We start from the raw sequence: 60,948 nt of genomic DNA, 5'->3' as shown, positions 1-60,948 counted from the left end.
GCTGATAGCTACTCCCTCCTGTAACTTTTCATAAGAGCATGTTAATAGTACAGCCAACTGATGGCTATATGATGTTGCCATGTCATCTATAGCCAACCTTATAGCCGGCAAGTACAATAGTTAGATATAAAGATGTGCTATTTTATTAATACATGGCCCACCTTTCATCCTCACATAGTGCCTAGGAGCAGGTCTACAACTGGCTCTTATTCTATAGCCGGCTCCTCTTCTCTCTCCTATTCTCTCCCCTCCATGTCAACAGAAAAATAATATTTTAACTCTTATAGCCTGCTTACATAAGCTTATTGTACTTGTTGTAAGACGTTTTTATAGTCCATGATGGTATAAAAAACGTCTTATATAAGTTAAAGAGGAAGTGTTTTTTACTATGGTTGCACCTATTCCATTGACATGATAACTGTTATGACCGGTATAGGGGCTTAGCCCAATGGGTTATGGCCCAAGTATCTTAATTAGGGGCTTAGCCCAATTATCTTATCGTATTAGGATCGTTTGCTTAGGAGTCAAGTAAACCTCTCTATATAAGGAGAGAAGATGTATATCGATCTAATCAAGCAAGAAGCAATCAATATTTGCTCGGCTTCCCTTAGGGAGCCGAGAGACCTAAACCCTAGCCGCCTCCTGCTTTCGCCGCCGCTGCTCTCGTCGCAAGGACGGCGCCACGCCGCCGGCCGCCGCGCACCAGCCCTCGCTCTTCCCCCTCCTTCCCGTACAACCTACGCCCTAGACCGGGTAGAACCCTAGTTTCTACCAATTTGGTATCTAGAGACTTGGGCCCGATCATGTCTTCGTCAACACCATCGCCGCCGCTGCCCGTCTCCACCTCCGCGCCGATGACGTCCGCCCCGATGACCACTGCCGGGGCCTCCACGCTGTCGGGCCCGGTCACCACCGCGGGCTCTTCACCGCCCCCGGCCCCCATCACTTCCGCACCGCTAACGACCGTCATCTTCACGCCAGAAAAGGTCACCAATACCTTGCGGGATCTCGTGACGGCCGTCCAGGGACTCCTTCTGAACCAGTACCAACCGTACATGGCCGGGCCATACGCACCTCCGCCGGCTGCGCCGATCGCCGCCTACGGCCACCCCACGCTGCCATGGCCGTCCCAAGGCGCGCCTGCCTACAGCGGGCAGCCGCTGCTGCTGTTCCAGGCGGGCTCCCCCGCGCTGTCATGGCCGTCCCAGGGCGCGCCTGCCTACAGCGGGCAGCCGCTGCTGCCGTTCCAGGCGGGCCCCCCGCGCTGCCGTGGCCGGCCCAGGGCGCGCCGGCCTGCACCGGGCTACCGCTGCTGCCGTTCCAGGCGGGGCACCTCGGCGAGACCACTCCGGCCGCGACTCCTCTGTGACATCTGCCGCCGCCTTCCCCCGCGGCAACCGACGCACCCGCCCACCCTCCACAGCCGATGCTGCAACCACCGGCGCCACCTCTGCCCAGCTCAGGGGCGTCCTCGCCGGCCGGCCTTCCGATACATCAGGTCCCGTTTCCGGCCTCCCCGTCGCCACTACCAGCTTAGGCGGCTGGGTCTTCGCCATCGCCGGTCTACACCACGGCTCCGGAGCAGCCGACCCCGTTTCCGTAGTTCGGCGGGCCATCCAGCTCCGCGTGTCCTTACCCGGAGTACTTCGACCAGACGCCACCCGCCTCGCTGCTCCGCACCTCCGAGCCAGCTCGACACGACGCTCCGACCCAGACACCGCGGCGGTTCGCCAAGATCGACTTCGCCACCTATGACGGCACGGAGGACCCCCTCAACTGGCTCAACCAGTGCGACCAGTTCTTTCGTGGGCAGCGTACCCTCGCCTCGGAGCGCACCTGGCTCGCCTCTTACCACCTCCGCGGCGTGGCACAGACCTGGTACTATGCCCTCGAACAGGACGAGGGCATCTGTAACACCCCGAATGTAATTTACCTTATATGTACTCCGACTTGCCGTTTACGGCACTAAGTTATTTTATTTCCTCGGCTTCGGGTTTTTGTCTCCGTGTGTTGTTGCCATTGTCATGCATCTCATATCATGTCATCATGTGCATTGCATTTGCATACGTGTCCGTCTCATGCATGCATCCGAGCATTTTCCCCGTTGTCCGTTTTGCATTCCGGTGCTCCTATCTACTCCGGTGGCCCTTTCTACCTTCTTTTCATGTGTGGGGGTTAAACATTTCCGGATTGGACCGAGATTTGCCAAGCGGCCTTGGTTTACTACCAGTAGACCGCCTGTCAAGTTTCGTACCATTTGGACTTCGTTTGATACTTCAACGGTTAATCGAGGAACCGAGAAGGCCTCGTGTGTGTTGCAGCCCAACACCCCTCCAATTTGGCCCAAAACCCACCAAAACCCTCTCCATCATCTAGAGCGTTCGATCACGATCGCGTGGCCGAAAACCGCACCTCATTTGGACTCTCCTAGCTCCTCCTATGCCTATAAATAGGTCCTCCTCCGAAATTCCGGATCGGATCCACCCCTAACCCTCGTCCCCTTCCTCTCCGCGCGCCGGACAACGTCCGAACGCGCCGGACACGTCCGCCCGACCCGCCGCCGCCAACCGGAGCCTGCCACATGGCACCGCCGGGCTCCTCCCGCCGCCGGCCCGTCTCGGCCCAGCGCGGGCCCTCTTCGCCGAGAAGACCGGGCCGCGCCCCGCGCCCGCGCGCCGCCATCCCCCTCGAAGCCGGCCGCCGCCGCCCGCGCACCGCCTCTACTCCGGCGGCCGAGCCACCGCGCCTCGCCGCGCTCCTTGCCGGCCGGCCGCGCCTCCTCCGTCGCGCCTTCCCCGCCGCCACCCCGGCTCCCCGCCGGCCGGATCCGGCGAGATCCGGCCCGGGAGCGCCTCGCCGCCTCCTTCCCCGACGAACTCCAGCGGCCCCGTCGACATTTCCGGCGAACCTCGTTTTCCGTGCTCGGCCAGATCCAGATCTGAGTTTATCTCCTCGGTTGACTTTCTCCCGAAACCCTAATTATATTGCATTTTTCATCATGCTATATCTCCGCATCCGTAGCTCCGTTTTGGGCATATAGCATATCAAAATGTTCGTCTCAGAGAGTACATCATTTCATCTCATTGCATCATTTTCATTTGAGCTCATCTTGATGCCCGAAATGCTGTTGGAAGAGAGCTATTTGAGTTAATTGTCAGATCTGCTGCACCAAATAGCTATTTGTCATTTTTGCCATGATTAATGTGTGCATGATATGCTCCTGAGATCTACATGAGTTTTGTTATATACTTTGCCATCTTTACAGAGGTGCTATCCATGTATTTTTGTGATATGTGTGGTGACTAGCACAAGCTTGCAAAGTGGTGCATTCGTTAATGCTGATTTCAAGGACTTAGAATTTCTCCAAGTCCTTGATCTGTTTTTATCAATATGCCATATGTTCATGTTGTTTCCTAGTGATCTGTGCCTCTTTTGAGGATGATCAGTAAGGATGATTTGTTAATATTGTGGTGCTATCCATCCATGTCTTCGTTTGCAATTGTGGAGCACCCTAGCTTGAGTGAATCGAGCTCTACTTTTGCTATTTCGTAATTCCTAGCAGATTGTCTACTTGTTAGTGATTTTGCCGAGGATGTTGTTGTTGATCCGTGCATGCTATGTTGTTGTTCTTGCCATGTCTAGCTTATATAATATGTATTCTTGATGGGTGTATGCTTAGTTTGTCATGCCATGCTCTGTAGTGAGTGCATCGAGCTCGTGAACATGGCTACTCGTTAAGAGATTTGCATGCTCCAGTTTTTCACTAAGTCTGTAACCTGATTATGTTTTTGCCATGTTCACATGCTTGCAATTGTATTTTCTGATCCCTTTTGGCTCAAGGTCACTAAGGGACTTTTGTTAAGCTCTTTGAGTAGCTCCATGCCATGCCTTGTTTTGCCATGTTAAGTTCCTGTAGCATAGAGTTTTCATGCTCCAAAGTGTGCTACCTGATCTGAAATTCCAGGCTTGTGTTAATTTCACTAAGTCCGAAACCTGTTTACCAATTGCACTTTTGTCATGCTTGTTTGAACCTGTTAGTGGATCAATTGGTCGTAGCTCAGTGTTCATCTTTTGCCAAGCATCATGAGTGGATCCCTTCCATGTATTTTGTTGTCTTGTTTGAGTGTTGTAGCCTAATTATCTTGATGCATTTAGATGGCTACTTGTTGTTTATCGCAGACCGGTGCCATATTTGTTTTGCTTGCCATTTCCAAACCGTGCATCCGGTTCCGGTGATCTTTATATCGATTTCAACCGAAATCACCTCACCTTTTTAGTGGCACTCTTGGATTTCCAAGTTGAGGCCAGGTTCAATCATTCCTTGTCAAATCTTGCATATGCATCACATATCGCATCCCGCATAGCATACCATGTTTGCATCATGTTGTTTGAGTTTTACACGTGGTTGATTGTGTTCCTTTTGCTTGTTTGTCTTGTTTGGGTAGAGCCGGGAGACGAGTTCACTAACGAGGAGCCCGTTGAGTTTGCTTTCGAGGATCCAGTCAACTCTGACAACTTTGCAGGCAAGATGATCATACCCTCAAAATCACTTCTATCTTTGCTTTGCTAGATGCTCGCTCTTTTGCTATGCCTATGCTACGATGCCTACCACTTGCTTATCATGCCTCCCAAATTGCCATGTCAAACCTCTAACCCACCATGTCCTAGCAAACTGTTCATTGGCTATGTTACCGCTTTGCTCAGCCCCTCTTATAGCGTTGCTAGTTGCAGGTGAAGATTGGAGATCGCTCCCTGTTGGAACATTATTTTTCTTGTTGGGATATCACTATATTATCTTGTTATCTTAATGCATCTATATACTTGGTAAAGGGTGGAAGGCTCGGCCTTTTTCCCTAGTGTTTTGTTCCACTCTTGCCGTCCTAGTTTCCGTCATATCGGTGTTATGTTCCCGGATTTTGCGTTCCTTACGCGGTTGGGTGATAATGGGAACCCCTTGACAGTTCGCCTTGAATAAAACTCCTCCAGCAATGCCCAACCTTGGTTTTACCATTTGCCACCTAGCCTCTTTTTCCCTTGGGTTTCCGGAGCCCAAGGGTCATCTTATTTAAACCCCCCCGGGCTAGTGCTCCTCTGAGTGTTGGTCCACCTCGTCAGCCGCCGGTGGCCACCAGGGGCAACTCTGGGCTGGCCTACCGGAAGTTTAGACAATCTGAGTGTGCCCTGAGAACGAGATATGTGCAACTCCTATCGGGATTTGTCGGCACATTCGGGCGGTGTTGCTGGATTTGTTTTAACTTGTCGAAGTTGTCTTGTAGAACCGGGATGCCGAGTCTGATCGAAATGTCTCGGGAGAAGGTATATCCTTCGTTGACCGTGAGAGCTTGTCATGGACTAAGTTGGGACTCCCCTGCAGGGATTTGAACTTTCGAAAGCCGTGCCCGCGGTTATGGGCAGATGGGAATTTGTTAATGTTCGGTTGTAGATAACTTGAACCTTAACTTAATTAAAATGAATCAACTGCGTGTGTAACCGTGATGGTCTCTTCTCGGCGGAGTCCGGGAAGTGAACACGGTGTTGGAGTAATGTTTGCCGTAGGTTGTTTATCTAGTTTTTCGCTCGTGCTTTGCCTTCTCTTCTCGCTCTTTTTTGCGAACAGGTTAGCCACCATATATGCTAGTCGCTTGCTGCAGCTCCACATATTACCTTGCTTTTCCTATAAGCTTAAATAGTCTTGATCGCGAGGGTGCGAGATTGCTGAGTCCCTGTGGCTCACAGATTACTTCCAAACCAGATGCAGGGCCCGATGACTCCGTTCCAGATGATGCGCTTGAGCTCAAGTGGGAGTTCGACGAAGACTCACGCCGTTACTATGTGTCTTTCCCTGATGATCAGTAGTGGTGCCCAGTTGGGGCGATCGGGACCATGTCACATGTTGGGGTTGATCTTTTATTTGGGTACCATAGTCGGACCATGAGTGTATTGGATGATATAATGCTATTTATGTACTTTGTGTGACGTGGCGAGTGTAAGCCAACTATGTACCTTTCCCCTTATTCTCTATTTACATGGGTTGTTGTGAAGATTACTTTACTTGCGACATTGCTTTCAATGCGATTATGCCTCTAAGTCGTGCTTCGACACGTAGGAGATATAGCCGCATCGAGGGCGTTACAGCAGCATGCCCCCTTCGGAGCGCTTCCGCGAGCTCTGCCTCCTTCGTTTTGGGCCCCCGATCCGCGGGAGCTGCCTGGCGGAGCTAGGCCGCCTTCCCTTCACCTCCACGGTTCAAGACTTCGCCGACCGTTTCCAGGCCCTGGCATGCCACGCGTCGGGCGTGACGGTGCAGCAGCAGGCCGACCTCTTTGTTGGTGGACTTCCGGATCACATCCGCGTGGACGTGGAGCTTCGGGGACCCCAGGATATCCAGAAGGCCATGTACTACGCCCGCGCGTTCGAGCGCCGCGCGATGGCCGTCCAACAGGAGTCACCGTCCCAGGCCACTGGGTCGCTACCCTGGCCAGATCCCGCTCAGGGTCGGCCTGCTCAGGCTTCCGCGGCACCCCTCGCCGCGACCGCGGCGCGCCCGTTCCGCCGGCTCACCTCGGCCGAGCTACTCGAGCGTCGCCGCCAAGGGTTGTGCTTCAACTGCGACGAGCCCTACACGCCCGGCCACGCCTGCCCACGACTCTTCTACCTGGAGGTTGCAGACTACATTCTGGAGGACGCCATCGCCGCCGACCTTGCCGCCCCAGCTGTCGCGAAGGTGTTTGACGCTGGTTGTTCACCTCGAGGAGTTCAGCAAGCGCTTCCCCACCTTACAGCTCAAGGACGAGTTGTTTGTGCAGGCGGGGAGAAGTGTTATGACTGGCATAGGGGCTTAGCCCAGTGGGTTATGGCCCAAGTATCTTAATTAGGGGCTTAGCCAAATTATCTTATCATATTAGGATCGTTTGCTTAGGAGTCAAGTAAACCTCTCTATATAAGGAGATGAGATGTATCAATCTAATCAAGCAAGAAGCAATCAATATTTGCTCGGCTTCCCTTAGGGAGCCGGGAGACCTAAACCCTAGCCACCTCCTACTTTTGCCGCCGCTGCTCCCGTCGCAAGGACGGCGCCACGCCGCCGGCCGCCGCGCACAAGCCCTCGCCCTTCCCCCTCCTTCCGGTACAACCTACGCCCTAGATCCGGTAGGGCCCTAGCTCCTACCAATAACCTATATTGTAAAAAAACTGCATACAATGTTCAGTAAGAACCCCTTCACGTACCGCCACATGCTCTTGTCCAAATCATGTACGTGTATCGACCCTGACATTGATGATAGAATGTAATTGTAAAATTGGTTAGAAGAGGTCAGATTAAACATTAACACGCCAATTTGTGCTTGGAAGTCAAGCTCACGAATAAATTACAGTGGATATACAATACGCCAATACCAACTAATTCTTGACTCAAATTGACGCTAACATCAATGATGGAATGCAATTGTAAAACTGGTAGTAGAAGAAGTCAGATTAAGTATTAACACACCAATTTGTGCTTGGAAGTCAGACCCATGAATAAATTACAGTGCATATGCAATTCACCAATACCAGCTAATCCTTGACCCATTCCCTCAAAAAAAAAAACTAATCCTTGACCCAAATTTTGTTTTCATCATGATCACCAGAGCAGATCTAATGAAACGGAACCAGTGCTTTCTTTCACAAGAAACTAGTGCTTTATCTGGCAGACCAAAGCTTAAGCCTCTGGTTTCCATACCAATTTCTTAAGAACACCATGCAGCTACTCAGTCGCTCAAGCTGGAATAGATTTCCCATACCTTTCTTTGGTTTGGTTATTGTGCTACTGGTCTCCTTGGCTTCTCACACCAGCTCTAGCACGGAGCAGGAGAAGAGCTCGCTTCTCCAGTTCCTCGCTGGGCTCTCGCGGGACGGTGGCCTCACGGTGTCGTGGCGGCACAACACCGATTACTGCACATGGAAAGGGATCACCTGCAACCAAGAAAGGAAGGTCACCGATGTTTTGCTGGCTTCTCAAGGCCTTGAGGGGTTCATCTCGCCGTTCCTTGGCAACCTCACTGGCCTCTTGCACCTCAACCTGTCGCGCAACTCGCTGTCCGGTGGCTTGCCATTGAAATTGGTGTCATCCAGCAGCATCCTTGTTATTGATGTCAGCTTCAACCGCCTGACAGGAGGCCTGAGTGAGCTGCCATCTTCAACCCCTCCACGGCCTCTGCAGGTACTGAACATCTCAAGCAACTTGTTTACAGGAAGGTTTCCCATCTACTATATGGGAGGTGATGAAGAGCCTGGTCTCACTCAATGCCAGCACCAACAGTTTTACTGGACAGATACCAACTACCCCCTGTGTTAGTGCGCCATCTTTTGCTGTGCTTGAACTCAGTTTTAACCAATTAAGTGGAAACATCCCTCAGGGGCTCAGTAATTGCTCCGTGCTGAAATTGCTCAGCGTTGGCTACAACAATCTCAGTGGATATCTTCCAGATGAGCTTTTCAATGTTAACTCGTTAGAGCACCTCTCTTTACATAGCAATTGGTTAGAAGGAGATCTCAATGGCATCAGCAAGCTCACAAATCTGGTCACCCTTGATCTTGGGGGGAAATTCATCGGCAATATTCCAGAGTCTATAGGTGATCTGAAGAGATTGGAGGAGCTGCATTTGGACCACAACAACATGTCAGGGGAGCTGCCAACAGCTCTAAGCAACTGCACAAATCTTGTAACAATTGACCTCAAGAGCAACCACTTCAGTGGAAAACTTACCAAGGTCAACTTCATAAGCCTGCCCAAACTAAAAAAAATAGATCTTCTTTTCAACGACTTCACCGGCACAATTCCAGAAAGCATATACTCCTGCAGCAAGTTGACTGCACTAAGGCTATCTTACAATCATTTTAATGTTCAACTGTCAGAAAAAATAGGCGATCTGAAGTCCCTCTCATTCTTATCACTTGCTCATTGCTCTCTTACAAATATCACAAGAACACTTCAGATCCTTAGGAGTTCTAGGAGCCTCACCATCCTTTATATTGGGTTCAACTTCCTGCATGAGATCATGCCAGAGGATGACAGCATTGATGGCTTTGAGAATCTCCAGGTTCTTTCCGTGAATGATTGTTCATTGTCTGGAACAATACCTGACTGGTTATCAAAGCTCGCTAATTTGGGGATGCTATTTTTGCAAAACAACCAACTAACTGGATCAATACCTGACTGGGTCAACAACCTACACTTGCTCTTCCATCTAGATATATCAAACAACAGCCTTACAGGGGAAATTCCGAGGGCCTTAATGGAGATGCCAATGCTAGAATCAGATAAGACTGCACCAAAGGTCTTCTTTGAGCTGCCTGTTTGGAACAAGAACACATTTATGCAATACCTCATGCTCAGTGCTTTTCCTAAGGTGCTTAATCTAGCCATCAATAATTTCACTGGTGTGATTCCGGAGGAGATCGGTCAGTTAAAAGGACTCGTCGCACTCAATTTAAGCTCAAATGAGTTATCTGGAGAGATCCCTCAAGCAATCTGCAACCTCAGGAACCTGCAGGTGCTCGACTTATCTGTTAACCATCTTACTGGTGTAATTCCAGCTGCACTAAACAATCTGAACTTCCTTTCTGAGTTTGACATTTCTAATAATGACCTAGAAGGCCCTATTCCAACTGGGGGCCAGCTTAGCACGTTTCCGGATTCGAGCTTTGGTGGAAACTCAAAACTGTGTGGTCCTATGACTCGAAGCCGCTGTGGCTCAGCAGGAGCAGGTCAAATCTCCGTTTCCTACAGAAAACAGTTCAGATGTAAGGTCATCTTCGCAATCTCTTTTGGTGTTTTCTTTGGAGTCGGAGTGCTATATGATCAGATGGTTTTAGCTAGATATTTTGGCTAAACCATGGCAATTGTTATCACTGCCATGAACTGTGACACAATCTAAATTGGTTCTCAATTCAGATGAATAAGTCAGTGTCTCCAGCTTCAGCAAAATCAACATCCCTGGCAAGCCTGGCATCTCTAGTTATTGACGTTCAATCTGTACTCCATGTAAATGAAATAATTAGTGAGTGAGAAAGGTCAACAGTGTGTAACTATTTGTTCAGTATTACTAAGATACATATTCGAGGAGTGATAGAGTGCTTTTCCCGGGCTCAGGGTTGGATACATAACACGCAAGACCGACACTGACGCCGGAACCATACAACCATTGGCAATTTGCAGTTTAGTAAACTAGTTAGCATGAAGTTGAGATTTAACCAATTAAGCAGACTGTGCGTTAATAGATTGTAATTAATCATAGGCAAAACAAGATGGAACCCTAAAGCTCGATGGAGTTGCATCTAACTCCAACCCAATCCAGGATCAAACAACATGCGCTGAGAGGAAAATTCAGAAATGTCCACGAAATTATCAAACGGAGATGCTAGATAGCACTAGTGCACTACAATGGCGCACGAGTTAGACAGCTGCTCCATGATTTCTACGGGAGATTATTTCGATTCATTTACCTCGAAATTCGGGAGCAGACCAGCAAGCAAGGGTCACGGGATGCGCCGGTCGGGCCTGCGTCGAACACCTGCGTGCTTGGTCTCCGGCCACCGCACGCGGACGCAGTGGCGGATCCACCACCGGGGAGAGCCAGGAGGCCGTCCCGGGTCTCCAGCGGCGGAATATCAACCCCCGCAGCCCCGCCTACCTATCCTCCGGTGGCGAGCAGATTTCATGGCGGCGGCGAGCAGTTTTCATGGCGGCGGCGTTACTTGCTGTCTCGCGAAGCGCTATGTGAGGCAAGGGCTGTTTTTTTTTTTTTCCTTTTTTGATTGATGAGACAAGGCAAGGGCTGGTGAGGGAGAGAAAGGAGTCTGGGCTGGGCTGCAGCTTCTGGGCCCAAATGGACACGCTGCCGGACACCAAACATCGATCCAGTACTCAACATTACTAATTCTCAAAAAAAAAAGTACTCAACATTACTGTGTCTGATTTCTCAAAAAAAAATTACTGTGTCTCAAAAAATACTGTCTCAAAAAAAAGTACTCAGCATCTACTATCTACTATCTACTACCACTATAAAAGGGAGAGAAGGGCAAATCCAAACAATCAGATCCATCCATCTACAAGATCTAATGGCTCGTAATCCTTTGATGTTTAACGCTGCAAGCCACGGGTTAATCAACTAAACCATCCATCGCTAACCCACCCCGCCGTTCGCAAAAAGAAACCGCTGCGCAGTGTGCGCACCACGCCCGCACGACTTCCACCCGCTCGCCCCGCCAAAAGAAAAAAAAGACTTCCGTCTGCTCCTCCTCATCCATGCCCGCACACCAGCCGTTTCCCACAGCACGGGCGGTCCGCCCATCCTCCCGCCGCCTCCCGCCGTTCGCTGCCCGCATCCTCCTCCTCTCAGCTTGGCCTCCCCCGTCCTCCCGTCGTTCGCTAGCCGCCCTCCCGCCATACGCCGCCCACGCCATATGCCGTTCGCTAGAGATGCGGGCGGGCGGTTGGGCTGGCGAGCGGTGGCAGGTTCGTCGCGTGACAGGTCGCCTGGGATGCTAGCCGATGGATGCGGGTCAAGCCGACTCGGGCGGCGGCGCATCTTCGAGAGAGGAGAGGGGAAAAGAAGGAGAGTCCTGGCGGCGGCTGAGGAGGTGCTCGCCGGCGAGCGGGCTCCGACGGCCGCCTGGCGCGCGGGGTTGGATGGGGGCGCTTCCCGGTAGCCGCGACCGTCCTCGCGACACCAACTAGCCGAAAGCATCGCCGCTCCCCGCCGCCCGCCGACGCGACGTCGCCTGCCCCTCCTACCCACGCGACAATGTCGCTCCTTGGCTCCTCCCCGCGCGACACCGCCTTCCCCAAGAGCGCCCACCCCGTTGTCCTCCTACTCCTCAGTGCCTCCTTCTCGCCCGCCCGTAACGCCTTGCCTTGCAGCGGTGTAACGCCCCAAGACCGGAGCTTCAGATGTCTTCCAGGGTTTCCGAGATTCGTTGTGTGATTTGTTTCGTCTGTTGCATTCATCTTTGCATCATGTGCATTGCATCATGTCATCATGCCATCATCTCATAAATCTTTGCACCTCAACTCACTAAATAAATTGCATGGATCTTCGGTCCATTTAAATCGAGGGAACTCACATGGTGGTTTCTCTTTATAACCTATCCTCCCGATAGTAGGGAGCTATATTCAATATTTCTTTAATTTGATATTCACCATAACACACGTGCAAAAATAATCCTCATGCCTTTTTCCTTCTCAACTCTTGGTCTCTAACTTTGTCATATATCTTTTCTTCATTTTCCGGAGCTCCACCTAAATTCTCAACATTTTTGGGCACTTCGAAAAACCTGCCCTAGTTCAAACCTTTTGAATTAAATTCAAATGAATTTGAATTTAATCTTTCAAACTTGACCTTTTTCTATTTTCCCGGACCGTGCACATTTTTCTGAGTCCGTGAAAATTATCCCCGTGCCCAAATTCTTCCTCTAACCTTCTCTTCTCTCTTTTCCCTTCTCTTATTTCTTTGTTTTTTTGTAAAGAGAAGGAGATGGGAGAGAGAGAGAAGAGCCGGATGGGCCTCCCAGCCCAGCTGCAACCTGCCCAGCTCGCTCACTATCCCCGCGGCCCATCTGCACCTAGGCTACCCGCACCAGTGGCCCAAGGCCCAGCCGCCCCACCAGCTTCTCTAACCCTAGGACCGACCAACCTCACCTCGTCCTCTCCCTCGCTCTCCTCGATCTCTCTCTCGCGCCGCCAGGGAGCCCGACTCCCTCATCTCCCTCGATCCCACTCCTCTCCCTCTCATCCTCCCATGCTCGATCCAGTTCTTTCCCTCTCCTCGATCTCCCTCTCGATTCCCAGGACCGCGCCATCCCCATCCCCCTCTGCTTGAGGAGCCCTCACCCTCTCCCCTCGCGTGTGAGTTCGACCCCGAGCGCCGGAGATGCTCTCCTCTTCCCTGCAGCCTCTCTCTCGGGCCATGGCGCTCGCGCCCCATCTCGCTCCAGGGAGAGGAACTCCTAAGCGTGTCTCCTCCACCAGCAGCCTGCAACGCCAGAGGGGAGTAGAGCTCCTCCCGGTCCCCATGGTGACTGCTTCCCCTACCCCGAGCTTCTCTGCAGCCAGCGTCCAAGTCCCGCGCCCCATGACTTCGCTGCACCTCGCGCTGCTGCTCTGCCTCGCCTCCCTCCGTCCATGCCCAAGCTTCACCCGCGATTCGTAGGCGTCCTCCCCTGCCGTCATTGCCGATTGAGAACCACGGCTGCAGCTTGTCCTCTGCCGCTGGTTTCGTGCACCTCCGCTGCCGGTTGCATGGACGCCAATGTCCCCTTCATTTTGCCAAGACGCGACAACCAGGAACGCCCAAGGACGCCTTCATGGATTTTGCCAAGTGCGACCACCGCTGAACAAAGGGTTTTTGCCTTGCTCATTTTGGATACACCAAGTTCCTCTTCAAAACGTACGACTACTCGGTGTTGCGTCAAGTACCCCGATGGCCGGAGCCCTCGGGTCCGTCAAGTTCGTCTACGAACCGAGAACAACTACCGTCTCCGAAGAACCGTGTAGCGGAACCGTCAAGTTCGACTATGACTCGTGTACGACTACGCGGGATTCCTTGGATGCCAAGTTCAACGATGCATCAAGTTCCTCGCCATGACCCCGAACATCTACGGAAACTCGCGCAACGATAAACATGTACCACTACCGTCGCCGAGATCGCGAGAACCTCTACCGTCGACCCTAGAGCATGAGAGAACAACTACTTCGACTACCGTCACGAGAACGCCTACTTCCCTCTACGAACTTGATCCGTTCCGATAAGGCACGCTTCGAAAGGTATAACCATCGACACGACCGTTCGTGGACCGAATGCATGTTATGTGATATGAGATGATCGCGTTTGCACGTCGCCCCTCTTTTTGCCTTGCCAACGACATGTGGGAACTCGGTATCCGAGATCACCCCACCATCCTGGCTTGTCACGTTCCGCACACTTCCCCTTTGCGTCAGTATCTCAATCGAGTACCGGAACCGGAACGCTGCCATGGCACCGTTTTCGTTATCGTTGCCGTGGCACCCCTTTACTTTGCACCACGGTGACAAATGCTTCATAATGCTCTTGTAAACTTTTAATAAAATTTCTTAAACTTGCACATGTCATTCGCATCATGATAATAACATTTAAATGTTTAAACATTGTTGTTGCACCAAATTGATAATTGCATATGGGGATTTACCGGATTTGTTGCTTGTTATTTCCGGCCTCATTTAAACTTGCCTAAATGTTTAGTTTACTTATGCTTCACCTCTTGCCATGCTAACAACATTTAATATTGTTGAGTAGCTAAACGGGAGAGAACTAAATAAGTCATGTGGTGTTTCGTCAATATGCAACTCGTTGCATATTAAGCTCCATTTAATTTGTAGGATTGTTTGTGCATTTGCCATGCCATGCCTCATTTAAACCGGACATGCATCATACCTGGTTGTGCATCATGCCATGCTTATGTGATGGTTGTTTACTTTGTTGTTTGCTTCTTTCCGGGTTGCTTCTCGCGTTTAGCTTCGGTTTCGTTCTGGAGTTGTGAGGATTCGTTCGACTACGTCCGTTTGTCTTCTTCATGGACTCGTTCTTCTTCCTTGCGGGATTTCAGGCAAGATGACCATACCCTCGAAATCACTTCTATCTTTGCTTGCTTAGTTGCTCGCTCTTTTGCTATGCCTATGCTGCGATACCTACCACTTGCTTATCATGCCTCCCATATTGTTGAACCAAGCCTCTAACCCACCTTGCCCTAGCAAACCGTTGTTTGGCTATGTTACCGCTTTGCTCAGCCCCTCTTATAGCGTTGTTAGTTGCAGGTGAAGATCGAAGTTTGTTCCTTGTTGGAACATGGAGATGTTGTTCCTTGTTGGAACATGTTTACTTGTTGGGATATCACAATATATCTTATTTAATTAATGCATCTATATACTTGGTAAAGGGTGGAAGGCTCGGCCTTATGCCTGGTGTTTTGTTCCACTCTTGCCGCCCTAGTTTCCGTCATATCGGTGTTATGTTCCCGGATTTTGCGTCCCTTAAGCGGTTGGGCTATAATGGGAACCCCTTGACAGTTCGCTTTGAATAAAACTCCTCCAGCAAGGCCCAACCTTGGTCTTACCATTCACCACCTAGCCTCTTTTTCCCTTGGGTTAGGCCAGCCCAAGGGTCATCTTTATTTTTAAACCCCCCCGGGCCAGTGCTTGTCTAAGTGTTGGTCCGAACTGAGTAGACTGCGGGGCCACCTCGGGGAAACTTGAGGGCTGGTTTTACTCGTAGGATGTCTCATCCGGTGTTGCCCTAAGAACGAGATATGTGCAGCTCCCATCAGGATGTCGGCGCATCGGGCGGCTTTGCTGGACTTGTTTTACCATTGTCGAGGATGTCTTGAGGAACCGGGATACCGAGTCTGATCGGAATGTCTTGGGAGGAGGTCTATTCCTTCGTTGACCGTGAGAGCTTGTGATGGGCTAAGTTGGGACACCCCTGCAGGGATTTGAACTTTCGAAAGCCGTGCCCGCGGTTATGGGCAGATGGGAATTTGTTAACGTCCGGTTGTAGAAAACCTGAAGTTGACCTTAATTAAAATGAATCAACCGCGTGTGTAACCATGATGGTCTCTTTCCGGCGGAGTCCGGGAAGTGAACATGGTTGTTGGAGTTATGCTTGACGTAGGTTGTTTTAGGATCACTTCTTGATCATACTTTTATCGACCGTGCTTTGCCTTCTCTTCTCGCTCTCATTTGCGTATGTTAGCCACCTTTTATGCTAGTCGCTTGCTGCAGCTCCACCTCTTACCTTTACCTTACCCATAAGCTTAAATAGTCTTGATCGCGAGGGTGCGAGATTGCTGAGTCCCCGTGGCTCACAGATACTTCCAAAACCAGCTTGCAGGTGCCGAGGAGTCCGTGCAGATGACGCAACCCAGCTCAGGAGGAGCTCGTTGAAGATCTTGTCCTTCGTGTTGTTTCGTTCTAGTTGATCAGTAGTGAAGCCCGGTTGGGGTCGATCGGGGACCTTTGTCGCATTTGGGGTTCTTCTTTTATTTTGGTTCCGTAGTCGGACCTTGATTGTATTTGAATGATGTAATGCTTTATTCATGTTTTGTGTGAAGTGGCGTGTAAGCCAACTATGTATCTTTTTCCCTTATGTATTACATGGGTTGTGTGAAGATTACCTCACTTGCGACATTGCTTTCAATGCGGTTATGCCTCTAAGTCGTGCTTCGACATGTGGGAGATATAGCCGCATCGAGGGCGTTATAAGCGGCGCCTGACACACGCACGGCCCACACTGGAGCACGCCGCCCCTCGCTGCCCGGTTTTCTTCTTTTCCGTCGCACTGTGCGAAATCTGCCCCATGCTCGGTCTGGATCTACATAAGCGGTTGAGAGAGAGAGAGAGAGAGAGCACAACTAAGACGCACACTGTGGATTGTGGAAGAGGTACGTAGGACAGCACCCCTCTGTTTTCTTCCTTTTGGGTCTACTTTCTCTCACACACATGTGTATTTGTACTGATTCCCTGCAGGAAGAGGACATGTTGTTGGATCCGAGCACCTGTCAGAGGAGCATAGGCATAAGGAGGCATCCAGGAGACAAGTTTTTTTTAATTCGTATTCTATGTCTGCATGATGATATTAGTTAACTGGTAATAGTAAGTCACTGCCATACATCACTGATGAAACAGTTGTTTTTTCCCATTTAGCAAAGAAATTATGATCTGTTCCTCTACCAATAATTGTAAATTAGTCATGACACCCAGTCTAGCACCTGTCATGTTGTTTGATTTGTCTCTCTATATATATGTTCTCATGAGTGGTCATAGTTTTACATGACGATTTCCAGAATACGAATACACTGAAAGTTAATTTGATTTTCATAAATGTGTCCAATTTTGGTTGTATAAATTAATTTTTAATTTGGCATCCCATTCCATGCCAAGAATCAAATGACAAGCTGAATTTGTTCCTATGTAACGGGGTTCAGTAGCTTCCCTCTCCTGAATTATTCTTGTTGTAATTTCATGATTATGCAATTATCAATCTTCTCTTACTCATTTCACGTGTCCATAGTTAGCCAGGCAACTGAAGGTGGGTCATGTATTTTAGCACAGGTTCGATGTGGCAGTTGTTAACTTATCCCATTCCATGCCAAGAATCAAATGACAAGCTGAATTTGTTCCTATGTAACGGGGTTCAGTAGCTTCCCTCTCCTGAATTATTCTTGTTGTAATTTCATGGTTATGCAATTATCAATCTTCTCTTACTCATTTCACGTGTCCATAGTTAGCCAGGCAACTGAAGGTGGGTCATGTATTTTAGCACAGGTTCAATGTGGCGGTTGTTAACTTATTCCAACTGTGAAGAATGGTAGTTGTTGCCGGATGAATTTCTGGTCTCGCACCTCCTTATTTCTGGTCTTGCACCATGGACGGCCTGAACGGCGCTGACGTGCTTCTCCGGAGGAGGGCCATGTGATGGCCAGACCGGCATACATAGCCAGGTAAGACCAAGTGCTAGATACTGTCATGAGATAAATTTTGATGGATAGGATTTTAATAAGTTAGCGGTGTAGGTCGAGACGACCAAGAGATTGGTATGCACAATGTGTAGGCAGAATATGATACATTTACATTGACAGGTCTAGGCTCGGCTGGAGAGCTTTAGGCTTTTTATTGATTAAGCTTAACACTTCTGCTCACTCATTATTACTCTGTATTCATCAAATATTATTTATTTTGTACTATATTGTAGCATGTTCGACGAACACAAACAGAGACGGCTATGGTGCTAGCTGATAGCACTTGCTAACTTAAAAAGTTTGCATACCTTTTCTCTAATCCTATATACCTAAGAGATTGATCCCCACTACCACAATTATCTAAACATGCAGCCCGTCCACATCACCATCTTGCCACATCAGCAATTCTCATCATGTTCGTGCAATCTGCATGCAGCCGGGGGACAACCTTCCACCCAAGTTTAATTGTTTTACATTATCTTCTGACCTGTATCCATATCATATTAATTGTTCTCGCCGTTATCTTGGCCATCTGCAGCCATTTGATCTATTCTCATCCGTGTGTTTCCTCTCTCTACTCAACGCATGTGATCCCATAGTCACCGAAGCTAGCGGCTGCTTCCTCTTCCGCCTCCCATAACTGACGAATCAATCAAGCGATTTCCTCTTCCCCGGTTATTACTCCCTCAACTCTCCTCTCCCGTGGAGCTCCATCTCTCTTGATCCCCCCATCTGTCTCTCTGCATCGCTCAGGCTTCCGGCTGCCTCGTGGTGCATCCCGCCTCCGCTCTCACATCCTTCGGCCGCCCCCGTGCGCGGCGCGCCTTGTCACAGGTCAGTGTTTGCTGAGGATCTACGCGGGTCTGCCTCACCTCCGACCGGTCTCTAGGATTCTCGCGGGCTGCAATTCCCTTGCCGACAACAATTGTTTGGAGCCGTGAGCGTTTCGAGATGGTAGCCGCAATTCTGATTGGCTTTGGTCCTATTGTCGTCTCATGTCTGTTCCGTTCTGGCCAATCTAGCTCTGGCGCCCTGGGAGGCTGGTTTAGGTGGATTCCAACATGATCAGACCCGTTGTACAGGAGTTGTACATTGTTGTTCTTTTAATTTCCTCGACAGTCAAAACACTTCTCCTTCTCCAGGCAATAGGAACGAACCAACCAATACAGCAGTTTGGGTCTGTTTGACGAGGCAAGCGAGCAGGCGACTTCCTATAGTATCCTCCGGTCACCACCTCCATGCCCAAATAATGTTGTTCCTCCTACACCAAGCCAACCAGCCCTATGAAGTGTACTCTCACATGGAATTCACGGAGATTCTGTTACGCGATCTGAACTAACAGTGTTATTTGTTTTTATGGCCATGGAGGTTCTGATGCATTATCCTAAATGCATAAACATGCCATGAGGTTGTTCTTGAGCATTTAGAGTTCCTAGAAACAGTACAAGAAGATGTTTTTTTCTTCTGAATCTGCCACAAATTCAATCCACATAGCTTTCTTAAGTGCAGACCTTGCTCTTGCAGATGATTCAGTCATCGGCCGATCGCTAGGAACCACAAGCTTACAGCTTTGATCTTTGGAAGGAATGATGACATGGAGCCAAAACCCCTACCGGTACACTTTACACCGTGATACAATATGATTGTATTTGCATATGCATGCAAACTTTTGTTTTTCTTCCTATCTCATAGGCAGTTGTTGGTTGCAACTGCTGTGGATTTCTGAGTAGTTCTGTGTAGGAAAGTCATGGCTATGGAGATGCCTCGTGATCACAGCCAACATATGAAGCACATCATCGTGCTTTTTCACATGGACAGACGATCAGGTAGCATATATCTTTTTTGAATACACAGTGTTTGTTTGCTAATATATATCTTTATTTTTCTCATGCCTTTCAACAAATTACTGACGTGTTATGGGTGTTTACCAAGACATAATTTTTTTCCTTCACAAATAAGCCTTTCCACTTTACTGCCTTTGTTGCCAGTTATATCAGCATTATATTGTCTAAGGTGTCATTCCTTTCCTCTCTGAATTTGGAGCTATGCTTTGTTGACAGTTTGCAAGTTTGCAATTTACTCCACTGAACAGGTCAATGTACAATTTCTGTTCACAACAGGTTGTCATATAGGAGATGCAGCTTGAAACCATCTATTGGTATGCCTTTGCGTGGTTTCTTATAAGTATAGAGGCATCATAATTCAATATATGCACACATCTTAAATATGTTACAATTTACATACTATTTTGTTTGTGACGCACACATAATTAAATGCCTATTAATTGATTCATGGAATGATATGCCGGTGTAGCGAATAAGTAATTTCATGCACTGCATATTTCTCCTTCTTAAATCGTTGTTAATTGTTGTAATATATATTTTTTTATTTGTATACCTTTTCTTGCCTGCTGCACACTGTCCATTTTGAAGAGGTATAGAAAATTACTATTGCGCCCATCTATTTTTTGTGACCTTTCATCTATGTGATCCTTTATTCTTTTCTTGCTTCATGCATTGGTGAAATGCAACATGTTTATTCCTTCGATGTATTTTTTACACTTATTTAGTCTTAGCAAAATGTCGCAAATAGAGATCATATATACGTTGGGTTGTTGCTTATCCAAGAACAGTTTGAAGAAGTTGAGGTCGGCTTTGAGTTTTCAATGATTTTTTTCCTACCAATGCTATGGTTTAATTTTCACATTTTATAATTTCTTGGTCAACTATTGTTTCACAATCGAATTTAAGATTAGTTTGTAATCCATGAATACTTCGCAAGCAATTTAGAATTAACACAGATGGCTATAGATAGTGATCATGTCTGATGTGGCAAAGTAAATCATCCATCGTTTGTTTGTGAGACCCCAAAACCAAGATGCGATTTTCTTCCCACTGATTAGTTGGAGATGCTTTGTGCAAACTTAGTGTTTAGTGCATCTGTTTTGATGCTTTAGGGTACGTCATGCTTCAAAGCCAAAACAAGTTGTAGCCAATTTTACAATGCTTTGTGCTAATTTAGTATATCGATTCAGGTTTCTAACTAAGCATAGCTCCCTTCTATAGACAACTTAAACTTTTATAGATAGCACACAACTTTTACTTGATGAGGATAGTTCGTCATATATGGAGCCATAAAGATCAGGACGACCAAATTTTATCAAAATATAGTGCAACCGATTCCCGCAGCAACGTGCGGGGTATCATCTAGTTATATGAGTGTTTCTTACCAACTATTGAGCCTACCAGTTTTAGATCTATGTCTCACTACTAGGGAAAACCCTATACACAGAATCTTAGTAGCAGCTTGGCTCAAAAAGGAGCGCTGCTACTAATTAGCAGTAGCGCGGGTGTGGAAACCCCACTACTGACAAGTGCTTAGCAGTAGCGCGCTCGGCGTAACCCGCGCTGCTACAAATATCGACCGACAGTGCCCACCCAACTCCATTTAGCAGCAGCGCGGTGCCGCGAGCCGTGCTACTGCTATAGCTGTAGCAGTAGCGCGATTTTTCTGAGGTCGCTGCTGCTAATTTTCAAATCGGGCACACTTTTGGTCCCGGTTAGCAGTAGCGCTTGTATCGAAAGCGTGCTGCTGCTACTTTCTTAGTAGCAGCGCGTTTTACGTCCCGCGCTACTGCTAATCCGCACCCACCACCTTTTCCCCACCCGTCCTCCCCCTCCCCCTCTATTGGGGATATTACTACCAGAATGACCCGCCCAGGAGGGGCCGGGTCCTAATGGTGGGTTACATAAGAAGCCCAATATACATTCAAGATGATAGTTTATTAAACATATAGAAATCCCAAAGGCCTGGGGCCGGCTTAAGGCCTGATATTGTAAACCGTCGTATGTAAGGAAAGACTTGTAAGAAAAGGCATGTAAAGGAAGTCACCGAGCCGGACACGATTATGAGCTGGCCGGGACTCTGTAGGCCACCAGGCGTCAACCCATGTATATAAGGGGACGACCCGGTGGCGACTTAGGGCAAGAAAGAACCAAATCGATAACCAAGCCGGCGAGTTGAGCCCCTTGGAGATTGAAACTTCAGCAATACCAATCCCAACTAGACGTAGGCTTTTACCTTCATCGTAAGGGGCCGAACTAGTATAAAAACTCTCTCGTGTGTCCTTTGTCCCGATTAACCCCTTTAAGCTTCCTAGTGCGATGGCCCTACGACTAAGTCCTTGTTCTAGGACATCTGTCGTGTCAACTCCACGACAGTTGGCGCCCACCGTGGGGCCAGCGCACGGTGGATTTGAGTTCTTGAAGGGAAACTTCGAAGGGCTCAAGGGATATGCTGTAGGCCGGATGACCAAGAGTCGTCGCGGCAAGCTCTACATCGACGACGAAGGCTGGGGCCCCGAGGCCGGCTCAATTGAGTATGGGTACCGGCTCCCCTTCGGTGGAATTCACGTCTTCATCGGCCGGATCGGCGAGTCAGGCCCTGAGCCGGACGTCCACACCAACCTCATCAAAACGGCTCAGCGTGCCAGGACCACCCGTGTTCAATCGGTCGTGAAACATGCCTTCGTAGGCTGCATCCATGGCAGTGAATACTCCGAAGGATCGATGGAAGGCGGGGAGACAGCCATCTGCTCTGATACTGCATCATCAACAGGTGAGATGGACTCATTGTACCAGCTGCAAGACGGCATGCTCGGGAGCTGTTCCGATGGCAGCAGTATTCCGGACCCCCTTGAGCCGCCGAATTGTGCCGGAGTCTTCATGGCGGGGACGCAGCCCGGGCAGAATTCTACCGCATCGGCAGCAGCAGCTACCGGGTCGACAGCAGCCGGGTCAGGAGACCCCGCGCGCCTCCGGCTCAGATTCTAATGGACCTCATGGATCGGCTGACGACTCTGTTAACCGCTGCGGTAGAGCCGGCGGATAAAGCCCAGCACAACACAGAAGTGGCATGCGTGCGGGAGGAGATGGTGCAAACTAAAGAAAATCTAGCCGCGGAGGAAACCTGGATGGCAGCAGAACGAGCAGCTCTGGACGCTCGTGCTCAGCAACTTCAAGAAGAAATTTTCCGGCTCTCGGTGGATCTTAACGCATCAAACGAGGTCATGAGGAGGAGGCATCAGAAAACTCAGTCGCGTCTGCCTCTAACGCTGGATCTGAGGAACCTGTTCCATACACCCGGGGCTGGGGGAGGCACCCACTGGAGGCAAACCGGGTCACAACACCCGGTGCAACAGGTCAGCCACGCGCCATGGAGCCACCTCGTGTAAATACAGCTCCTCCTCGTTATGTGTCAACACCTTCGGGTCACTTCTCCAACCCCCTGGAAAACCTCATCGCAGCATCGGCTCGTTTGGCGGCTCTCCCAATGGAAGGCTACTCGCCAGCAGCAATTGAAACCCGGAGGGTGAGAGAACTACTTCAGACAGCTCTGGCCCAGCAGGATGCATACTCCTACAGTCGAGACAGGATTCATTCAACTCCTCGCCCAAGCTGGAGCCCGAGTTATAGTTGTAGGGGAACGTAGCAATTTCAAAAAATTTCCTACGCACACACAAGATCATTGTGATGCATAGCAACGAGAGGGGAGAGTGTTGTCTACGTACCCTCGTAGACCGAAAGCGGAAGCGTTAGCACAACGCGGTTGATGTAGTCGTACGTCTTCACGGCCCGACCGATCAAGCACCGAAACTACGGCACCTCCGAGTTCTAGCACACATCAGCTCGATGACGATCCCCGGACTCCGATCCAGCAGAATGTCGGGGAAGAGTTCCCTCAGCACGATGGTGTGGTGACGATCTTGATGTTCTACTGTCGCAGGGCTTCGCCTAAGCACCACTACAATATTATCGAGGACTATGGTGGAGGGGGGCACCGCACACGGCTAAGAGATCAATGATCAACTGTTGTCTCTCTGGGGTGCCCCCCTGCCCCCGTATATAAAGGAGCAAGGGAGGGAGGTGGCCGGCCTAGGGGGAGGGTACGCCAAGGGGGGAGTCCTACTCCCGCCGGGAGTAGGACTCCTCCTTCCCTTGTTGGAGTAGGAGAGAAGGAAAGAGTAGGAGAGGAACAAGGAAAAGTGGGCTGCACCCCTTGTCCAATTCGGACCAGAGGGGGGGCACGCGCCTCCTTCCTTTTGGCCTCTCTCCTCTATTCCCGTATGGCCCAATAAGGCCCATATACGCCCCGGCGAATTCCCGTAACTCTCCGGTACTTCGAAAAATACCCGAATCACTTGGAACCTTTCCGATGTCCGAATATAGTCGTCCAATATATCGATCTTTACATCTCGACCATTTCGAGACTTCTCATCATGTCCCCGATCTCATCCGGGACTCCGAACTCCTTCGGTACATCAAAACTCATAAACTCGTAATATAACTGTCATCGAAACCTTAAGCGTGCGGACCCTACGGGTTCGAGAACTATGTAGACATGACCGAGACACGTCTCCGGTCAATAACCAATAGCGGAACCTGGATGCTCATATTGGCTCCCACATATTCTATGAAGATCTTTATCGGTCAGACCGCATAACAACATACGTTGTTCCCTTTGTCATCGGTATGTTACTTGCCCGAGATTCGATCGTCGGTATCTCAATACCTAGTTCAATCTTGTTACTGGCAAGTCTCGTTTACTCGTTCCGTAATACATCATCCCGCAACTAACTTATTAGTTGCAATGCTTTGTAACATCCCAAATTTTCAATTTGGAATGTTATACATTAGATTTTGTAACATCCCAAATTTTCAATTTGGAATGTTATACATTAGATCATCATTGCATATCATATTTCTTTTGCATTTTCGTTGATCCTAGAAATTCTACGCAACTCAATGACCCATGAGAGAGTTGGGGATTTTGTTATTTTCATATTTGAGTTCTCTCAAATTTTCGAGAATAGGATCATTTGATTTTATTTATTTTATCATCAATTATTCTACTATACAAAAATATGAGAGAGGGAATTAAAATGACTTTCCCAAAATAAAGAAATATTTTTAATAATAAATCAAATAAGATTTTATTTCGGAGTTTTTTGGTGTTTTATTTGAATTAGGAAAAAGTGTGTTTTTCAAAATTGCATTTAGGTCCCAAATAAATGTTCACCTTGTGAGGCTGATTTTAGAAGCCCGTGAAAATTTATTTCGGAATTTTTGGAGTCCGTTTAGTTATTTCTTTTTCTTTTTCTTCCGAGCGGAATATTTAAAAAAACCCGCGCCCGACTGGGCCAAGGGCCCAGCCGAGCTAGCCGGCCCAGCCGCGCCGCCTCCCGCTCGAGCAGCCGCCGGACTCGGGAGGAGTCGAGCCGGAGCCGCCTCGCCGCCGCCCGACCCCCTCCCCAAGGCAGCCCCCCCCCTTCTCTTAAATACCAAGCCACCCGCGCCCTCACCTCACCCGCGCCCCGCCCCACACCGCCCCGCCGCCGCCTGCTGCTGCCGCCGCCGCTCGGCTGCCGAGCCGCCCCGCCGCCCCGCATAGGCCGCCGCCGCCGGAGCCCGCCCCCCGCCGGAATACCTCGCCGGAGGTATAGCCGCCGCCGTTCGCCGTTCGGTTTTTTTAAGAAACCGCTGGGTTTTTTTTTCAAAACCCTAGATCGGTTATTTCTCTGGTTTACTTAATTAGTGAACGTTCACCGATTCGTTCGTTTTAATGGAACGCGTTCATCGTTTAGTTTCAGATAACGAACGTTCGTTCGTTAATCTGTTCTTCGTCGTTTTTCTTTTCTCGGATTAAATCCGCGATTTTTCTGATCGCGATTCTGATCCGATTTTCATTTTAGTTTAACTTTTCGCTCGTTTATCGGAATCAGGCAATTCAAGCGCCTAGATTTCGTCTCGAAACCCTCTATCCGTTTAACCAACCTAAACAAGATTTTGCTACTATAAAAATTGCCCTAGATCCAGATTGCTAGAACGAAGTTGTTTTCTTTCGCCGTTTGATTTTCGTTGCTTCGTTCGATTCGATTCTTTTTGCCAACCGAGTTCTTAGTTGAACCTTCTTGGTTAGATCTCTTATTTGAGTTTTACCTGTGCATTAGATGAGTGCTTATTGTATGCTTGTTTGTTTGTTTGCGATAGAATATCCGGAGTGCGCCGCCTGTTACTTCGAATCGCTAGGTTTCCCGGATCATCAGCAAGGCAAGTAACACTTTGATCATACCTTTTACTACTACCCAGTTTTATTGCATTAGATCAATCCTCACACATTGCATTGATTAGGATCTAATTAAATTGTGGGATGGGAAGTAGATGAGGTAGTACCTATTACCATTATTTTATCAAACCTTTGGGAGTTACTTTCTACGTTTGCTTATTATGCCATGCTATGCTAGTAGACGTGGATTGGGATGCTAGTAGACGTGGATTGGGTGAGTGAAATCCATTGACAGATGTGAGATTGATAATTAATGGTTTATCTAAGGTGGCAACTTAAACACACATCTGGGTGGATTGAGGCACCTGGGTATTCCAGGACTTGCCTGTTTTCTTTTGGACCGCCACCCAGGCTCAAAGGGATCATAAGACTATTCATACTAGAAACTTCCGTGTGCAGCCACAAGATATTATGGGCTCTAGCATAGTTGACTAAGTTGTGCGAACTCTTACAGTGGTAGACTAGCAGATGTAGGGGATATAGGTGGTACGGTCTACCCGATGGTAAGGTGCTAGCGCTTCTGAAAAACTATGTCTCGGTCATCCGTCTTCTCAAACACCCTGTAGTGCGAGAAACCAAACGGAGGCGATCGAGTCTTGTGGGGAAAAGTGCGCAAACCTCTGCAGAGTGTAACAAACTAATCATGATTAGCTGTGTCCCTGGTTATGGACATCTTGAGTATCTAGTACCTGGATTATCATGTGAATCTCAACATGTTACTCTAAATTAATTTGGTTGGGTTATGTTTAATGATGATGCTTAATTGGGATTGAGAATGCTGTCAACCATTATCAATGTTTAACAACTACCATGATAGTTAAATAAATTCTATTCCTTTAAAGTAGGAAAAAATTGGCTTTACGCAAAACTGTAACCATAGAGCTTTCCACCAGCCAGATATGCATTTAGTATAGCTGTTCATTCCATTACTCTCTATGTGTTACCTTGCCAGCATATTCCATGTGCTGACCCGTTTTCGGGCTGCAATGTTAATGTTGCAGACTTTTCAGACGACGATTAAGGAGTTTTAGGTCGTGATTCTAAACTCAGTGATGCCGTTGGAGTTGATGGACTCACTTATCTTCCAAGCCTTCCGCTGTTATCGTTATTAGATGGCCTTAAGCCATATTTATTGTAATAAGTTCTCTTATGAGACACTCGATGTAATAAGTGTGTGATTGCTACTCTGCTATAAATCCTCCGAGTACTGTGTGGTGTCAGCATTACTGATCCAGGGATGACACCGGAGCACAGAGATCAGACCGTTTGATGTCTGGTCGCTACAGAGATGGTATCAGAGCACATGCTGACTGTAGGACACGACCACTAAGCTAAAAGACCTAAGATCACTATTCACTCTCTTCTCTTCTGACTTCTCATCTTTTCTACTCTTTAGGATGGCGGATGCAAGGAATAAGTTCACGCAACCGGATGAAGATACACCCTTTGGACGCCACTTGAAGGAAGTCACTAGATACCTGAATATAGGAGTACCAAGCTTCACGGGAACCTACAACGCCACTTTACCGGAAGAAGAGCGCTGGATGATTCAAGTTCAAGTTCCAGGAAGGACGTTCATGCCAGTCACTGAACCCATAGAGTTTTCTGTTGATGCACCAACTTGGAGTCTAGGAAAGAGCATGGCAGCTCACATAGCCATGGGACGCATTGGAGAAGTCTACCGCAAGGATCTCAAAGATACTATCTACCAGATTTGTGGGCGCCGAGATGAACACTGGGAGATGATCAACACCAGGAAGGATAGATCAATCGCAGCTTTTATCCAAGAATTAAACCAGCACATTCGACGATAGGAGAACCAGATGTGTGCCGACATGATAGATCTGAAGAAGGATAAGACTAGAATCAAGGAATTGGAGGAAGAACTCAAGGCTACACGTGAAGATTATGAAGAAGAAATTGAAGTATTGGTGGAGAAGAATGACGACCTGATCAAGAAGATTGGAATATTTATGGGAGGCCCGACACCAGTAGATGAAGACGAAGAACCCAAGGAGATTAACCCGGAAGACTACATCATCATCGACGGCACCGACTCGGAACCAGATAGTAGCGATGATGACTATGTTGATGAAGCTGGAGCAGATATTATGGAGTCAACGACCGAGGAATATTTCTAGTAGACCACCTCATCAGTAGTAGTAGTAGTCCACCATGTAAATAAAGTAGTTCGAGCACTTTTGCGATAGTTAGATCGATTGTATGCCCTTGTTTGATTGAATGAAGTGAATGGTTTGCTTTTGCCTCATGTGCATATGGGTAGTGTTTTCTCTTTAGACCCCCTCTATTCTTATATCTCATCTTTTCTAAACCCTCAGATGCCTCCGAGACGTGACCCCAGATTTGCCTTTCCACCGGAGCTCACCCAGTTGATCCAGCAGTAGAACACATTGATGCAGTTGCTAGTCCAGAATCAGAATCAGGGGAACAACAACAACAACCCACCACCACCACCACCTGTTGACCACTTAGCCCGTTTTCTTAGGCTGAATCCACCAGTGTTTTCCAGTAGCACCGAGCCGATAGTAGCAGATGATTGGCTCCGCAAGACAGCTAGGGAGTTGACCACAGCAGGATGCACAGATGCAGAGAAGGTGAAGTTTTCCGCACATCAGCTAGAAGGACCCACAGCATCATGGTGGGAGAATTTCACAGCCACTTTCCCAGTCGACATTGTCACATGGGACCAGTTTCAGCAGGCTTTCCGTACTGCCCATGTTTCAGCAGGAGCTATGGCCATGAAGAAGCGTGAGTTTCGTAACTTGCGCCAAGGAGGACGGACAGTTGGCCAGTATGTGGAGGAATTTAGTAAGTTAGCACGTTATGCCCCAGATGACGTCGCTACGGATGCAGCTAAGCAGGAGAAGTTTCTGGAAGGACTGAATGATGAATTGAGCATGCAGTTAATGGTAGCCACCTTCAACAACTACCAGGAGTTGGTAGATCGTGCTCTTATGATTGAAGGGAAGCAGCAGCAAATTGAGAATCGCAAGAGGAAGTATGGACAAGGAAAGTACAATTCAGGAGCTCCGCAGAAGCCACATTTTACCCCTAGACCGGGAGGACATTTTCAGCATACCCATGGAGGAGGTAGCTCGCACAGTCACAATGGCACCAAGAATGGAAATGGCAATGGAGGAAGCAACGGCCAGAACCGCACCAACCCCTCGACCCCAGCCAAGAAGGACCTAAGCCAAGTCACTTGCTATAAGTGTTCGAAGACCGGACATTATGCCAATGAATGTCCTGAAGGCCAAAATGGCAATGGAAGTTCTGGGAAGAAGCCGAACCCTTTCAACAGGGGACAGGTGAACCACGTTAGCGTGGAGGAGGTTGAAGCACAACCCGATGCAGTAATAGGTAAGTTTTTGGTTAAGTCATTTACTGCACTCGTTCTTTTTGATACTGGAGCATCGCATTCATACATCTCAAGGGGATTTGTGGATAAGTATAACCTACCAACCCAAGCCCTTAGGTCACCCATGTTAGTAACCTCGCCCAGAGCAGAGTATGTGGCTAGTCTATGGTGTGATCGGTTACCATTAAGGATTGGTAACTATGTTTTTCCCTCAGACCTAATAGTCTTGGAATCTCAAGGATTGGATGTGATATTAGGCATGGATTGGTTATCAAAGTATGAAGGGAATATTGAGTGTGCTAGTAAGTCAATTTTGCTTACCACACCAGAAGGGAGAAGGATCAAGTATGTATCCCGGCATGTGCTAGAGAGGACCCAAGTAAATTGCCTAACAGGAGTTGTGCAGGAGGAAGTACCAGTGGTAAGGGATTTCCCTGATGTATTTCCAGAAGATTTGCCAGGCATGGCACCGGATAGAGATATTGAGTTCTTGATTGAGCTATTTCCCGGCACTGGGCCAATATCAAAGAGACCTTATAGGATGCCAGCAAAGGATTTGGTGGAAATTAAGAAGCGGATTAAGGAGTTACTGGATAAGGGATATATTCACCCAAGTTCTTCACCTTGGGGATCGCCAGTACTTCTAGTGGAGAAGAAGGATGGATCGTTAAGGATGGTTGTTGATTATCGAGGATTGAATGAAGTAACGATCAAGAACAAGTACCCACTACCAATGATCAACGATCTGTTTGATCGATTGCAAGGAGCTAAGGTATTTTCCAGGATCGATCTGCGATCAGGATACCACCAGTTAAAGATTCGAGAACAGGATATTCCGAAGACAGCTTTTACTACCAGGTATGGGCTGTATGAGTATACCGTTATGTCATTTGGTCTGACTAACGCACCTGCCTATTTTATGAACATGATGAACAAAGTGTTTATGAAGTTTTTGGATAAGTTCGTCGTAGTGTTCATTGATGATATCCTGGTTTATTCGAAGAATGAAGAGGAGCATAAGGAGCATTTGCATTTGGTACTTGGAAAGCTCAAAGAACACCAATTATATGCCAAGTTCAGCAAATGTGAGTTTTGGTTGAAGGAAGTAGGATTCCTCAGACACGTTATATCCGGAGAAGGTATAGCAGTAGATCCCGCTAAAGTTGAAACCGTGACCAAGTGGGAAGCCCCAACAACAGTTGGAGAGATCCGGAGTTTTCTTGGACTCGCAGGATACTACCGGAGATTTATTGAGAATTTCTCAAAGATTGCGAAGCCTATGATCGAGTTGTTGAAGAAAGATACCAAGTTCATATGGACAGAGGAGTGTGAGGCTAGTTTTTAGGAGTTGAAGAAACACTTGGTTACCTCACCAGTGTTGATTTTGCCAGACCAGACCAAAGATTATGAGGTGTACTGCGACGCTTCACGTCGAGGACTTGGAGCAGTGCTTATGCAGGAAGGGAGAGTTGTTTCATATGCCTCAAGACAACTGAAGCCCCATGAGTTGAATTATGCTACGCATGATTTGGAGTTAGTAGCCGTAGTGCATGCTTTGAAAACATGGAGACATTTCCTCATTGGAAACCATTGTGAAGTGTACACGGATCATAAGAGTTTGAAGTACATTTTCACCCAGAAGGAGTTGAATCTCAGACAAAGGAGATGGCTGGAGCTTATCAAGGATTATGATATGAGATTGCATTATCACCCCGGAAAGGCTAATGTGATAGCTGACGCATTAAGCCGCAAGAGTCATGTCAATACGTTAATGACGGGAGAAATACCCAAGGAGTTAGCAGAAGAATCTTCGTGAACTATGTTTAGAAATAGTTCTGAGAAGCTATGTAGCAGCATTGGAGATTCAGTCAACTTTGATGGATAGAATCAGAGAAGCTCAGAAAGCTAACAAAGAGATTGCTGCTATAAAAGAGAAACTGAGCAAAGGAAAAGCTAAAGGATTTCGTGAGGATGAGCACGACACCCTTTGGTTTGAAGACCGTGTTTACGTGCCCAATGACCCGGAGATCAGGAAGTTGATACTGCAAGAGGCGCATGATTCACCATATTCGATTCACCCAGGAAATACCAAGATGTATCTGGATTTGAAGGATATTTTCTGGTGGACCGGAATGAAGAAGGATATAGCGGAGTATGTAGCAGTTTGTGATGTATGCCAGAGAGTAAAGGCAGAGCATCAGAAGCCAGCAGGATTGTTACAACCATTGCCGATACCCGAATGGAAGTGGGATAAGCTAGGCATGGATTTTATCATGGGATTGCCCAGGACTCGTTCAGGCTATGACTCGATTTGGGTTGTAGTTGATCGATTGACGAAAGTAGCTCATTTCATCCCAGTAAAGACCACTTACACCAGTGCTAAGTTGGCAAAGATATACATGACCAGGATCGTATGTCTGCATGGAGTTCCAAGGAGTATCGTATCAGATAGAGGAACCCAATTTACCTCAAAGTTCTGGAAGTAGTTGCATGAAACTTTGGGTACCAGGCTAGAATTCAGCACAGCTTTTCATCCACACACAGATGGACAGACCGAGAGGGTAAATCAGATTTTGGAGGATCTGAGAGCTTGTGCGCTAGATTATGGATCTAGTTGGGATGACAATTTGCCATATGCAGAGTTCTCTTACAACAACAGTTACCAAACTAGTTTGAAGATGGCCCCTTTCGAAGCCTTGTACGGAAGGAGGTGCAGGACACTGTTGTCATGGGACGAAGTTGGAGACCGTCAGTTGTTTGGTCCTGACTTGATTAAAGAGTCTCAACAGAAGGTGAAGTTGATTCGCGATAGGCTCAAGGTAGCCCAGTCCAGACAGAAGAGTTATGCGGATTCTAAACGCAAGGAGACACTTTACAAAGTTGGAGATAGAGCTTATCTTCGAGTATCCCCACTTCGGGGAACAAAACGTTTTGGAGTCAAAGGAAAGTTAGCACCACGATTTGTAGGACCATATCGAGTATTGGAATGTATGGGGGAAGTATCCTACAAGTTGGAATTTCCCGAAGGATTGTCAGGAGTACATGACGTGTTCCACGTTTCTCAGCTGAAGAAATGTCACGCAGAGATGGCTGATATACCATTGAGAGATACAGTGCCTTTGGAAACTATTCAGTTGGATAACGATTTGACCTACGAGGAGAAGCCTGTTAAGATTCTCGAGTTTGCCAACCGAGTTACTCGCAGCAAGGTTATCAAGTTTTGCAAAGTCCAGTGGAGCCACCACTCAGAGGATGAAGCCACCTGGGAGCGAGAGGAAGATTTGTTCAAGGACCACCCTCACCTATTTTCTAGCCAACCCGAATCTCGAGGGCGAGATTCATCTTAAGGGGGGTAGGTTTGTAACATCCCAAATTTTCAATTTGGAATGTTATACATTAGATCATCATTGCATATCATATTTCTTTTGCATTTTGGTTGATCCTAGAAATTCAACGCAACTCAATGACCCATGGAGAGAGTTGGGGATTTCAATATTTTCATATTTGAGTTCTCTCAAATTTTGAGAATAGGATCATTTGATTTTATTTATTTTATCATCAAGAGGGAATAAAATGACTTTCCCAAAATAAAGAAATATTGAGGATTTAATAATAAAATCAAGTAAGATTTTATTTCGGAGTTTTTCGGTGTTTTATTTGAATTAGGAAAAAAGTGCGTTTTTCAAAATTGCAGTTAGGTCCCAAATAAATGTTCACCTTGTGAGGCTTGATTTTAGAAGCCCGTGAAAATTTATTTCGGAATTTTTGGAGTCTGTTTAGTATTTCTTTTTCTTTTTCTTCCGAGCGGAATATTTTTTAAAAACCGCGCCCGACTGGGCAAAGGGCCCAGCCGAGCCAGGCCAGCCCAGCCGCCGTCGCCTCCCGCTCGAGCAGCCGCCGGACTCGGGAGGAGACCGAGCCGAAGCCGCCTCGCCGCCGCTTGACCCCCTCCCCAAGGCAGCACCCCCCTTCTCTTAAATACCAAGCCACCCCGCCGCCCTCACCTCACCACCGCCCCGCCGCCCGCCAGCCGCAGCCGCCCTGCCGCCTGCTGCTGCCGTCGCCGCACGCCGCCGCCGCCGCTGCCGAGCCGCCCCGCCGCCCCTCATAGCCGCTGCCGCCGGAGCCCCGTCCCGCCTGCCGGAATACCTCGCCGGAGGTATAGCCGCCGCTGTTCGCCGTTCGTTTTTTTAAGAAAACCGCCTCGGTTTTTTTCGAAAACCCTAGATCGGTTTATTTCTCTGGTTTACTTAATTAGTGAACGTTCACCGATTCGTTCGTTTTAACGAACGCGTTCATCGTTTAGTTTCAGATAACGAACGTTCGTTCGTTAATCTGTTCTTCGTTTTTCTTTTCTCGGATTAAATCCGCGATTTTTCTGATCGCGATTTCTGATCCGATTTTCGTTTTAGTTTAACTTTTCGCTCGTTTATCGGAATCAGGCGATTCAAGCGCCTAGAGTTTCGTCTCGAAACCCTCTATCCGTTTAACCAACCTAAACAAGATTTTGCTACTGTAAAATTCCCTAGATCCAGATTGCTAGAACGAAGTTGTTTTCTTTCGCCGTTTGATTTTCGTTGCTTCGTTCGATTTGATTTTTTGCCAACCGGAGTTCTTAAGTTGAACCTTCTGGTTAGATCTCTTATTTGAGTTTTACCTGTGCATTAGATGAGTACTTATTGTATGCTTGTTTGTTTGTTTGCGATAGAATATCCGGAGTGCGCCGCCTGTTACTTCGAATCGTCTAGGTTCCGGATCATCAGCAAGGCAAGTAACACTTTGATCATACCTTTCTACTACCCAGTTTTATTGCATTAGATCAATCCTCACACATTGCATGATTAGGATCTAATTAAATTGTGGGATGGGAAGTAGATGAGGTAGTACCTATTACCAGTTTATTATCAAACCTTTGGGAGTTACTTCTACGTTTGCTTATTATGCCATGCTATGCTAGTAGACGTGGATTGGGTGAGTGAAATCCATTGACAGATGTGAGATTGATAATTAATGGTTTATCTAAGGTGGCAACTTAAACACACATCTGGGTGGATTGAGGCACCTGGGTATTCCAGGACTTGCCTGTTTTCTTTTGGACCGCCACCCAGGCTCAAAGGGATCATAAGACTATTCATACTAGAAACTTCCGTGTGCAGCCACAAGCTATTATGGGCTCTAGCATAGTTGACTAGTTGTGCGAACTCTTACAGTGGTAGACTAGCAGATGTAGGGGATATAGGTGGTACGGTCTACCCGATCGTAAGGTGCTTAGCGCTTCTGAAAAAATATGTTCTCGTCATCCGTCCTTTCTCAACACCTGTAGTGCGAGAAACCAAAAGGCGATCGAGTCTTGTGGGGAAGTGCGCAAACCTCTGCAGAGTAACAAACTTCATGATTAGCCGTGTGCCCCAGTTATGACATCTTGAGTATCTAGTACCTGGATATCATGTGATCTCAACATGTTACTCTAAATTAATTTGGTTGGTTATGTTAATGATGATGCTAATTGGGATTGAGAATGCTGTCAACCATTCTCAATGTTTAACAACTACCATTGATAGTTAAATAAATTCTAATTCCTTTAAGTAGGGAAAATTGGCTTTACGCAAAACTGTACCATAGAGCTCCACCAGCAGATATGCATTAGTATAGCTGTCATTTCCATTACTCTCTATGTGTACCCTGCAGCATATTCCATGTGCTTGACCGTTTTCGGGCTGCCAATGTTTAATGTGCAGACTTTTCAGACGACGATTAAGAGTTTTAGGTCGTGATTCTAAACTCAGTGATGCGTTGGAGTTGATGGACTCCGACTCACTTATCTTCCAAGCCTTCCGCTGTTATCGTTATTAGATGGCCTTAAGCCATATTTATTGTAATAAGTTCTCTTATGAGACACTCGATGTAATAAGTGTGTGATTGCTACTCTGCTATAAATCCTCCGAGTACTGTGTGGTGTCAGCATTACTGATCCAGGGATGACACCGGAGCACAGAGATCAGACCGTTTGAGGTCTGGTCGCTACATGCTTGCAAGGCTTAAGTGATGTGCATTACCGAGAGGGCCCAGAGATACCTCTCCGACAATCGGAGTGACAAATGCTAATCTCGAAATATGCCAACCCAACAAGTACCTTCGAAGACACCTGTAGAGCACCTTTATAATCACCCAGTTACGTTGTGACGTTTGGTAGCACACAAAGTGTTCCTCCGGTAAACGGGAGTTGCATAATCTCATAGTCATAGGAACATGTATAAGTTATGAAGAAAGCAACAACAACCAACTAAACGATCAAGTGCTAAGCTAATGGAATGGGTCAAGTCAATCACATCATTCTCCTAATGATGTGATCTCGTTAATCAAATGACAGCTCATGTCTATGGCTAGGAAACATAACCATCTCCGATCAACGAGCTAGTCAAGTAGAGGCATACTAGTGACACTCTGTTTGTCTATGTATTCACACATGTATTATGTTTCTAGTTAATACAATTCTAGCATGAATAATAAACATTTATCATGAAATAAGGAAATAAATAATAACTTTATTATTGCCTCTAGGGCACATTTCATTCAGTCTCCCTCTTGCACTAGAGTCAATAATCTAGTTCACATCGCCATGTGATTTAACATCAATAGTTCACATCACCATGTGATTAACACCCATAGTTCACATCGTCATGTGACCAACACCCAAAGGGTTTACTAGATTCAATAATCTAGCTAGTTCACATTGCTATGTGATTAACGCCCAAAGAGTACTAGGGTGTGATCATGTTTTGCTTGTAAGAGAAGTTTAGTCAACGGGTCTGTCGCATTCAGATCCGTAAGTATTTTGCAAATTTCTATGTCAACAATGCTCTGCACTAAGCTACTCTAGCTAATTGCTCCCACTTTCAATATGTATCCAGATTGAGACTTTGAGTCATCTGGATCAGTGTCAAAACTTGCATCGACGTAACCCTTTACGACGAACCTTTTGTCACCTCCATAATCGAGAAAGATATCCTTATTCCACTAAGGATAATTTTGACCAATGTCCAGTGATATACTCCTAGATCACTATTGTACTCCCTTGCCAAACTCAGGGCAGGGTATACAATAGGTCTGGTACACAGCATGGCATACTTTATAGAACCTATGGCTGAGGCATAGGGAATGACTTTCATTCTCTCTCTATCTTCTGCCATGGTCGGGTTTTGAGTCTTACTCAACTTCACAACTTGTAACACAGGCAAGAACTCCTTCTTTGACAGTTCCATTTTGAACTACTTCAAAATCTTGTCAAGGTATGTACTCATTGAAAAACTTATCATGTGTCTTGATCTATCTCTATAGATCTTGATGCTCAATATGTAAGCAGCTTCACTGAGGTCTTTATTTGAAAAACTCCTTTCAAACATTCCTTTATGCTTTGCAGAATAATTCTACATTATCTCCGATCAACAATATGTCATTCACATAAATTTATCAGAAATGTTGTAGTGCTCCCACTCACTTTCTTGTAAATACAGGCTTCACCGCAAGTCTGTATAAAACTATATGCTTTGATCAACTTATCAAAGCATATATTCCAACTCCGAGATGCTTGCACCAGTCCATAGATGGATCGCTGGAGCTTGCATATTTTGTTAGCACCTTTAGGATTGACAAAACCTTCTGGTTGCATCATATACAACTCTTCTTTAATAAATCCATTAAGGAATGCAGTTTTGTTTATCCATTTGCCAGATTTCATAAAATGTGTGTTGGAATTATGCCCTAGAGGCAATAATAAAATGGTTATTATTATATTTCTTTGTTCATGATAATTGTCTATTGTTCATGCTATAATTGTGTTATCCGGAAATCGTAATACATGTGTGAATAAATAGACCACAACACGTCCCTAGTGAGCCTCTAGTTGACTAGCTCATTGATCAAAAGATAGTCATGGTTTCCTGACTATGGACATTGGATGTCATTGATAACGGGATCACATCATTAGGAGAATGATGTGATGGACAAGACCCAATGCTAAGCATAGCTCAAAGATCGTGTAGTTCGTTTGCTATAGCTTTTCCGAATGTCAAGTATCATTTCCTTAGACCATGAGATTGTGCAACTCCCGGATACCGTAGGAGTGCTTTGGGTATACCAAACGTCACAACGTAACTGGGTGACTATAAAGGTGCACTACGGGTATCTCCGAAAGTGTCTGTTGGGTTGGCACGAATCGAGACTGGGATTTGTCACTCCGTATGACAAAGAGGTATCTCTGGGCCCACTCGGTAATGCATCATCATAATGAGCTCAATGTGACCAAGTGGTTGATCACGGGATCATGCATTACGGTACGAGTAAAGTGACTTGCCGGTAACGAGATTGAACAAGGTATTGGGATACCGACGATCGAGTCTCGGGCAAGTAACATACCGATTGACAAAGGGAATTGTATACGGGATTGATTGAATCCTCGACATCGTGGTTCATCCGATGAGATCATCTAGAAGCATGTGGGAGCCAACATGGGTATCCAGATCCCGCTGTTGGTTATTGACCGGAGAGTCGTCTCGGTCATGTCTGCGTGTCTCCCGAACCCGTAGGGTCTACACACTTAAGGTTCGGTGATGCTAGGGTTGTTGAGATATTAGTATACGGTAACCTGAAAGTTGTTCGGAGTCCCGGATGAGATCTCAGACGTCACAAGGAGTTCCGGAATGGTCCGTAGGTGAAGATTTATATATAGGAAGTCAAGTTTCGGCCATCGGGAAAGTTTCGGGGGTAATCGGTATTGTACCGGGACCACCGGAAGGGTCCCGGGGGTCCACTTATCCCGGAGGGCCCCATTGGCTGAAGTGGGAGGGGAACCAGCCCCTAGTGGGCTGGTGCGCCCCCCCATAGGCCTCCCCTACGCCTAGGGTTGGAAACCCTAGGGGTGGGGGCGCCCCACTTGGCTTGGGGGGGACTCCACCCCCCTTGGCCGCCGTCCCCCCTTGGAGATTGCATCTCCTAGGGCCGGCCCCCCTAGGGGTCCTATATATAATGTGGGGGGAGGGAGGGCAGCCGCACCCTAGCCCCTGGCGCCTCCCTCTCCCTCTCGTGACACTCCTCCCTCTCCCTGAGCTTGGCGAAGCCCTGCCGAGATCACCGTTGCTTCCACCACCACGCCGTCGTGCTGCTGGATCTTCATCAACCTCTCCTTCCCCCTTGCTGGATCAAGTTGGAGGAGACGTCTTCCCAACCGTACGTGTGTTGAACGCGGAGGTGCCGTCCATTCGACGCTAGGTCATCGATGATTTGGATCACGACGAGTACGACTCCATCAACCCCGTTCTCTTGAACGCTTCCGCACGCGATCTACAAGGGTATGTAGATGCACTCCCCTCTCCCTCGTTGCTAGATGACTCCATAGATTGATCTTGGTGATGCGTAGAAAATTTTAAAATTTTGCTACGTTCCCAAACAGTGGCATCATGAGCTAGGTCTATGCGTAGTTTCTATGCACGAGTAGAACACAAAGCAGTTGTGGGCGTGGATATTGTCAATTTGCTTGCCGTTACTAGTCTTATCTTGATTCGGCGGCATCGTGGGATGAAGCGGCCTGGACCGACTTTACACGTACGCTTACGTGAGACTGGTTCCACCGACTGACATGCACTAGTTGCATAAGGTGGCTAGCGGGTGTCTGTCTCTCCCACTTTAGTCGGATCGGATTCGATGAAAAGGGTCCTTATGAAGGGTAAATAGAAATTGGCATATCACGTTGTGGTTTTGGCGTAGGTAAGAAACGTTCTTGCTAGAAACCTATAGCAGCCACGTAAAAACTTGCAACAACAATTAGAGGACGTCTAACTTGTTTTTGCAGCAAGTGCCGTGTGATGTGATATGGCCAAAAGGATGTGATGAATGATATATGTGATGTATGATATTGATCATGTTCTTGTAATAGGAATCACGACTTGCATGTCGATGAGTATGACAACCGGCAGGAGCCATAGGAGTTGTCTTAATTTATTTATGACCTGCGTGTCAACATAAATGTCATGTAATTACATTACTTTATTGCTAAAGTGTTAGCCATAGTAGTAGAAGTAATAGATGACGAGACAACTTCAGGAAGACACGATGATGGAGATCATGATGATGGAGATCATGGTGTCATGCCGGTGGCAACGATGATCATGAAGCCCCGAAGATGGAGATCAAAAGGAGCAAATGATATTGGCCATATCATGTCACTATTTGATTGCATGTGATGTTTATCATGTTTTACATCTTATTTGCTTAGAACGACGGTAGCTTAAATAAGATGATCCCTCGTAATAATTTCAAGAAAGTGTTCCCCCTAACTATGCACCGTTGCGAAGGTTCGTTGTTTCGAAGCACCACGTGATGATCGGGTATGATAGATTCTAACATTCGAATACAACGGGTGTAAGCCAGATTTACACACGCAATACACTTAGGTTGACTTGACGAGCCTAGCATGTACAGACATGGCCTCGGAACACGGAAGACCGAAAGGTCGAGCATGAGTCGTATAGAAGATACGATCAACATGAAGATGTTCACCGATGTTGACTAGTCCGTCTCACGTGATGATCGGACACGGCCTAGTTGACTCGGATCATGTTTCACTTAGATGACTAGAGGGATGTCTATCTGAGTGGGAGTTCATTGAATAATTTGATTAGATGAACTTAATTATCATGAACTTAGTCTAAAATCTTTACACTATGTCTTGTAGATCAAATGGCCCACACTAATATTGCCCTCAACTTCAACGCGTTCCTAGAGAAAACCAAGCTGAAAGATGATGGCAGCAACTATACGGACTGGGTCCAGAACCTGAGGATCATCCTCATAGCTGCCAAGAAAGATTATGTCCTAGAAGCACCGCTAGGTGACGCACCCATCCCAGAGAACGAAGACATTATGAATGCTTGGCAGTCGCGTGCTGATGATTACTCCCTCGTTCAGTGCGGCATGCTTTACAGCTTAGAACCGGGGCTCCAAAAGCGTTTTGAGAGACACGGAGCATATGAGATGTTCGAAGAGCTGAAAATGGTTTTCCAAGCTCATGCCCGGGTCAAGAGATATGAAGTCTCCGACAAGTTCTTCAGTTGTAAGATGGAGGAAAATAGTTGATGGTGAATATCAAGTGTTGATGGTGAATAAAACCACTAAGTTCAAGAAAGGCAAGGGTAAAAAGAACTTCAAGAAGGACGGCAAGGGAGTTGCCGCGCCCGGTAAGCAAGCTGCCGGGAAGAAGTCAAAGAATGGACCCAAGCCTGAGACTGAGTGTTCTTATTGCAAGGGAAGTGGTCACTGGAAGCGGAACTGCCCCCAAATACTTAGCGGACAAGAAGGCCGGCAACACTAAAGGTATATGTGATATACATGTAATTGATGTGTACCTTACCAGTATTCGTAGTAGCTCCTGGGTATTTGATACCGGTGCGGTTGCTCACATTTGTAACTCAAAGTAGGAGCTGCGGAATAAGCAGAGACTGGCGAAGGTCGAGGTGACGATGCGCGTCGGGAATGGTTCCAAGGTCGATGTGATCGCCGTCGGCACGCGTCCTCTACATTTACCTACGAGATTAGTTTTAAACCTCAATAATTGTTATTTAGTACCAGCTTTGAGCATGAACATTGTATCAGGATCTCGTTTAATTCGAGATGGCTACTCATTTAAATCCGAGAATAGCGGTTGTTTTATTTATATGAGAGATATGTTTTATGGTCATGCCCCGCTGGTGAATGGTTTATTCTTAATGAATCTCGAGCGTAATGTTACACATATTCATAGTGTGAATACCAAAATATGTAAGGTTGATAATGATAGTCCCACATACTTGTGGCACTGCCGCCTTGGTCACATAGGTGTCAAATGCATGAAGAAGCTCCATGCAGATGGACTTTTGGAGTCTCTTGATTACGAATCATTTGACACGTGCGAACCATGCCTCATGGGTAAAATGACCAAGACTCCGTTCTCAGGAACAATGGAGCGAGCAACCAACTTATTGGAAATCATACATACTGATGTGTGCGGTCCAATGAGTGTTAAGGCTCGCGGTGGCTATCGTTATGTTCTCACCCTCACTGATGACTTGAGTAGATATGGGTATGTCTACTTAATGAAACACAAGTCTAAGACCTTTGAAAAGTTCAAGGAATTTCAGAGTGAGGTTGAGAATCAACGTGACAGAAAAATCAAGTTCTTGCGATCAGATCGTGGGGGAGAATACTTGAGTCACGAATTTGGCACACACTTAAGGAAATGTGGAATAGTTTCACAACTCACGCCGCCTGGAACACCTCAGCGTAATGGTGTGTCCGAACGTCGTAATGGCACTCTATTGGATATGGTGCGATCTATGATGTGTCTTACCGATCTACCGCTGTCATTTTGGGGCTATGCTTTAGAGACTGCCGCATTCACTTTAAATAGGGCGTCGAAATCCGTTGAGACGACACCGTATGAATTATGGTTTGGGAAGAAACCTAAGCTGTCATTTCTAAAAGTTTGGGGATGCGATGCTTATGTCAAGAAACTTCAACCTGAAAAGCTCGAACCCAAATCGGAAAAATGCGTCTTCATAGGATACCCTAAAGAAACTATTGGGTATACCTTCTACCTTAGATCCAAAGGCAAGATCTTTGTTGCCAAGAATGGGTCCTTTCTAGAGAAAGCGTTTCTCTCGAAAGAAGTAAGTGGGAGGAAAGTAGAACTAGATGAAGTATTGCCTCTTGAACCGGAGAGTGGCGCAGCTCAAGAAATTGTTCCTGAGGTGCCTGCACTGACTAGAGAGGAAGTTAATGATGATGATCATGAAACTTCGGATCAAGTTGCTACTGAACTTCGTAGGTCTACAAGGACACGTTCCGCACCAGAGTGGTACGACAACCATGTCTTGGAAATCATGTTGTTAGACAACGGTGAACCTTCAAACTATGAAGAAGCGATGGCGGGCCCAGATTCCAACAAATGGCTGGAAGCCATGAAATCCGAGATAGGATCCATGTATGAAAACGAAGTATGGACTTTGACTGACTTGCCCGATGATCGGCGAGCCATAGAAAATAAATGGATCTTTAAGAAGAAGACAGACACGGATGGTAATGTAACCATCTATAAAGCTCGGCTTGTCGCTAAGGGTTATCGACAAGTTCAAGGGGTTGATTACGAGGAGACTTTCTCACCCGTGGCGAAGCTGAAGTCCGTCGAATCATGTTAGCAATTGCCGCATTCTATGATTATGAGATATGGCAAATGGACGTCAAAACGGCATTCCTTAATGGTTTCCTTAGGGAATAATTGTATATGATGCAGCCGGAAGGTTTTGTCGATCCTAAGAATGCTGACAAGGTGTGCAAGCTCCAACGCTCGATCTATGGGCTGGTGCAAGCATCTCGGAGTTGGAACATTCGTTTTGATGAGATGATCAAAGCGTTTGGGTTTACGCAGACTTATGGAGAAGCCTGCATTTACAAGAAAGTGAGTGGGAGCTCTGTAGCATTTCTTATATTGTATGTGGATGACATACTATTGATGGGAAATGATATAGAATTCTTGGAAAGCATAATGGCCTACTTGCACAAGTGTTTTTCAATGAAGGATCTTGGAGAAGCTGCTTACATATTAGGCATCAAGATCTATAGAGATAGATCGAGACGCCTCATTGGTCTTTCACAGAGTACGTACCTCGACAAGATATTGAAGAAGTTCAATATGGATCAGTCAAAGAAGGGGTTCTTGCCTGTATTGCAAGGTACGAGATTGAGCACGGCTCAATGCCCGACCACGGCAGAAAATAGAGAAAAGATGAGTGTCGTCCCCTATGCCTCGGCCATAGGGTCTATCATGTATGCTATGATGTGTACCAGACCTGATGTAAACCTTGCCGTAAGTTTGGTAGGAAGATACCAAAGTAATCCCGGCATGGAACACTGGACAGCGGTCAAGAATATCCTGAAGTACCTGAAGAGGACTAAGGATATGTTTCTCATTTATGGAGGTGAAGAAGAGCTCGTCGTAAAGGGTTACGTCGATGCTAGCTTCGACATAGATCTGGATGACTCTAAGTCACAAACCGGATACGTGTATATTTTGAATGGTGGGGCAGTAAGCTGGTGAAGTTGCAAGCAAAGCGTTGTGGCGGGATCTACATGTGAAGCGGAGTACATGGCAGCCTTGGAGGCAGCACAAGAAGCAATCTGGGTGAAGGAGTTCATTACCGACCTAGGAGTCATTCCCAATGCGTCGGGCCCGATGACTCTCTTCTGTGACAACACTGGAGCTATTGCCCTTGCCAAGGAGCCCAGGTTTCACAGGAAGACCAGGCATATCAAGCGTCGCTTCAACTCCATTCGTGAAAGTGTTCAAAATGGAGACATAGATATTTATAAAGTACATACGTACCTGAATGTGGCAGATCCGTTGACTAAACCTCTCCCTAGAGCAAAACATGATCAACACCAGGACTCTATGGGTGTTCGATTCATCACAATGTAACTAGACTATTGACTCTAGTGCAAGTGGGAGACTGTTGGAAATATGCCCTAGAGGCAATAATAAAATGGTTATTATTATATTTCTTTGTTCTTTATAATTGTCTATTGTTCATGCTATAATTGTGTTATCCGGAAATCGTAATACATGTGTGAATACATAGACCACAACACGTCCCTAGTGAGCCTCTAGTTGACTAGCTCGTTGATCAAAAGATAGTCATGGTTTCCTGACTATGGACATTGGATGTCATTGATAACAGGATCACATCATTAGGAGAATGATGTGCTGGACAAGACCCAATCCTAAGCATAGCTCAAAGATCGTGTAGTTCGTTTGCTATAGCTTTTCCGAATGTCAAGTATCATTTCCTTAGACCATGAGATTGTGCAACTCCCGGATACCGCAGGAGTTCTTTGGGTGTACCAAACGTCACAACATAACTGGGTGACTATAAAGGTGCACTATGGGTATCTCCGAAAGTGTCTGTTGGGTTGGCACGAATCGAGACCGGGATTTGTCACTCTGTATGACGGAGAGGTATCTCTGGGCCCACTCGGTAATGCATCATCATAATGAGCTCAATGTGACCAAGTGGTTGATCACGTGATCATGCATTACGGTACGAGTAAAGTGACTTGCCGGTAACGAGATTGAACGAGGTATTGGGAAGTCAAGTTTCGGCCATCGGGAAAGTTTCGGGGGTAATCGGTATTGTACCGGGACCACCGGAAGGGTCCCGGGGGTCCACCGGGTGGGGCCACCTATCCCGGAGGGCCCCATGGGCTGAAGTGGGAGGGGAACCAGCCCCTAGTGGGCTGGTGCGCGCCCCCATGGGCCTTCCCTGCGCCTAGGGTTGGAAACCCTAGGGGTGGGGGCGCCCCACTTGGCTTGGGGGGCACTCCACCCCCCTTGCCCCCCCTTGGAGATTGCATCTCCTAGGGCCGGCGCCCCCCCTAGGGGTCCTATATATAGTGGGGGGAGGGAGGGCAGCCACACCCTATCCCCTGGCGCCTCCCTCTCCCTCTCGTGACACTCCTCCCTCTCTCTGAGCTTGGCGAAGCCCTGCCGAGATCACCGTTGCTTCCACCACCACGCTGTCGTGCTGGTGGATCTTCATCAACCTCTCCTTCCCCCTTGCTGGATCAAGTTGGAGGAGACGTCTTCCCAATCGTACGTGTGTTGAATGCGGAGGTGCCGTCCGTTCGGCGCTAGGTCATCGGTGATTTGGATCACGACGAGTACGACTCCATCAACCCCGTTCTCTTGAACGCTTCCGCGCGCGATCTACAAGGGTATGTAGATGCACTCCCCTCTCCCTCGTTGCTAGATGACTCCATAGATTGATCTTGGTGATGCGTAGAAAATTTGAAAATTCTGCTATGTTCCCCAGCAATGCGGCAATTGCTAACATGATTCGGACAGACTTAAGCATAGATACGAGTGAGAAACTCTCATCATAGTCAACACCTTGAACTTGTCAAAAACCTTTTGCGACAATTCTAGCTTTGTAGATAGTAACACTACTATCACCGTCCGTCTTCCTCTTGAAGATCCATTTATTTTTTATGGCTTGCTGATCATCGGGAAAGTCAACCAAAGTCCACACTTTGTTCTCATACATGGATCCCATCTCAGATTTTATGGCCTCAAGCCATTTCGCGGAATCTGGGCTCATCATCGCTTCCTGATAGTTCATAGGCTCGTCATGGTCAAGTAACATGACCTCCAGAACAGGATTACCGTACCACTCTGGTGCGGATCTCACTCTGGTTTACCTACAAGGTTCGGTAGTAACTTGATCTGAAGTTTACATGATCATCATCATTAGCTTCCTCACTAATTGGTGTAGTAGTCACAGGAACAGATTTCTGTGATCTTTCCAATAAGGGAGTAGGTACAGTTACCTCATCAAGTTCTACTTTCCTCCCACTCACTTCTTTCGAGAGAAACTCCTTCTCTAGAAAGGATCCATTCTCAGCAATGAATATCTTGCCTTCGGATCTGTGATAGAAGGTGTACCCAACATTTTCTATTGGGTATCCTATGAAGATGCACTACTCCGATTTGGGTTTGAGCTTATCAGGTTGAAACTTTTTCACATAAGCATTGCAACCTCAAACTTTAAGAAACGACAACTTAGGTTTCTTGCCAAACCATAGTTCATACAGTGTCGTCTCAACGGATTTAGATGGTGCCCTATTTAATGTGAATGTATATGTCTCTAATGCACAACCCCAAAACGATAGTGGTAAATCGGTAAGAGACATCATAGATCGCACCATATCTAATAAAGTACGGTTACGATGTTTGGACACACCATTACACTGTAATGGTGTTCCAGGTGGCGTGAGTAGTGAAACTTTTTCACATTGTTTTAACTGAAGGCCAAACTCGTAACTCAAATATTTTACTTCTGCGATCATATCGTAGATACTTTTATTTTTGTTACGATGATTCTCCACTTCACTTTGAAATTCTTTGAACTTTTCAAATGTTTCAGATTTGTGTTTCATCAAGTAGATATACTCATATCTGCTCAAATCATCTATGAAGATCAGAAAATAATGATACCTGCCGCGAGCCTCAATATTCGTCGGACCACATACATCAGTATGTATGATTTCCAACAAATCTGTTGCTCGGTCCATTGTTCCGGAGAACGGAGTCTTAGTCATCTTGCCCATGAGGCATGGTTCACAAGCATCAAGTGATTCCAAAAGCCCATCAGCATGGATTTTCTTCATGTGCTTTACACCAATATAACCTAACCGGCAGTGCCACAAATAAGTTGCACTATCATTATTAACTTTGCATCTTTTGGCTTCAATATTATAAAAATGTGTATCACCACGATCGAGATCGAACAAACCATTTTCATTGGGTGTATGACCATACAAGGTTTTATTCATGTAAACAGAACAACAATTATTCTCTAACTTACATGAATAACCGTATTGTAATAAACATGATCAAATCATATTCATGCTCAACGCAAACACCAAATAACACTTATTTAGGTTCAACACTAATCCCAAAAGTATAGGGAGTGTGCGATGATGATCATATCAATCTTGGAACTACTTCCAACACACATCGTCACTTCACCCTTAACTAGTCTCTGTTCATTCTGCAACTCCCGTTTCGAGTTACTACTCTTAGCAACTGAACCAGTATCAAATACCGAGGGGTTGCTACGAACACTAATAATATACACATCAATAATCTGCATATCAAATATACCTTTGTTCACTTTGCCATCCTTCTTATCCGCCAATTACTTGGGGTAGTTCCGCTTCCAGTGACCAGTCCCTTTGCAGTAGAAGCACTCAGTTTCAGGCTTAGGTCCAAACTTGGGTTTTTTCACTTGAGCAAAAACTTGCTTGCTGTTCTTCTTGAAGTTCCCCTTTCTTCCCTTTGTCCCTTTACTTGAAACTAGTGATTTTGTTTACCATCAACACTTGATGCTTTTCTTGATTTCTACCTTCGTCGATTTCAGCATCACGAAGAGCTTGGGAATCGTTTCCGTTATCCCTTGCATATTATAGTTCATCACGAAGTTCTACTAACTTGGTGATGGTGACTAGAGAATTCTGTCAATCACTATTTTATCTGGAAGATTAACTCCCACTTGATTCAAGCGATTGTAGTACCCAGAAAATTTGAGCACATGCTCACTGCTTGAGCTATTCTCCTCCATCTTTTAGCTATAGAACTTGTTGGAGACTTCATATCTCTCAACTCGGGTATTTACTTGAAATATTAACTTTAACTCCTGGAACATCTCATATGGTCCATGACGTTCAAAACGTCTTTGAAATCCCGATTCTAAACTGTTAAGCATGGTGCACTAAACTATCAAGTAGTCATCATATTGAGCTAGCCAAACGTTCATAACGTCTGCATCTGCTCCTGCAATAGGTCAGTCACCTAGCGGTGAATTAAAGACATAATTCTTTTGTGCAGCAATGAGGATAAACCTCATATCACAGACCCAGTCCGCATCATTGCTACTATCATCTTTCAACTTAGTTTTCTCTAGGAACACATATAAAACATAGGGAAGCAATAACGCGAGCTATTGATCTGCAACATAGATATGCAAATACTATCAGGACTAAGTTCATGATAAATTAAAGTTCAATTAATCATATTACTTAAGAACTCCCACTTAGAAAGACATCCCTCTAATCTTCTAAGTGATCACGTGATCCAAATCAACTAAACCATAACCGATCATCACGTGAAATGAAGTAGTTTTCAATGGTGAACATCACTATGTTGATCATATCTACTATATGATTCACGCTCGACCTTTCGGTCTCAGTGTTCCGAGGCCATATCTGCATATGCTAGGCTCGTCAAGTTTAACCTGAGTATTCTGTGTGTGCAAAACTGGCTTGCACCCGTTGTAGATGGACGTAGAGCTTATCACACCCGATCATCACATGGTGTCTGGGCACGACGAACTTTGGCAACGGTGCATACTCAGGGAGAGCACTTTTATCCTGAAATTTAGTGAGAGATCATCTTATAGTGCTACCGTCAATCAAAGCAAGATAAGATGCATAAAAGATAAACATCACATGCAATCAATATAAGTGATATGATATGGCCATCATCATCTTGTGCTTGTGATCTCCATCTCCGAAGCACCGTCATGATCACCATCGTCACCGGCGCGACACCTTGATCTCCATCGTAGCATCGTTGTCGTCTCGCCAATCTTATGCTTCCACGACTATCGCTACCGCTTAGTGATAAAGTAAAGCATTACAGCGCAATTGCATTGCATACAATAAAGCGACAACCATATGGCTCCTGCCAGTTGCCGATAACTCGGTTACAAAACATGATCATCTCATACAATAAAATTTAGCATCATGTCTTGACCATATCACATCACAACATGCCCTGCAAAAACAAGTTAGACGTCCTCTACTTTGTTGTTGCAAGTTTTACGTGGCTGCTACGGGCTTAGCAAAAACCGTTCTTACCTACGCATCAAAACCATAACGATAGTTTGTCAAGTTGGCGCTGTTTTAACCTTCGCAAGGACCGGACGTAGCCACACTTGGTTCAACTAAAGTTGGAGAAACTGACACCCGCCAGCCACCTGTGTGCAAAGCACGTCGGTAGAACCAGTCTCGCGTAAGCGTACGCGTAATGTCGGTCCGGGCCGCTTCATCCAACAATACCGCCGAACCAAAGTATGACATGCTGGTAAGCAGTATGACTTATATCGCCCACAACTCACTTGTGTTCTACTCGTGCATAACATCAACGCATAAAACCTAGGCTCGGATTCCACTGTAGGGGAACGTAGCAATTTCAAAAAAATTCCTACGCACACGCAAGGTCATGGTGATGCATAGCAACGAGAGGGGAGAGTGTTGTCTACGTACCCTCGTAGACCGAAAGCAGAAGCGTTAGCACAACGCGGTTGATGTAGTCGTACGTCTTCACGACCCGACCGAACAAGCACCGAAACTACGACACCTCCGACTTCTAGCACACGTTCAGCTCAATGACGATCCCCGGACTTCGATCCAGTAGAATGTCGGGGAAGAGTTCCGTCAGCATGATGGTGTGGTGACGATCTTGATGTTCTACTGTCGCAGGGCTTCGCCTAAGCACCACTACAATATTATCGAGGACTATGGTGGAGGGGGGCACCACACACGGCTAAGAGATCAATGATCAACTGTTGTCTCTCTGGGGTGCCCCCTGCCCCCGTATATAAAGGAGCAAGGGAGGGAGGCGGCCGGCCTAGGAGGAGGGCGCGCCAAGGGGGGGAGTCCTACTCCCACCGGGAGTAGGACTCCTCCTTCCCTTGTTGGAGTAGGAGAGAAGGAAAGAGGGGGAGAGGAACAAGGAAAAGTGGGCTGCACCCCTTGTCCAATTCGGACCAAAGGGGGGCGCGCGCCTCCTTCCTTTTGGCCTCTCTCCTCTATTCCCGTATGGCCCAATAAGGCCCATATACGCCCCGGCGAATTCCCGTAACTCTCCGGTACTCCCAAAAATACCCGAATCACTCGGAACCTTTCCGATGTCTGAATATAGTCGTCCAATATATCGATCTTTACGTCTCGACCATTTCGAGACTCCTCGTCATGTCCCCGATCTCATCCGGAACTCCGAACTCCTTCGGTATATCAAAACTCATAAACTCATAATATAACTGTCATCGAAACCTTAAGCGTGCGGACCATAAGGGTTCGAGAACTATGTAGACATGACCGAGACACGTCTCTGGTCAATAACCAATAGCGGAACCTGGATGCTCATATTGGCTCCCACATATTCTATGAAGATCTTTATCGGTCAGACCGCATAACAACATACGTTGTTCCCTTTGTCATCGGTATGTTACTTGCCCGAGATTCGATCGTCGGTATCTCAATACCTAGTTCAATCTCATTATCGGCAAGTCTCTTTTACTCGTTCCGTAATACATCATCTCGCAACTAACTTATTAGTTGCAATGCTTGCAAGGCTTAAGTGATGTGCATTACCGAGAGGGCCCAGAGATACCTCTCCGACAATCGGAGTGACAAATCCTAATCTCGAAATACGCCAACCCAACAAGTACCTTCGGAGACACCTGTAGAGCACCTTTATAATCACCCAGTTATGTTGTGATGTTTGGTAGCACACAAAGTGTTCCTCCGGTAAACGGGAGTTGCATAATCTCATAGTCATAGGAACATGTATAAGTTATGAAGAAAGCAATAGCAACCAACTAAACGATCAAGTGCTAAGCTAATGGAATGGGTCAAGTCAATCACATCATTCTCCTAATGATGTGATCCCGTTAATCAAATGACAACTCATGTCTATGGCTAGGAAACATAACCATCTTCGATGAACGAGCTAGTCAAGTAGAGGCATACTAGTGACACTTTGTTTGTCTATGTATTCACACATGTATTATGTTTCCGGTTAATACAATTCTAGCATGAATAATAAACATTTATCTTGAAATAAGGAAATAAATAATAACTTTATTATTGCCTCTAGGGCACATTTCCTTCAATAGTAGGCACATGGAGTCTGCAGAGATGTCAAGTAATGCTCAACGCCACAACCAGCCATATAGGCATGAGCCGGTGCGGGCTGGAGCCCTTAACTTGGCGGATCAAGAGAGGATTCGTCAAGAGGCGGAACAAGCGGCTCAAATAGCAGCAAAGCAGGCAGCTCATCAAACCTTCCCGGCTTATCCAGCAACCTCGGTTGAGGCAGGAGTGGCCACAAGAACCGGAGGCGTACCTTGCTTGGTATCGGCCATACGCAATGAGCGGTTGCCAAAAGATTTCAAGGGGCCGCGTAAGGTGCCTAATTACACGGCTGACCTATAGCCGGGGGCTTGGATTGAGAGTTATGAGATGGCTATGGAGCTGTTGGAAGTTAGCGATGCTTCAATGGCCAAGTATTTTACCATGATGTTGGATGGAACAGCTCGGACCTGGTTGAAGGGATTGCTACCCAATTCTATCGGCTCATGGGCAGAGTTGAAAGCGCGGTTCATCCAGAACTTTAAGGACACGTGTAAGCAGCCAATGTCGATTGTGGACCTGACCAATTACAAGCAAGAGGATGGTGAATCTACAACCCATTGGGTGCGCCGAGTCAAGGAGATAATACATTCATCTGATAAGATGGATGCCGGCTCAGCAGTTTTGATGTTGGAGAAAAATTGCCGTTTTGAACCTCTGAAGCAGAAGCTGGGGCGGCTTAAACGTGACTGTAATGACATGGGAACGTGATGGCGGCTCTTGTCAAGTATGCTGATTCTGATACCACCAAGGACCCGGTGTCTGACGAAGAAAAGGCAACGAAGGGAAAGAAGAACGGCAACGGCAAGGGTCACCAGCATAACCCGGCGAATCAGGGAGGTAATAAACGTAAGGCTGATGAGTTTGTTGCTAATACTAATGCACAGGGTGGTAATCAGTGGCGCAAGGGCAGACAACCCCCTCGATCAGGCGGGTCAGGCCCCACCCTTGAGCAGTTGTTGAATGAACCTTGTCCAAAACACAACACCCGGGAGAAACCAGCCACCCACTTGTGGAAGGATTGCACGACCATGAAAGCATTTAAAAATTCAAATGCATTTGATGAGGGTCACGGCCCAGGTGGCGGCTCAGGTGGAGGCGGCTTTCAGGGCCCGGGCGCCGGTTCAGGCGGAGGAGGTTTTCACTATCAGGGTTATTCTGGTCACCAAGGAGGATATAATCAGCAACACGGCCAAGGAAATCAGCAGCAGCAATCCGGTTATCAGAGCAACCCGAAGCAGTTGACTAGCGGACAGTATCATGTCTTTACCACCAGTTTATGTAAGAGGGACCAGAAACTTCACAAGAGGGTCGTTAATGCCATTGAGCCGGCAATTCCACGTTATCTACGTTGGTCGGAGCAGCCTATTGTGTGGAGCAGAGAGGATCCCCCGCCCCGGGTTGATAATCTGGGTCATTTGGCTTTGGTAGTGGCACCTCAGGTTGGTCGATACAAGTTTACTAAGGTGCTCATGGATGGAGGCAGCAGCATCAACATCCTCTACTATGAGATGTTCCGCCGGATGGGATTGACGGATAAAAATCTTAAACAATCCAACACTATTTTTCACGGTGTGGTACCTGGTAAATCGGCATACCCAGTTGGTAAGATTGAGCTGGAAGTAGCCTTTGGGGAGAGCGGAAAAATTAACCTTTGAGGTGGTTAAGATCAAAAGCCCATATCATGCTCTATTTGGACGGTTGACTTATGCCAAGTTCATGGCTCGGCCGTGTTACGTATATTTGCAGCTCAAGATGCCGGGTCATAAAGGCACCATTACAGTACATGGGAGCCGGAAGATAGCCTTGGAATGTGAAGAAGGTGATGCTGCCTATGCTGAATCTGTTTGTGCAACAGAGGATTTAAAATTTTACAAGGATCATGTTGACCCGGCAGACATGACATCATTAAAGAAACCAACAACAGAGCATGAGCCGGAGTTGAAATTCAAATCAGCTGATGACACTAAGATGGTTGACTTTGTACCTGGCGACTCATCCAAATAGTTCATCATCAGCGCAAACTTGGATCCGAAATAGGAAAGCGCGCTCATCGAGTTCATCCGTGAGAACCGGGACATCTTTGCATGGAAACCTTCAGACATGCGGGTGTCCCGAGGGAACTCACTGAGCACACTCTTAATACCGATCCAAAGTTCAAACCTGTCAGACAGTTTCTCCGACGGTTCAATGAAGAAAGGCGCAAGGCCATTGGGGAAGAGGTGGCCCGGCTCTTGGCAGCCGGGTTCATTGTGGAGGTCTTTCACCCAGAACTGTTAGCTAACCCAGTGCTTGTACTAAAAAAGAATGGCACTTGGCGTATGTGTGTGGATTACACAGATCTAAACAAGGCTTGTCCAGCTGATCCTTTTGCTCTCCCCCATATTGATCAGATCATTGATGCTACGGCGGGTTGCACATGGTTGAGTTTCTTGGATGCTTATTCCGGTTATCATCAGATTAAGATGGCAGTCAAGGATCAAGAGAAGACAGCTTTTATAACTCCTTTTGGAGCTTTCTGCTATGTGTCTATGCCTTTTGGGCTTAAGAGTGCCCAGGCGACTTACCAGCGGTGTGTGCAGAATTGTCTTCACAATCAAACTGGGCGCAATGTTCATGCTTATGTGGATGATATAGTGGTGAAATCCAGGGAAGAGGAAACCTCGGTCACAGACCTGAAAGAGACTTTTGATAATCTCCGGGTTTACAAAATGATGCTTAACCTGTGTTTTTGGGGTGCCAGTCGGCAAGCTCTTGGGTTTTTTGGTGTCTAACCGAGGTATTGAGGCTAACCCAGAGAAAATCAAGGCAATCACATCCCTAGCCAAACCAACCTGCATCAATGATGTTCAGCGGCTGGCGGGTCGTGTGGCTGCTTTGAACCGGTTAGGGGAAAAGGCTATGCCTCTGTATCAGTTGATGAAGAAAACGGATGTTTTTGTTTGGAGCGAAGCTGCGAACGCTGCTTTTGAGGATCTGAAGGCACAGCTAGCTGAGCCGCCGGTCCTGACTGCTCCAATTGAGAAAGAGCCGCTATTGTTATACGTGGCTGCTAACTCACGGGCTGTTAGTGTGGCTATTGTGGTAGAGCGCAAGGAGGCTGGCAAAGAGCATCCGATTCAGTGGCCAGTTTATTATGTCAGTGAAGTGCTAATTGAGTCTAAGCAACGATATCCACATTTGCAGAAGCTTGTTTATGGGGTGTTCATGGCGAGCCAGAAGCTTAAGCATTACTTTCAGGGACATCCAATCACTGCAGTTAGCTCTTCTCCTTTGGGAGACATTATTCAAAACAGAGAAGCCACGGGGCGAATCGCCAAGTGGGCAATTGAGCTTGGGTCTCATGGGTTGAAGTATGTTCCATGTACTTCAATTAAGTCTCAATCCCTGGTTGACTTCATCAATGACTGGACAGAGATGCAGATGCCAGAAGAGAAGCTAGACAACACGTATTGGACTATTCATTTTGATGGATCCAGGCAATTGGAAGGCTCGGGGGCTGGAGTCGTGCTAACTTCCCCACGAGGTGACAAAATTTGTTATGTGTTATGGTTGATGTTTCCTTGCACTAACAACGCAGCAGAGTATGAAGCCTTGCTCCATGGTCTTCGAGTGGCAAAAGAGATGAGCTTGAGTCGGGTCAGATGTCTTGGTGACTCGGATCTAGTGGCTCAACAGGTATCTGGCAAGTGGGATTCCAAGGACCCTCTCATGGCGGCTTATTGCTGAGAGGATGATGCCGTTGCAGGATATTTTAAAGGTTATCAGGTGGAACACATTGACCGTCGAAAGAACGAAGCAGCTGATGCTTTAAGCCGGCTAGGGTCTCAGCGTAAGCCGGTGCCACCCAACACCTTTTTGGATGTTTTGCATAACCCCTCTGTCAAGTTGCCCACAGAAGAAGATTTAACTGTTCCTGACCCGGAGGCGCAGTTGGTAGCGGCTCTTCATGTCATCCCAGATTGGACGGTGCCATTCTTGTCTTACATGACCCGGGGAGAGTTGCCAGCAGATGAGACCCTAGCTCGACAGATAACCCGGCGATCTAAGTCCATGACGATTTCGGATGGAGAGTTATATGTGACGCCCCCGATTTGACCGTACACTAATCATGCACGCAAATATGTACAATCAAGATCAGGGACTCACGGGAAGATATCACAACACAACTCTAAAACATAAATAAGTCATACAAGCATCATATTACAAGCCAGGGGCCTCGAGGGCTCGAATACAAGAGCTCGATCATAGACGAGTCAGCGGAAGCAACAATATCTGAGTACAGACATAAGTTAAACAAGTTTGCCTTAAGAAGGCTAGCACAAATTGGGATACAGATCGAAAGAGGCGCAAGCCTCCTGCCTGGGATCCTCCTAACTACTCCTGGTCGTCGCCAGCGGGCTGCACGTAGTAGTAGGCACCTCCCGAGTAGTAGTAGTCGTCATCAACAGTGGCGTCTGGTTCCTGGACTCCATCGTCTGGTCGCAGCATTCAGGTATAGAAAGGGGGAAAAGAGGGAGCAAAGCAACCGTGAGTACTCATCCAAAGTACTCGCAAGCAAGGAGCTACACTACATATGTATGCATTTCTATCAAATGGAATAAGGGTATCATATGTGGACTGAACTGTAGAATGCCGGAATAAGAGGGGGATAGCTAGTCCTATCGAAGACTACGCTTCTGGCCACCTCCATCTTGCAGCATGTAGAAGAGAGCAGAAGGTAAGTTCACCAAGTATCATCGCATAGCATAATCCTAACCGATGATCCTCCCCTCGTCGCCCTGTGAGAGAGCGATCACCGGTTGTATCTGGCACTTGGAAGGGTGTGTTTTATTAAGTATCCGGTTCTAGTTGTCAAAAGGTCAAGGTACAACTCCGGGTCGTCCTTTTACAGAGGGACACGGCTATTCGAATAGATCAACTTCCCTGCAGGGGTGCACCACATTTCCCAACACGCTCGATCCCCTTTGTCCGGACACACTTTTCTGGGTCATGCCCGGCCTCGGAAGATCAACACCTCGTAGCCCTACCTAGGCACAACAGAGAGGTCAGCATGCCGGTCTAAATCCTATGGCGCAGGGGTCTAGGCCCATCGCCCTTTGCACACATGCATGTTGCAAACGCGGCCGGAAGCATACCTAGCCTAGCAGGCGTTCCAATCCAATCCGGCGCGCGCCGCTCAGTCGCTGACGTCACGAACGCTTCGGCTGATACCACGACATCGAGTGCCCATAACTGTCCCCGCGTAGATGGTTAGTGCGTATAAGCCAGTGGCCAGACTCAGATCAAATACCAAGATCTTGTTAAACGTGTTAAGTATCGCGAACGCCGACCAGGGCCAGGCCCACCTCTCTCCTAGGTGGTTTCAACCTGCCCTGTCGCTCCGCCACAAAGTAACAGTCGGGGGCCGTCGGGAACCCAGGCCCACCACTACCTGGGTGGAACCACCTGCCCCGTCAGCCCCCATCTCCGAACAGTATCACAGGTAATGTAACAGTGTAAAGTATATAGTATATGCCTGTGATCACCTCCTGAAGTGATCACAGCCCAGTAGTATAGCACGGCAGACGGACAAGAGTGTAGGGCCACTGATGGAACACTAGCATACTATACTAAGCAGTAGGATAGAGGTAAGGGTAACAACTGTAGCAACAATGACAGGCTATGCAAATAGAATACGATTAACCGAAAGCAGTAACATGCTACACTACTCTAATGCAAGCAGTAGAGAAGAATAGGCGATATCTGGTGATCAAAGGGTGGGGGGCTTGCCTGATTGCTCTGGCAAGAGAGAGGGGTCGTCAGCTCCGTAGTCGTACTGGGTAGCAGCAGCGTCGGTCTCGATGTCTAGCGAGAGAGGAGGGGGAAGAAACAATAAATATTAAGCAAACAGATGCATGACGATGCATGACAAGACAAAGCGTGATGCTAGGCGTGCCCTAACACGGTATGAGGTGGTACCGGTGAAAGGGGAAAACATCCGGGAAACTATTCCCGGCATTTCGCGTTTTCGGACAGATGAACCGGAGGGGGAAAGTTGCGTGTTCGCTATGCTAGGGATGCTTGGAGGATGAACGGGCTGCGTATTTGAGTTTGTCTCGTCGTTCTGAGCAACTTTCAGGTACAAAGTTTTTCCATCGGAGTTACGGATTATTTTCTATGATTTTTCAAGGTTTTAACAATATTCCAAAAAATTTATTAATTCGAAATAAAAGGGGAAATTGCTATGTGCACCCAGCAGGGTGCGCACAGCAGGGCCACCGGAGGCTGACAGTGGGGTCAACAGTGCAGTCAACAGTCAACTGTTAACTGTTGACTGGTCAAAACTGTAGATGGGGCCCAGGTGTCATTCACACATATCTTGCATTTTCTTTTTAAGTGGATATTTAGTGGGGGGTCCACCTGTCATTTGCACTATACCTAACCACTGATTAGACTAACTAGTAGGAATACTAGTTAGCTAACGGAGAGAGCCGGCCGGCCACCACACACAGAACACACACGCACACACAATGCCAGGGTTAAGAAAAGATAGCATTTTGTGATTTTTGTAGGATTTAAACCATGCATCAAATGAATTTGGTCCAGTGGAGTATTATGAAGTTTGTCAAGTGTACATTCTACTTATATTTATTTTTGGCCTGTTAGTAGTTGTTTAACCAGAGTTTAGGGGCTGCCGAGGGGGTTACTCGATGTAATATTTGTAAAGCTAACCATAGTAGCAGCTACAATAGTTAGTAGTAATAGTAGGTTCAGTAGAGCAGCAAACAATCGCAGTAGCAAGTAGCAGAGGCAAGGGCAGCAGCTAGCAGCATCAACAGCAGTCAGCGAGCAGTGGCAGTGAGCGGCGCGAGGCCAGGGCGCGCGGGCGCACACGCGGAGGCGCGCGCAGCGCACGCAGGGAGGGCGAGCAGGGTATGGCCCGGATGCAGGCAGCGCGCGGCAAGGGTCATGGGAGCACAGGCTCCGGCCATGGCAGCCACGAACGAGCATGGGGACGGCCGCTAACGAATGGATCGAAGTGAAAAACAGGGGAATCGAGGGAGGGCCTCACAGCGGGGTGCTTGGCGTGCTCGTTGTAGTCGGAGAGGACCGGAGGCGAGCGGATCGACGACGGTGTTGCAACGGCCGAAGGTAGAAGAAGATGAGGATGGCGAGCTTCCGGTGCGGGCGTCATTGGAGGAGCCTCCCCGCTCCGCTCCACGCTGAAGGAGAGCGAGGGTGAGGCGGCAGGAGCCTCTCGACACAGAGAGGCGGCGAGGGGTGGCCGACGGCCATGCCGGCCGTGATGACGGGGTGACGACGGTAGCGATCGGGTGCGGGGCGGCTCTGGGCGAGAGAGAGGGCAATGAGGGAAAGAGGGGGCTAGTGGGCGATTAGGGTTCGCCGGGGAAGGGGGCGCCGGCCTTATAGGCGGGGGGAGTCGGCGGATGGCCTCCACGGCGATGGCCGTGGCCGTGGCACGCATCGGCTCTGTCCACGATCCCCCATGAACAGAGCGGAGGGGGCAGCGGGAGCAGGTGGGCCGGCCTGCGAGGTAGATGGGCCGGGTGTCCCAATGGAGGGGAGGCTTTGTTTTATCTTTTTATTCTTTGATTCTTTTCTTTTATTTATTTCTCCATTTTTTATTTAAATGCTATAGTAAAAGAACTTAGTTAAACTTGAAATCTGGCTCATAATTCAAGAACAACATTGTGGTGTTGCATAAAAAGTTTTTGAGCCAAAGGAATTGTTCGGGCATTTTTAGAAATTTAATAAGTCATTTAATATGCTATTGGACCACTATATAATTTGGTGAGGGCATTTTTACTAATTCAAATGAGGTTGGTTAACTCATCACATTTTAATACTGAATAAATGCGACACCGCTAACATTTTTGTTTTACAGTTTGAAGAAATAATATTTTGACATGGAATTTAAATTTGAATTCGAACGCTGTTTGAATTAACGCGAGTTTAGCAACAGTAATCGTGGTGACGTGGCAACGTTAGTGGAGGGTTAAAGTAGCCTAAATATCTGGGCGTCACAATTCTCCTCCACTACAAGAAATCTCGTCCCGAGATTTAAGAGGTAGTGAAAGGGGGGAGGTTTGGTTACGAATCTAGTGGGTCTTCTCATCCCGGCTTGCTCTTCTCGAAGAGGCCGGTCCAATACATTGATGTCTTCATTTCTCTGCTTCGGGTCATCATGATGAAGTCGGCGTCCTTTCTTCAGAAACTCCATTGTACTTACGAAAGAATAAAGGGGTAGTCCGGGAGAATGGACCTCTGCAAGGTCGACTATCTGGTCGATAACATCGAGGAAGGTGGCGGAACTCTTGAACTGAAACTTAAGAAAATACCGAGAGCCAAGTAAGAAGGTACATCATAGAAGTTTCAAGCGCATAGGCAATCGTTCGATGCCTGATACGAAATGTGAAAGGGGTTCAGAGCAATGGGAATAAGTATTGCGTCTGATACCAGAATAGATTACTAGGCAGGTGGCCCGTGATTTACATACGAAGTCAAGCTCAAGGAATATCTTTGACAACAAGGGGTACAGGACAGTCAGGTTCCGATCCTGGGACCTGTGGGTTAAAAGTAGGAAGGGGGATGACGTCTTGCATGATCATGTAAGCAAGGCATGTCAGAGGATAGACTATCAATTATGTCGGCAACAACCATTGGTACCAAGGGCGAGGGACGAAGAGAACCATTTTCCTGCTCGTGGAACGAGGCGGGCCAATAGGCAAGGTTCTCGTACATCGGTGGTTACCGGAATGTCATCAACAAAAGTAACAGGGTCTTTCTGACAGAATTGTACATCGAGAAGTTTACATAAGCAGGAGAATATTACTGCTTAGATCATATAGAACACCAGAAAGGTCAAACAAACCAATGGAAAGGAAAATGTGATCATCAGGTTAAACAAAACAATGGAAAGGAAAAATGTGTTTAAACACATATTTCAGGGGTATATCCTTCCCAAGGACAAGCAGAGCATGATATCCATGATAGGATCTAACGTAGAAAACCCTTTAGGAAAGGGGAGAGAAATATCATGACATTACCCATACAACGGTGTTTGGGGTAATTGAGCAAGAAACATTTAGCATTGGGCTTCAAGTGTTCTTGTTGAAAATCGGAGTACCACAGACATGCTTTGAGATAGCATTGACATGGTCTTCAAGCAAAGGTCAGACTTTGGATACACAAAGGATCCATCGGGATAAACTTATTAAACAAGGCATTCAATTTCCTCATGGAAAAATGGTTAACCTTGTTAAAAATAAAACTATAACACTTGGTCCTCCGGTCAGGTGTGCATGACATCGCCTTACCGGTCATATGAGGATCAATGTTATAACTCTTGAAAATATGTTCCAACCATCATATCTGACCGAGATTCAGATCTGATTGGTATCAAAATAACATCACACACAGGATTCCTGAAAAGAAAAGGTGCAACACAAATTGACGAGATGACATTGTAAGATTCTCGGGAAATGGAATATGGAAGCAAGTTCCGAAACAAGAGCCCATCATTAAAACCAAGAAGAGGATGAGGATGTGGTTGATGGACTTGGTGACAATTCATTGAGATTTCCAAAAAGATGGGTGCCCTCAATTATGTGAACAAGGAGATAACATTTGTCCGATCAAATGATATAATGATGTATGCTCGAGGAAAACATACACAACTTGAACATTGGTTGAACGGTGCACCCGAATTATGGGCTTAGGTAGCAAGATCAATGATAGAAGGGTGATTTGATATCCAATACACAAAGAATGTATCTATCGTTCATTAACTTACAAGGAATAGGGTTGCTAGAAGTTTGGAATTTTTCACATCACAATCCATTTGTCGGTATTCCGTTGGAACACGGGGGCCATGAAAAGAATGGTGATGGTGAGAAGCATCACTTGCATCAATAATTCATAAGAGGTGGTGAAATTCTCACAACATACTTGACATAAAAGATGGTAATATTCCAAGGTAAAGAAGAACAAACGTTGGATAGCAAGGAACTCAAGGTATAACACAAAACACGATCATGTTTGTGTTGGAGGTAAGGCAATAAAGTGGTGATGGTAAGACAAATCATCGAGGGCAAGGATGGTATTTCTCATCATGAATTCGATTGATATCCTGGAAGGAGTCAAGATATTGACAATGATCATGAAAAAATTTGTCGAGAGGCTCCACGAAGAAGCAATCAAACAACGACTACATCAAGCAACATGACTGATGCAGCGAAAGATTATTGGAACCACATATACGACACAAACTCAAAATCAAGATTGTTGTCCAAGGCAAAATGATATGATGAGGAAAATCGACGTAAGCTTAGCTCATCATCAAAAATTGTGCTCCGGGA

At 46.9% G+C, this 60,948-nt stretch overlaps 1 pseudogene; it reads left to right on the top strand.

Moving 5' to 3' along the window:
* The first annotated feature begins 7,304 nt into the window (after window positions 1-7,304).
* On the top strand, window positions 7,305-10,011 carry LOC125515749 (annotated as a pseudogene).
* The last annotated feature ends 50,937 nt before the right edge of the window (window positions 10,012-60,948 follow it).

The sequence above is a fragment of the Triticum urartu genome, chromosome 6 (assembly GCF_003073215.2).
Source record: "Triticum urartu cultivar G1812 chromosome 6, Tu2.1, whole genome shotgun sequence".
In the NCBI taxonomy this organism is placed as follows: domain Eukaryota; kingdom Viridiplantae; phylum Streptophyta; class Magnoliopsida; order Poales; family Poaceae; genus Triticum; species Triticum urartu.
This window is presented reverse-complemented; position numbering and strand designations above follow the sequence as displayed.